General features: G+C 37.9%; 1 protein-coding gene across 1 annotated transcript; it reads left to right on the top strand.

Moving 5' to 3' along the window:
* Window positions 1-35,085: 35,085 nt before the first annotated feature.
* HEN1 (double-stranded RNA binding protein-related / DsRBD protein-like protein) lies at window positions 35,086-69,698 on the top strand. Its single transcript, XM_089377360.1, is given in 11 exon segments — window positions 35,086-35,450; window positions 40,819-41,095; window positions 48,771-48,866; window positions 49,103-49,596; window positions 49,712-49,975; window positions 50,836-51,372; window positions 51,473-51,879; window positions 51,959-52,110; window positions 52,199-52,315; window positions 68,639-68,776; window positions 68,878-69,698. Coding segments are annotated over 10 exon segments (2,934 nt in total). The 5' UTR covers window positions 35,086-35,450; window positions 40,819-40,858; the 3' UTR covers window positions 69,370-69,698.
* Window positions 69,699-72,089: the final 2,391 nt, after the last annotated feature.

The raw sequence follows: 72,089 nt of genomic DNA, 5'->3' as shown, positions 1-72,089 counted from the left end.
CTTTTGGTCCTCCAAAAGCATTTACACTCAGCACAATGTTTGTGTCCTTTTCAATCCACACCTTCAATCACCTGCACGCAAAACTGGTACAACTTTTGCAATCATGCACACCACACATGACTCAACAACCCTTCCTTGCGAAGAGATTATAGCACACTCATTGGCCAAGGATTACATAAAAAGTAATCAATACCTCAACTACTAATAAGGAAAGGCCAAAATATCATCGTTGCGTTTTGAAGTGATGGGAAACACACCATCACTTTTACATTTACTTGCAACGTATGATTTACAATGGTGGCCCTAACAAGCTACTACCTCTAAAAAACCAACTTAATAGAGTGGACCATCGTGAATGGGGTGGATTTATTTGTTGAACATGTTCACCTTTCGGCTCCTCTAGCGATGTTCCCAGAGCATGGAGCATCGGACACGTGGTTTGTTGGTGTCCCTCTTTGTTGCAATGACTACAATGATTCTTTTTCCTTCAAACTTTCGGGGCTACCTTAGGGTGCTTTCCCTTGGTGTTCCTCTGATAAGTGTACATGGGGCCCTCACAATCGCTGGACTGTGAGGAAGGCATTTCATCGTCTGTCATTGGTCGGTTACTAGTTGTATTAGAGCTTTCTCATGTCTCCCTTTTGGCGTATCCGAGTCCTGCACTACGCAGCAATTCCTTGACTTTAATGGGGTTTACGATGCCTTGGCCTTTGATGTCGAGGCCCTTTCCTTGATACCTCATCTTCTTCAATAGTTTGGATCCAATCCCTGTAGTATGTTTTTTAAAGGTAGCGAATTCATCATCATGAAAATCATATGAAATTGGAGAGTCGCTTTTTACCTCCGGATAGCGATGTTGTAGCATTTCCAAGGCCTCATCCTTGGCTTGCAACTGGTGTAGTAATCTTTGTTTTTCTTCCCTTGCCTCTTGTAGAAGCCTCCTTAGCTCAACATTCTCTGCTTGGATGTGGTGGTTGATCTCCTCAAGTTCTTGGAGTCCTGCTGCGGGGAGTGCCCTTTTCATTATGTCTGTTGAAATCCTTGATTCATTGTCGGAATCAGACCCCAAATCTATGGGTCCTCCTGCCGCGATCCCAAGGGTTGCAAACATGGTTTCACTGCTGGAATCGGACCCCAAGTCAACGGGCCTGCCTCGTGCCAATCCCACAGTTGTGACCTTCTCATCTTCCTCTCACTCGGAATCTTGGTTTTGCTACACGGTGGTGACGACCTTCTACTTCCCCTTTCTATCATTCCTTTCAGGTCTCAACTCAGGGTGCAGCTTCCAACAATTTTCTTCATCATGTCCTTCTTTCTCACAATGTGTACAAGAGGGATTTTCTCCCCTTCTCTTGGCTGTTGCGGTTCTCTTTGGGTGGTCATCTCGTTCATGTGTTCCCCTGTTTTCCAGATGAATGGCCTTTACACTGGCCGAGTCAATGGTAGTAGGTTCAAACATTAACAACGAATGACTAATGTAACTATGTAATGATCCAATATACTTAGTCACCACTTTAGGTGAATCTAATGATATGCCCAAGTTTAGTGCTTGTTTTCTAAATTCCTTGGTATAGCTTTGCAGGTTTTGCCCCTTGCCTTGCCTTACATATTGCCACTCCATTAAGGCTTTTTGCTTATAACCCAAGGGATAGAATTGATCTTTTAATGTAGAAATAAAACTTGGCCACGAAGAAAGAAGATTACCCATCCTCTTATTGCTTCGCAATTTGCTCTCCCACCAAACGAGAGTAGTGTTGTTCAGCCAAAGGGAGGCCAACTGGATTTTTGCCTCGTCCTCCTCGATCCATTGAACCCTATAGTAAACTTCGATTTGCCTAATCCAGTTGTTCAGTTTCTCTGCATTACTTTCATCGTTAAGCATAGGGAGATGAAATTTTACATTTAACTTAAAGAAAGGTTTTTTATATATGTTTCTTGTATTCCTATGATCATGGTGAGAAGAAGAGGAAGAAGAACTTTCACTTGCTGGCGAAGAAGGAGGTGGATCTCCTCCATCATCTTCGTGCACTGAACCATGTCCTTCTCGAGCTTTTTCCCCCACACTCTCAAGTTTCTCAAGTCTTGAGAACATCTTCTCAACATGATCTGCCATTGTGTAGAAAGTCTTGCGAAAGTTTACCTCCTCTTCATATAGAACATTGTTCTCCTCACCCATGTTTCTCCTCCGACATGCATGTCCTTCTTCGGGATCAAAAGAATTTAATTCGCCTTCACTTCTTCGCAACCTGTTTCTGGTTAGCATGCAATTCACATCCACAAAGTCTTGCTCTGATACCACTTGATCCCAAAAAATCTTTTCCTTATGATGCATTAAAGAATTACATATTAAGCTTGCATTTTAACCATAAAATTACAAGTGCATAAAGAAGAGCAAGAGAAGAATAGCAAGTCACACATAGAAGACACATGATTGATATCGGAGTTCGTCCAGGAGGGACTACGTCTCTGGGCCCTGCTCGAATTAGTGGGGAGGCCTTATTTTCATTAGATGGAAAATTAATGAAAGTACATCAAAAGTCAAAAAGACAACCTTATGCCTCCAAAATTGAAGAAGCCCGAAAATTGTAGATCTATGATGGAGAAACGGACAACACCGTTGAGTTCGTGGCATCGAGAAATGATAAAACCATATAAAATTTGTCGAAATCTGACAAAGTGAAAATCTGGACCCCTGGAGAAATTACTCGGATCATGGTTTCGGCCCCCTCTCTTCACTGCTCATGGTTCCACCTGCATAGAAATGTATGCCTACTCCTTGGCCTCCTCCCAACACACTGTGCAAAAGGGCTGATATACCTCTTGGTGGGCGGATTACCCAATGAGGGCCATTGGGCGCAATGGCTAAATTTAAAAATTCATTGAGGAGGGGTCGGGGGATCAAATCCCAACCCTCCCTTTGGTTTTACATAGTCGTTACAACATATATGTTGGGAGGCGGGTCCACCAGTCCCGGTGGCCTGCTCCCCCATACTCTGCTGGTGTCCATAGCTTTTAGGTGAGGTGGAGAGGGCGGCAGGGTTAACAACCCGTGCCCCCACCAACAGTACATGGCAGTTTCGAGGTGGCAGGGTCATGGCCGCCCACCCCACTATATATGTGGTTTGGTTGAGGGAGGGTCGACGAGGGTTATGGCCCGTTAGCCCATAATTATTATTATTATTTTTTTATGCGATGGTTGTTGGGGGGTGGCGGGGTTGGTGGCCGCCCAACCAAAATATATATTTTTTTGTTTTTTGTTTTTTGTTTTGTTTTGTTTTGTTTTTTTGTTTTGTTTTGTTTTGTTTTTTTGCTTTGTTTTGTTTTGTTTTTGTTTTTTTTTTTTTTTAATAACAAACTTATTTTCAAATTTGTCTAATATAGGGGATATTAGACAAATTAACGATCCAAAAAATTTTCCCGGAATTTGGTCTGATTTGGCCAGAATCCGGTGGTCGGATTTTGTCCAAATTGTTGCCTCCTTAAGCCTGCCCAGTGACCCAAGTCAACCCTAAACTTTGACTGCTCCTAACTTTCGCATATGGACTTGGTTTGACGAACCGTTCGCACCACTGTGATCACGATGACAAGATATTCAACATGAACCTAGTTCAAGCACAATCTAATCACTTTAATTTTTGACCCTTTCTGAGTCATCTGGGACTTCTGCTTGTGTCTGGAGCCACCTGGATCAATACTGCAACAAAAATGACCCCTTTTTTGGCACTTTCTGGATATCATCCACCATCCATCACATCATCTTTAAAATAAAATTCTAAGGTTTAAGCAGTGGAAGATCACATCGAGCATCAACAACAAGTTCTCTAACTCTTAAAGGATAACCTCACTTTGGCGCATAATTCAATGAAACAACAGACAAATCAACATCGCCGTGAAAATGTTTTGATGTAGGTGACTGGGTATTCTTACGACCACAACCATAAAAACAAATGTCTCTCAAGCAAGCTAAGAAGGATAATAAATTATCACCCAAGTACTACGGTCCTTAGAAGGTGTTGCAAAAGATTGGTACTGTGGCATACAAATTGGCGCTGCTTGCATCTTCCCAAATACACCTAGTTTTCCATGTTTCATGCCTAAAGAAGGCTATCGGTGACAAGCTTCCATTTAAAACAGTATTACCAAAACTTGAAAAAGAAGGAAAAATCATATTTGAGCCTGAAGCAGTAACGGAAACAAGAACTCGACAACTATGGAAGCAATCAATTCAGAGTATCCCATTAAGTGGAAGAACTTACACGTTGAATATTTCACATCGGAGGATGAGAATTTTATACAGAAGCATCCATAACTACTCAAGCGTTGAGGATAACACTTTTTTGAAAGAGAGGGGCATGTTAGGTCCCTATAATACTAGTGTAGCCCCCCTTATTTTTATTGTTAGCGTATCCCCCTTATTGTTATTGTTGTGCCCCATAGAAGCCCACTATTGTTATTATTGTTCCCTTTCATTATTGTTGTTATGTGGGCTCTTATTATATTGTGACCTCTTAGAATCTTATATATACAAAGGAGGTCTTGCCATTTGTATCATTAAAGAATTGTTCATTTACGTGATGTAAATGAGGTTTACCCCTCGAAGAGGCTGATTTTGAAGTCATTAATCTATCTCTTTTGTGATCTGGTTACATAACACGGGGCCTCCATATACCGTTGATTTGAGCATGAAATGTTTCAATTCATTGATCGTTCAACACTTACAATAACTCTTTGCCGACCTTTCACTTAGAGCATTCAAATTGGCACAAGCCGAGAGAACACTGACAAATGTGAATCGATCAAGTTGATTTCCTATTCATGGTATTTTGTAAGAAAACACCAAGGCCATTGTTGGAAATCCTTGTTTGTCATAGGCTGCAATCATTGCATGCCATGAAGGAAAATCTCGTTCTGGCATTTGATCAAGGATTCTGTGAGCATACTCCAAGCTCCCATGATTTTTTCAACATGTCTTTGGTTACTGCTCTCCTGCAACAAGGCATATCCTTGCCTCTTCTTTTCATTAGATATCTTAAATCTCAAAATTATGCTCTAACGCATGTGTCGACCGAATAAATCGTTCTTGCAGACAAGACTGATCTCCCTAGTATCAACAGATATCTAGCAACAAGCTTGAATACAAGCAAATCTATCTTTCTCTAAATATATTGTGATTCATTAATAAAAACCAAGAGGTGTTTTAGACCCTACCTAAGTCCAACGCTAGTTTGTGGCAACCACGCTTCGACCGTCCGAACGAGTTTCCTTTTGAGAACATGCAATCACAAACAAGCACACATCAAATAACACCTGCATAGCTAATATAATAAATCATATTCATCATGGTGATCAAGGAATCCATGAAATAAACCATAAAACACAACTTATTGAGAAAAATAAACTTGATTGTATTAACTTTGAAAATAGAAGAACTCTACAACCTTTGGTGCCTTGATGTTGTACAAGCTCCTCCCAGGGTCCGAAACATGAATCTCCTCTACTTTGACAAGCCTCGCACTCTTCCAAATGAGATCAAAAAGGTATGTAATCTTTCCTCACAAAAGCTCAATTAGGAAGACTAAGTTCCAGCAGCATTTCACCTCAAAAATCTTCAGCTTTCAACCTCCCCAGTAACCAACCAAATGCTTCATTTTATAGTGCAAAGGAAGGAGGTTACAGGTCCACCTATGAAGGGATAGAGTCCTCCTTCAAAGGGATAAGTTCCTCACATCAAGGGGTTAACTCCTTAAGGTATGGGATGCATGAACCTTAAAGGAACGAACTTGCCACCTCAAGATTCCTTCTAGAAGCTTCCAGAAATGACTCAAAGTGAGTTTTTAAGAATGTACTTGCGCCTTTTTGACTTTTACAGGGGTCCGCACCCATTACACAGAGACAGAGCGGTCAGGTACACAGGGGACATGACCAGTAGGTGCGGGACCATAGGTAATGCTAAGAGAAAGTGTGGAACCAGAGTTTTAGAGACTTTTAAGGGCTTTCTCTTAATATTCAAGGCTTCACACGAAGAAATGAGGTTTAAGACTTGCAAAGGAGGAAAGTATGAGTGGTGATAGACTCACACCGATTGCAGAATGTCATGGTGACAATATTTTGTGCAACAGATTGCCCCCTAAAGTGCGAAGTTTATAATAGATGAGGATAGCATTTGTCATCTAAGAAGAGTGAAGCACTTTATCATTTCAAGGATCATCCTGTGGACACCCTGGTTGGAACCTGTAAAAACATTCAATACAAAATATATATATGTGAACATATCATCGCTGAGGTAGGCATTCCCATACTCAGATCAAAACTGACTAGAAATCTAACTAAACTGCTCTGATATAGGAATGATTTTGTAATACATCACAAGTATAGAGATATGTAGACACAGTATGGGTGCAGCCATCTGTTTATGAATAGTCCACTGTATAATGAATAACAAAATTCCTCGCAGCCTGGATGGTGGAAACTAGATCCAGGGTCTTGATTTCTGCTTCCCGAACTAATACGATTCTATCCATGTGAATGAATGTGTTGAAGTCGAACATGGTAGAAACCACTTAATTACCAGTCAATGATGTGAACTGTTAACAAGTGTGAGAGAAACCACCAGTAATGTCAATGGCTCCCAAAGTACTCAGTACAATCCATGAAATGTGAATAGATGAGCTAATGTCGAACATGTCATAGAATCCTTTGATCGAATGTCAATGATGCAACCTGTCATCGAAGGCGAGAAACCTGCCATTGAGGCATGCAGATTCTAAGGTACTAATGATTTCTAGATCATCTTTCTAGATAATGAGTTGAAGTCGATAGAAAGTGATCCGTCGTAGGCAAGCCCACAACACGAAATAATAGATCAAGTTTGAAGAAATATATTTGGCAAGGACTAACTTAGGGATGGTCAAGATGGATGACAGATATTTTGCAAATGAATGGTTTATTTGAACTGACCTCTTGAACACATAATGACACTACAGATGGTTTGGTGACAATTGACCCAAAGCTAATACCCATAAACCGATTGAAGACTTTCAATATGGTTTGATTAACTGTTAGGCAAAGGATCTCCCAACTCAGGTGAACAAAAAGTGTCGTGTTCAAGAGTGGTTAAATGCTTTTCTAAAACACAAAGTATAACAAACAGGTTCATTTTTCTCTCTTTTCCCCCACCATTTCTGGCAAGCACCTCTTTATTTTTGACAAGTTTGAGGAGGATAACATTTGCTTGGTTATAAGCTCATCCTTCAGATGAGTCCAACTTAGTTTAAAATTCGAACCCTAAGAAGGAGTGGTTCATTCCTATTTAAAATTGAACAGGTCCTTTACTGTTAAATTTTAACGAGTCTAGTATAGGAGAAACTTGGTGTTTTTCAATTTTAGGGAGTCAGAAGAAAAGCTTAAAAAAAAACCATGGTTGTCCTTTTTCGTAAATTTGTGTCTCCCAAGCCCGAAAAAGTATAAAATAATGCTTGAGAGAACCGCTTGACCATTACGATCAAGGAGTACTTTTCATAATTAGTGTCTCTGATCCGAAAAAGTAAAAAAGCGATCAATGACGCGTCGTTCTATAACCAATATCGAACTTGAAACGACAAAAGCCTGGCAATCTTTTCATGTTTATACGGTCAAAAAAGAGCTATAAGTGGACCGCCCTTTTAATTCCGTCTTAACGAGCTTAAAAAGAAAAACTCGGCAATCTTTTCATATTTTACAAGTCAGAAAAGAGATTAAAGAGGACTCCAATGTTTTTTGTTGAAAATGATCAATTTCCCCTGAAAAATCCAATATTCTGCACAAAAAACCTAAACATTACTCATACCTGTTTAAAATAAATAAAAATGCATCAAAAAGTTACATTTTTAAAGTGAAAAATAAACAAATTGAATATTCATTTATTCAAAAAAACTTATAAAAAGGGCTTTTGTAAATTCATTTTTACCGTTTGACTTCAGAGTGAGAAGAGAGAGCTTTTGGGTAAGAAACTTCTTGTGAAGATTGCAGAAAATCCGTCCGTTGGAATCGAAAACCGTCAGCTCCAGGTAATCCACATCGTCTTTATCTTGCATTTCAACCGTTTTCATTTCGTTTTTAGGCTTCCATTTTGATCTTTAAGGGAAAAATTAGTTTAGAAATCCGCCTGCGGGGGTCCGCAAGCGCAACATGCGGAACCTGCGGACCCCAATTTTTTTCTACAAAAGAAAGAGCCAGATTTCCGCACCTGTTGCTTGGGAAGAGTGCGGACCTACGCACTGTCCCTAACTAGCGGTTGTGGACCCCGCAAAATAGGTTTTAAAACTTCAAATTTCTCCATTTTCGCCCAAAAAATTTCGAACTAAAATGTTCTAATACGTCTTTTTTGCAATGTAGGACATACAAAATGCTTATTTGGCGGGAACACGAGCACGAGGATGTGGACCTTGCCGCAATAAATCATCAACCCTCATTGGATGCATTGAGAGCATGCAGACTATTTAAATTCTGGGCTATACCCGGCATGAGGGCCCATGTAGACTTTTTGCAATGGCTAGTAGACAGGTGGAACATACAGGACCAGTGTTTCATTATTGGTGGCCACCGGCGAAATCGAGCTAGAGGACATTTATTTTTTGACTGGTTTACTTAAGAGAGGTGAACGATTATCTCTATTCGGGACTAGGCCAGGTGGCCAGTCTCCGACTAGAGTTTTGTAATGACCAAACAAAGGACAAAGGGATCGATATCAAAACTATATCCCATCCTCAACTTAAAGTGATTGCATTTACTGTCACCAGACTTTGCGGAAGCGCAGCACTGCATATAGCTATCGGATCCCAAATGCGAATGGCAGTAGATAGTTATCGAGGTACCATCTTCAACTGGTGCGAAGCTGTGTTGGTGAATGTAAAAGGCCAACTAACTAGAGCAAAGAACGGACAACTAAAAAACTTTGGATATGGTTTCCTAGTTGTGAGCTTTGGTCTAGAGAGGGTTCCGATGTTGGTCCCATAGCAGCTTTCTGTTGGAGTTGGACTTCCCCGAGAGCCTAAGCTAATGCGTTGGGTTGTAGTTATGGCCCGTCATCCTGAGGAGGGTTCAGAGGTTGTTCGATTTCCGCTTGAGTATTTTCGTTGGTTGGAGAACCAACTTTTCGTGATTCAGGATTTTCCATATGCTGGGATGGATTATCGTGGTGACCTAGACATGACTTTTCCACCAAGAGAGCAGTGGGATGATTCAGGTAAAATCATTCTCAATATTTTCTAAGTTTTAACTAATTTTTTGTTTTTGTTTTTAAATCGTCCAAAATTGATAATAAAAAGTTCCAAATGCAAATGTGGGTCCACGGCGACCAGCCGCTCTCCGGCCCTATGAGAGGAGACACCCAGTTGCAGCAGTACCGGCCCCATGAGACGAATCTATAAAGACCTTGACCGAATTGGAAAATCATCTAGAGCGTTTGACAACAGATATTCCAGAGACTAGCATAGATGATATTCCACTTAGGTTACAACGCTATGTGATTGGGGTCCCAAGACCTTTCAGGAGGTTCCTTTGTAGGGTGGCCCGCGCAGTGGTTTCTTATCGTGATCATCACCAGTGATAGGATGATCACCTTTGTAGACTCATATGACAGTTTTGCTTTTTGTACTATCATTTTTGCTGATCATAAGGTGTTTTTCAATCTATGATCGAAGACGATGTATATTTGACACACTACTATTCTATTACTATTACTGGCTATCTTGTATAACATGTTATGGATTTTTTTTAAATTTATTGTTTGACTATTGCAAATGTCTATTTAACATTAGAGAAGCAATTGCATCTGCTAATGTATTTAAATATCTTGGAATATGCTGATATTCAATATAGTCAAATTCACGTTCCAAGAGATGAACTCTCAAAAATAATGTTATGAAACCAGCTCAAGCAAAGATAGAAAAGATAGATCAACGCCTTAGAATTCAGCGTCTTCGAGGGGGCAACCTCCTTTACATTACATAAATGAACAATTCTTCGATGATACAAATGAATAGACCTCCTTTCTATATATAGGAGTCTAAGGGGTCATAACATAATCAAAGCCGACATAACAATAATAATGTAAGGGCACAATAATAACAATAGTGGGCTTCTATGTGGCACAATAGTAACAATATGGGCACTACATGGGTACATCAATATAATAAGTGGGTTGTACTAATAACAATAAGGGGTTACACTAGTAGTATAGGGGCCTAACATGCCCCTCTCCTTCAAAAAGTGTTGTCCATAACGCTTGAACAGTTCTTGATGCTTCTGTATAAAATTCTTGTCCTCCCATGTGGAATCTTCAGCGGGTAAGTTCTTCCACTTCATGAGATACTCTGAGATTGATCGATTTCGTAGCTGTCAGGTTCTTATTTCTGTGACTGCTCCAGGTTCCAATATGATTTTTCCTTCCTCTTCAATTTCTGGCAATATTGTTTGAATTGGGATATTTTGCAACTTTTGAATAAGTGGCCATACTTCTTCGTCCTTCTTCCATTCATTCCTTGCTTCATTTATCCAATCTGGTTGGATAATAGAAATAGCACAAAACAATGCTTCCACATCCTCATCCTTGAAGAGTCTTCCCGTTCGGTAAGGTCGCCATTTTTTAAGTGCATGTAGTATTGCCAACATTTCCTTCTCATAAATAGCTTGCTTGAGATGTAGTAGTAAAAATACCCAATCACCTACATCAAAACATTTTTCACTACAATGTTGATCTACCTGTTGTTTCGTTTGATTTTGCACTGAAGTGGTGTTATCCTTTAAAAGTTGGAGAACTTCTTGTTGATGCTCGATGTGATCTTTCACTACTTGAACCTTTTTCTTCTTGATATGTCCTTCTATCTCTAGAGTTTGAGGAGTGGTAATTTCTTCCAATCCTTTATAAGATATGGTCGGATTCATTTCTTGATGCTCGATGTGATCTTTCATTCTTGAACATTTTTCTTCTTGATATGTTCTTCTATCTTGATAGTTTGAGGAGTGGTAATTTCGACCAATGAATTACAAAATATGGTTGGATTCATTTCTTCTTTCTTGATGTGATCTTTCACTTCTTGCACCTTTTTCTTCTTGATATGTCCTTCTATCTTGAGAGTTTGAGGAGTGGTAATTCTTGCCAATGCTTTACAAGATATCGTCTAATTCATTTCTTCTTTCTCTGGGGTGGGGTCCTGGCGTATATCTTCTTCTTTTGATGTTTCTTGATCATTTTCTTCATCCTCTTCATATTCTATGTAAAATAATTTCTTCTCAGCACACTTATGACCTTTAGTGCATTTGCTATCACAATTGTAACAAAGCCCTTTTTCTCTTTTTTCTTCTAATTGTTGTAGTGTAACCCTTGTAGGTTGTGGAAGGCTGGGAGAAACAACACTTCCATCTTTATAGTTGTGAGGGTATGCTTCCTGGTTTCCATAATTTTTCTTTCCACTATTTCACAAAGCCCTTTTACTCTTTCCAATTGTTGTGGTGTTGCTCTAAAGAAGGTGTTGCTCTTTGTATCCTCATAATGCGCTATCATTTCCTCCGTGAAAATTGACCACGTAACAAGTTGTTTACGAGAACAAAGCCCTTCATACCATAAAAATTGATCCGGTTCTAAATATGAAGATGCAATACATACCTTTTGTAACAGTAGTACACCATGTAGATCAAAATATTGCTCCATCTGAAGTATCCAATTTACCGGATCCTTGCCATCAAACTTCCTCATCTTACTTTTTCTTGATTTTAGGAGCTCGATCTTGAAACGACTGTAACTCTGTACTTTCGGATCTTTAAGTTCTAAAATTATGACCTGTAGTAGCCCTCTGTGTCCTCTTTCTAATGCCACTAGTCTGATCCAAATTGGATTCTCCAAGAAAGAGTTATGCACAATCTCCGAAGATGACCTGATTATAGACCTTTCCAGAATAGCGAACTTGTATGAAGTGCCACGTGTCACTGTTTCAACCTTTGCCTCTAACAAATATATACAAGAAACTGCAGTCCGTCCTCTTTCTGTACCTTCTTACGAAATTTCAATCTGATGCTTAGAGAGAAAGTTATGACGATTTTCCCCAGGTCACCTGTTTGGAATGTAATTCAGGAGTCTGCAAAAAGACCAAGTTCCTCAGATCATATCTCCGCAAAAATAGTGCAAAAAGCTCTGAAATTCGTACCTGAGGTTCAGCGTGATTTCTTCTCAAATGGGTTTTTTTTGCAACTTCTGAAACGTCGCAGAAAAAAGTTATAGCGAAAATGCCACGATGACCTGTTTGGAGCAGGGAAACCCTAGAATCCAAAGCTCTGATACCAAATGTTATGAAACCAACTCAAGAAAAGATAGAAAAGATAGATCAACACCTTAGAATTCAGCCTCTTTGAGGGGGCAACCTCCTTTACATTACATAAATGAACAATTCTTCGATGATACAAATGAAAAGACCTCCTTTCTATAGATAGGAGTCTAAGGGGTCATAACATAATCAGAGCTGACATAACAATAATAATGTAAGGGCACAATAATAACAATAGTGGGCTTCTATGTGGCACAATAGTAACAATATGGGCACTGCATGGGTACATCAATATAATAAGTGGGTTGTACTAATAACAATAAGGGGTTACACTAGTAGTATAGGGGCCTAACAAATAATCTTAATAACACTAGATTTCTAATGGCATAAACTCTATTAAGCTACAATACAACGAGTTCAGAATCTAACCTAACAATCAAACTCCGAATCCCGAATGAGATGGATTCAGATAATAACTCAATCACTGCACTATACTCTGCAATGTTGTTCATTGTTTGACCGAGACTTACCCCATGCATAGATACCAACTCATCAGAGGGTGAATAGATAACCCAAGCTGCGGAAGAAATGTTCCATGTATTACGACAAGCACCATTAGTGAAACCAATGTATGTTTGAAGAGACGTCGACATCTGCAATATCAAGAGTAAAATCAAGATAAGCAGGAATAATGATAAAAACACTCTCTAAACTAGGCACACTTTTCTAATCTAAAACACACCAGCTAGAAAGAAACTAATCTAACTAAAATCTCCACACCCAGATTTAAGCATAATATCTCTTTAGATAAAGACCATTTCTGGGTTTACCTAAAGAGACACCGTCAAAATATACCAATTCATAGGCTCCTTTTGCCAGCTTTCGCTTAACAACATAAGGACCATGCCACATAGGTACAAATTTTCTAACCCCTAGCTTATCGTTTGCTTGATCGTATAGTAAGACTAGGTCTCCTTTCGAAAAATTACAAGGTGTAACATTTCGATCGTACTAAGCTTTAATTTGTTTGGCATGAGTTTCGATTGCTAATGCAGCATCACGTCAATTCTCATCTAGCTGAGCTAAGTACAACAAATGTTTCTCCTCTTAGGAAGTGGCTGGGAGTAATTCTATGGCTATTTGCAATGACAGAATTTCGCATTCAATGGGTAACGCAACTTCCAAACCGTAAACCAATTGAAAAGGAGTGAAACCAGTTGATGTTTTTACTGAGGTTCGATACGCCCAAAGTGCTGAAAATAACATGTTATGCCAATTCGACCTATGAATGCCAATGATTCTTCGGATCATAGTGACTAGAACTTTGTTGATAGCTTCAACCAGACCATTAGCCTGTGGGTAATACGGGGTAGAACTATCGTGACGCAGGCCAAGTTGATATGTTAGTTAAGTCATCATGATGTTTCAAAAATGACTCCAATGATCAGTAATAATCACTTGAGGAACACCGAATCTAGGAATTATATGATTGAAAACGAAAATTGCAGCAGTTTTGCCATCTGCCAAAAATGTAGGCATCGCCTCGGCTCACTTAGTAAAATAATCTACCGCAAGGATGATATACGCATGCCCCCCGGTCGAGTGAGGGTTACATGTAATAAAGTCGATACCCCACTTTGCAAAAGGACTGACGACAACTATAGGGTGGAGAGGAGCAGGTGGAGCATGCATCTTACGATCAAAAATTTGACAATTGTGGCATTTTCGAACCGCATAGATACAATCTTTAAATAAAGACAGCCAGAAATAACCAGCGCGCAATATCTTTTGGGCTGTGGCATACCCAGACATATGACCGCCACATGCTCCAGAGTGATAGTCATTTAGAACCTTTTCAGCTTCTTCATGAGTTAAACAACGTCGGAAAACAAAATCTGCCCCACGACAATAGAGTGTATCTCCAATAATATTGTATTGTTGGGATTGGAAACGTATTTTCCGTCGCTGAGATCATGAAATTTCAGGCCGAAAAGATTGGGTTTGGAGATAAACAATGATATCTCCATACCATGGATCAAGAGTACTGATAAGAAACAAGTATTCGTCTGCAATGGGCTCTTCTACCACAGTTTCAGTGTCAGCACGTGGGGAATCACACATCAGTTCCGCAACTACCAAAGATTTCTTTGCCTTGGATTTTTCAAATTCCAAGTCAAATTCCTGTAAGATAACTATCCATTTGGAATACTTGCCCTCTAGCAATTGTTTGGTCAAAATATAGATCATAGGGTTACAGTCAGAAATTACTGTAGTTTTGTGTAGTAAGATGTAATGACGAAATCTTTGGACAACTTGAATAGCTGCCAAGGCCAATTTCTCCACATGCAAATATTTAAGCTCAGTCGGATTCAAAGTTTGACTAAGATAGTAAATCACATGTTCATTTTTGAATTCTTCTTCCTGAACTAAAACCATCCCAATGGTGGAATGAGAAGCGGCGAGGTACAAGAAGTAATCCTAGTTGTAGTAGGGAGGATGCAATAACGGTGCATGGGTCAACGCGTGTTTAAGTGCATCAAAAGATTTGTCAGCTATCTCATCCCAAGAGAATGGAGTATTCTGTTTCAACGACCTGGTAAAACCATTTGTTATCTCAGCGTAGTTAGGAATGAAACGACGTAAAAAGTTTGCTTTCCCTTGCAAACTTTGGAGTTGGCAAAGAGTCAAAGGAGGAGGCAATTTGACAATAGCTTCAACCTTCGAGGGATCGACACGAATGCCAGCTTTTGAAACAACAAATCCCAGTAAATGACCCGTTTCTATACAGAAAACACATTTGTGTGGATTCAGCCTAATTCGATAATGCCTACATCTCATAAAGATTGCTCGTAAATGAGTGAGATGATCGACTCTACGTAATGAATGGGCAGGTAAATCATCGAGATATGGCTGCACAATGTGCTTGATATCATGAAAAGTTTCTCCAGTGTTCTTCAATCCAAAAGGCAATTTGCAGTAAGAAAGCGTTCCCCATGGACAAATGAAAGCCGTTTTTGGTTGATCAGCAGGGAGTATGTTGATTTGATTGTAATCGGTTAAACCATCCATAAAAGAGAAAATTTCACTGCTGGCACAATCATCAATGATTTGATCGATATAGGGGGTTGGATAATTGTATTTAGGACAAGCTCTATTAATATCCCTATAATCGATACATATTCTTATCGTTCCTTGCTTTTTGTTAACAGGAACAATATTCGATACCCAATCCGTTAAGGGAATTGGATAAATGAAACCTGCTCGAAGTAATTTCTCAACTTCAGCTTTAATAGCAACAACTTTTCTCGGATGTATCTGACGCAAACGTTGCCGGACAGGTTTAGCATCCGGGTAAGTTTTAATTTCATGGACAACAATTGATGGATCAATTCTTGGTATTTCTTCATATGACCAGGCAAACACGTCATAGAATTCTTGAAATAGGGCTTTATAAGTTTGGAGTTCATTGTCCGTACAGGAAGCACCTATATGAATGTTTTCAACAATTCCTGGTTTAACTGAAATGTAAATAGGAACCGTTCGAGAGATATTTCCCAAATTTAACTCAGAATCAGGATGTTGTAATGGATTATGTGGTTATTTGACATAATCAGTAGTAAAAATAGATGAAAAATCATTTTCAAAATGATCAAGCTCAAGTAAAAACTAAGATCGATGATGAAGATCTTCCCATGGTAAATCATCAACAGACAAAAGTTCATGAATCTGCTCATCAGTATGAACAAGCTCGAAAAAAGTTGTTGAATCTGAGGTTGATATTGAAGTGATTCTCCATGGACCGAATTCATTAGATCAATTTCGGTTGAACAAGGGTCAGAAAACGACTGTACAGCCTGATATGCAATTTCATAGGGACTCAAAGGCATCGCATCACCAAATGGATCCACCTCAGACTCGGAAGGTACAATCCAAGGATCATCAAAATCAATAGTGTTTGATGAAATCATATGAATAGTTGTAGTAGGAGGCGATATGTTAGGAGGAGGAAAGGAAAAAGTTCCTAGTAAACCAGAATCTTTAATCAATCCTACCCCAACATATTTGTAAGGGATACTTGTTTTACTGACATGTTGGCTACTTTCAGAAGAGGTTGGACCAGATGAAAAATAAGTCAGTTGGTCTATTGTAACGATCTTTCCATTATGAGGAAACTTGATAAGCCGAAAGACCAATGAAACAATAGCAGTCATAGCATAAGACCAGCTGCGACCCAAGAGAAGGTTGTAATCTAGAGGGGCATCAACTACTTCCATATCTAGATTACCGGTTTTGCCTTCAACCCCTATAGGTAAATCCTGTAGAATTCCAAAAGGATGGAACCCACAGCCATCAAAAGCCTTCTGAATCTTTGGGGATTGGTTAAGTGTAGGAGAACCGAGCGATCTCCAACACTGGATCGACATAATACACGTAGAAGCTCCCTCATCAATTACAACCCTAAAGAAAGGTCTGTTTTTTACTAACACTTGAATCTGGAAAGCCATTTGATGAGGTGGGCGAGGTGTACTATTCTCTAAATCGAAGATTATAAGGTTTGAATCTTGAATATCAACAGCTCCTATAGCCGACAATAGTAATTTACGCTGTGCTGGGCATGATTGCAGCACCTCCAAAGCCGACATTGCTGAAGGGGAAATAGCTAAGTCTTCAACAATGTTATAATTATGAGCAGCTCTCACATGCGGATTGAAAGCTGACTTCCAAAGTATACCTTTAGCAGGTGGTTTGATTACTAAGTCTGGGTTAGGTTTCTCGATCTGTAGCGGATCAAAACCAGAAGGAGTTGAAGTTGATGGGTTTGAATTAGAAGATTTTGCTTCCTTACCACCAACAGGACTTTTACTACCATAATCTTGCGATCGCGTCGCAATCCTAACATGAGACATCATCATTATGGGTTCTTCCGAGGCATTTGAGGAAGAACCAATCATCTTACTATCTTGACTAGGAAAAGGATCCTTCAAGACAGCAGGCGTTTTAGAACCTTTGACGATTTTTGCAACCTCAGCGTGATGTGGGCAGTCTCTTGTAAAATGCTCTTCGTCACAAATGAGACAAGGATAGCGAGGTTTACGTTTCTCGTCAGTAGATTCAATTTTATCTGATTTCTCTTTTGAGTTTTATTTATTTTTCTTCTTCCCTTTATTTTGACTACCAGATTTTGATTTGGCCGTAGATGATTCTACGACATGAATATCAGCAGGAATTTCAGTGGAAGAGTCTCCTGTCGAGGAATCTAGTAAAGTTATAATAGGAGAAGAATTCTTTGAAGATTTCTTCTTGCTTTTGGTGCTAACTGAACCAATCATACCATCAGCAGCATGAGACCTTGAAGGAGCTGCAGTTATTTGATTTTGTTTCGGAAGGTCGGGGATTTTTTCGTGTAAAGTACCCGACTGCGTATAAACGAGATCAAGGTACTAAGCTTGAGCAATTACTTGCTCTTCAGTAACAACTCCCGCCTTAGCTACATCCTCAGTGATTTTAGGTAATAATGATTTAACAAACCATTCTGCTAAAATTTGATCCGGAATAAAAACTTTCACTAAACATTGTCTACGTCGCCATTCATGAATATGATCTGAAATATATGTGGACGTTGACTGTTTTAATGAAGTTAATAATTCTGTGCCATTGTCATATCTGACAGGAAACTGAAAATGAGTTAAGAAAGAAGTGGCTAACTGACTAAAATTATAAAAAGAAGCTTACGGTAACTCAATGTACCACTTGGCCGCAAGACCAATGAGATTGCGTTGAAAAAGGCGTAAGCGAATTGAATCATCAATAATGGAATTAGATGCACACCAGAGGTGATAAGTCATCACATGGTTTGACGAATCCTCTCCTGATTTACCTTCAAACTTTGGGATATCACTGGGCAAATTATTCGGCATTGGTGGCCAAAACGGAAGATAATTAATCGAATCATTCGTAAGGCGCGACAAATCAAGCAAGTCCAAAGTTGCAATAAACAGTAACTGACGGTTAGGGTCACGAAAACCTTGGGTCATAAGACCAACCCCAGGAGGAGGATATCCAGGATAACTTGGAATTGGAATTGCATTTGGAATATTATATCCTCCCGGAAAACTAGGATTAACCGGACCAAACTGGGGTTGTTGAGGTTGCTGATAAGTATATCCAGGGTACGGTTGATACTGGTAAACTGGGCTTTGCACAGCAGGACCGAATTGGTACTGTCCCTAGTACGGTTGATAAGTGAATTGTGGTTGACTTGTGACAACTGTACTTGGACCAAGTTGTCCTACAGGCATCTAAACCGAAGTTTGAATTGTAGGTCCCGACTGAGGTAAAGAGGCTTGAGGAGTTGATGCAGGAACAGTAGAAACTGGAGCTGTCGATACTCCAGAAGTAGGTGGGGTAGATTGAACAGAAGCTGCAGTAGTTGCAGCAGTCGTTTGAGGCGGAGTTCGAGGTGAACTAGGCCCAAACTGATGAGCTACACTAGGTGCAGAAGTTTGAATAGTAGGCTGGACAAGTTGCTGGGTTGAACCAGAAACCAAAGGTTGTCCATATTGAGATGACAACTGCACATTAGGTTGCAGAATCTGTTGAGTTTGAGATGGATCCCACACCATGTTCGTTCCGGGGTATGGACCCATAGAAGGTTGAGCATATGAAAGGCCATAACCGGGTTGAGCATAGGGCTGATAATTAAATGGTACATTTCCAGTTCCTTGTACAAATGATTGACCAGAAGGTGGTTGGAAACCTTGGGTTGGGTACTGACCTTGAGGTTGATAACCTTGAGGCACATACTGAAACTGGGGTTGACCTTGAGGTATATATTGATACTGGGGTTGACCTTGAGGTATGTACTGAGTCTGGGGTTAACCTGGAGGTATGTACTGTCCTTGAGGTTGCCCGCCAGGCGGTAACTGACTACCTTGAGGTTGCCCCCCAAGCGGTAATTGAGTACCTTGAGGTTGCCCCCCAGGCGGTAACTGACTACCTTGAGGTTGCGGATTTGGAATAGTACCAAACATCATAAGAATTTATTCTACGCTCAACAGTTGAGTTCTGTTATTACCAGTTGATATCCCATGTTCAATGGGTTGAGGAGATGCTCCTGAAAAAGTACCAGTGAGTGACTAATACCCAGAAGGAACAGAAGGACCGCCATATAAAAATGTTTCCAGTGATTGGGAAAACATGGATGACTGTCTCGACATATTCAAAGGAGGATAATAACCTCTAGGTGTTGGATGAAAAGGAATTCGAGGTGGTGAAAAACTAAGACCCGGATTTTCTAAAAAGTTGGTCAATGAGATGTACCAAGCGTCACTCCTAGGTGGACTGTAGAAAATTGATTCACGCTCCCTAAGTTCTAAAGTTGGTTGATTTTCAGGGAGAGTTATATCTTCTTCCGGACTAACAAGTTCTTCAATAGAAATGAGTCCAGAAGGAAGATTTTGGGTAATGATCCTTCCTACCCTGGGTGAACCAGGACCACTAGAAGTTGGAGAAGCAAATCCTGAGGATGGAGTAGCAGCAGGTTCAGTTTCAGGCTCAGAAATTTCAGGTTCTTCAGCTAATTCACTAGTAGAAGAAATACTACCAGTAACTTCGGAAAATGAAATTGGTTCAGAAATATACTCTGTTGCTTGAACTTGATAATCAGGATGAACAATTAAAGAAGACTCTCTGGCTTCCGGTGACCCAACTCTACTGTCACTAGGTGTTACAAGAGCTCGTAGCCCTTCAAGCTGGTTTGGTGTATACTCGGGAGGTTGCCCTCGAAGTCTACGGGATTGTCTCGGTAATTCAGTCACGATTAAATATTTTAATTACTTCACACTCAAACAAAGAAAATCTCAATAAAACCACCTAAAGTCTCCAAAGAACCAAACAATTAAATCACACGCCTAAAAAATCTAAGAGTTCAAACCACACACAAACAGTAACTTTCCGTACCAAAAACACTAGTTGGTGATGAAATCCAGCGTCGCAGAATTCAATACAGAAAGGGTGGTTGGAACAGTTACCCTAACAACCTGCTTAATGAAACAGACTGGCACAAGTTTCTTCAAAAAACCATCTCGAGTGAAGAGAACCCCCCAAAGAGTCCAAGTGAGTCTAGCCGACGTCTTCTCCAGGTATAGTGAGACCCGTCCTTCACCATCACCTTAGGAAAGAATCTTAAGATTATGGTCACTATGGATACCAACAGTAACAAATACAATTAGGGGAACAGTCTACGATCCGATCTACACGAAAGGGCAAAGTAACAAAGCTCAATCCCCTTGAAGGCTCCTTGACTTGATCAATCCGAGGTTTACCAACAAGTGACCCCAGGCTCCTCGACAATGGTTAATCGAAGGTTTACCATTTTTAATACACGCAAATCTTCTATCTCTCCCAATGAGACAGACTTGATTGTCTCAAAGGTTCGGACATGATCTCGTGATTGACTCCTTTGAGAGGAGCTTCCTAGATTATATCGATTACAATTGGATCTATTTCCTACTGCAAGATATAGGTACTTGTTTGTTTTAACTATCTTGGAGAGTTAATTACTCCCTCCTCCAAGATACTAGCCTAAGCTATATTGGTGATAAGAGCCCTAGAAATAAAAAGATTTCTAGATCAATTTTAATTTAAGCGTTATTTTTATGGGTTGTTTCTTAAGTCAATAGGAATGGAGATGAAACTTTGATGGTGTGAAGACTCGACTCCAAAAACACTAAAAAATGCACCTAAGATGATAAACAATTCTTTTTCTTCAATGAATTTCTAGCTAAAAGAAAGAGTTGAGAATGCAATTCTTTGAAAAACAAATCTTTCTTTCAACATATAAATGAAAAGAAAATCTTTTTTTCTTTTTCAATAAACTCAAAACGAGACTACTAATTATGCTCACGAAAAATCCCTTTCTTTTTCAACACTCAAAAACTACAGAAAACAATTTCTTTCAAAAGAGATTCTACAATTTCTAGAAAACACTCAAAACTATAAAAATCAATCTTGAGATCTAAAAACTTCTAAAAAACTTAATTGAAATAAAAGCTTTAAATCATTTTGAGGACGTTTTACTTAGTTATTCAGTAAACTAAGGATTAATTCGTTCAGAATAACAAATCAATCAAAAAACACCCAGCTATGTTTTCTTTTATAAAAATGAAATTCAAAACTTTCAAACAAGTTCGTTCAAAGCTTTGCAAAGAGAAAACGAAATCTATTTCTCAGCAAGGGCAGATTTCAAAAATCAGTCAGACTCATCAAGAAGACCAAAAAGACTAGGGTAATCTAAGGTTTCTTAGGCTTCTAATCTTTGAGTCACTACAAAGACCAAGCGAAAATCAATCCAGGCACGCAAAACTTCTAGAAAATCACCTAAAACCAAAATGCCAATGGAACTCACTCACAAGAGATTCTTGACAGAACACATGCAGATCTGGGTAGACACTAAAAGCCGAAAATAAAAAGTTAACTTAACTGGACGAAAACAATTTAGGTTTTTCAAAAATTTTAACAGGGTCTGTAGGCTTCCAGTAGAACCAGATGCGGTACCGCTCTGTGTACTAAAGGAAAGATGCGGAGAGGTCCGCACTGTCTGTAAAAAGAAAGTGCGGTTCCCTGTAAACTTCGGAAAAAACAAAAAGAATCCAGATCCTAAAAACTACCCAATCCCACACACATTAAGCAAAAACCAGAAACAGGGATAAGTTTCTCAAGTCAAAGAAAAAGGAAAAGCAAAAACCAAATTCAAGTCCCCAGTGGAGTCGCCAATTTGTCGGCCAGATAAATCATTCTTGCGGACAAGACTGATCTCCCTAGTATCAACAAATATCTAGCAACAAGCAGGACAAGAAAATCTATCTTTCTCTAAATATATTGCGATTCATTAATAAAAACCAAGAGGTGTTTTAGACCCTACCTTAAGTCCAACACTAGTTTGTGGCAGCCACGCTTTGACCGTCCGAACGAGTTTCCTTTTGAGAACCTGCAATCACAAACAAGCACACATCAAATAACACCTGCATATCTAATATAATAAATCATATTCATCATGGTGATCAAGGAATCCATGAAATAAACCATAAAACACAGCTTATTGAGAAAAATAAACTTGATTGTATTAACTTTGAAAATAGAATAACTTTACAACCTTTGGTGCCTTGATGTTGTACAAGCTCCTCCCAGGGTCCGAAACAGGAATCTCCTCTACTTTGACAAGCCTCACACTCTTCCAAATGAGATCAACAAGGTATGTAATCTTTCCTCACAAAATCTCAATTAGGAAGACTAAGTTCCAGCAACATTTCACCTCAAAAATCTTCAGCTTTCAACCTCCCCAGTAACCAGCCCAATGCTTCATTTTATAGTGCAAAGGAAGGATGTTACAGGTCCACCTATGAAGGGATAGAGTCCTCCTTCAAAGGGATAAGCTCCTCACATCAAGGGGTTAGTTCCTTAAGGTATGGGATGCATGAACCTTAAAGGAGCGAACTTGCCACCTCAAGATTCCTTCTAGAAGCTTCCACAAATGACTCAAAGTGAGTTTTTAAGAATGTACTTGCGCCTTTTTGACTTTTACAGGGGTCCGCACCCATTACACAGAGACAGAGCAGTCAGGTACGCAGGGGACATGACCAATAGGTGCGGGACCGTAGGTAATGCTAAGAGAAAGTGCGGAACCAGAGTTTTAGAGACTTTTAAGGGCTTTCTCTTAATTTTCAAGGCTTGACATGAGGAACTGAGGTTTAAGACTTGCAAAGGAGGAAAGTATGAGTGGTGATAGACTCGCACCGATTGCAGAATGTCATGGTGACAATATTTTGTGCAACAGCATGCCACCAAAGGGTGTGTGCACACTGATGTCATTTAACATTATTGCAGAAACCATACGTTTCAAGGCATATATCTTATTCCCCAAACTTTTCAAGAATCTGTGAAACATTATCTTGTGCCACCTCATCTCCAAGTTCAAAAACTCTCACGTAAAATAGCAGAGACCTGTTTGTTTTCCCTTTTAGGTAACTCTCTAAAACCCGTTGCAACATGGATTCCCAAAGTCCTCTCTCTGCAACAAGATTATAGAATATAGTGGCCATATTAAGATCTTTTTCATGCCAATGCCTTTGTGGAACATTTGTAGACAACTCTTACGGGAAGGTTGGGACAAATAGCTGAGATGAATGTTCACTAGTAAAATTTATTACATGTTGGGCGTGTTTCCAGTGAGTTATAGAACCTGCCATTGATTTTGTGGAATTCTTCTCTCACCTAGTATGCAATTTGAATGCCTCAAGAAGACGACGACTTAAGTCAATTTGGACAAAAATTGATTCGAGATTTCTTTTCTTTTGCTCAAATAAATGCTGCTCTTCTTTCTCCACTGTTGATTTGGGATAACCTTCTACATTTCGAGGAGTTGTCCATATAGGCTTGAGACATTTACAATCCATTAGTTAAAAGTCAAATGAGGAACTTTGGAATATTATTCCACGTATTTGTAGCGTTCCTTTATATATATTCCACTGGATATTTCATCACAATAGATATGATAATATTATAGTTAAAATATGAGATTCTACACTATTACTGTTTTATTAAACTTTAAGATCTATAAACTTAACTGTAAATATTGCATGCATGCGAATAGAAATTATGAAGAAAAGTAGAGAACGGAAAAATAAGCTCACACACACATAAGACACAAGATATTCTCTCTGGGAAACCCTTTCGGGAGAAAACCCTGCTGGAAGGTGAGGTCGCTCCACTCCGTTGCTTTGTTTGGAAATATGGTTGTAGGTACAAAGAAGCAATGCCTGTGGCCCACAGGCTGCTACAATGCACATATCCTTTTTGTGTGCTCTACCTCCTATCTCTCATGTCTGTCTTTGCTCATCTATGGAACAAAATGCTCTCGAAAGAATGGAATGCCTCTTCCTCCTAGTGGCCCGGTTATAACACAACCCGATAGCCCACTGGTGGTTAATTTTGACTACATCAAATCTTAACTAGAGTTACAATATAGACTCTTATAGAGTATTTTACATCATAATCGCTTGGCTATCCCATTTTCCATGAATACTGGGGGTTGACGCGACATCCTCCTGAACTATAGGTGTGAAAATAGGAAGGCCAACTTTTGAGTGGCATAACTTTTGCATACGGACTCCGATTGACGCACTTCTATCGCCATACGTGACTCCAAAAAAATGTCATTTGCCTCAAAACACTCCTAGAAGGTTTCAGACCCTGTTTTGCCAAACTGGGACCTGTTGGTAAAAACGGTCCTGTGGGTTGATTCCTCCACTTTTTGATGCATCGAGATGGATCGAAAACAATATAATGATCTGATCCATATATATATATATATATATATATATATATATATATATATATATATATATATATATATATATATATATATATATATATATATATATAACCAGTTGTGTCATTCGCGAAGTGTAACACATCATAAGTAAATTGATATATCTTTATAGATTGATTGCATTTTTTATTGTTGTTACTTTTCATATATATTTTGAAATCATATTTTCGGCAACTTGTAGAGATAATTCACTACCTTTACATCCCGGATGCGGGTGGTTATATGGCATAGCAGGTCCGTGGCTCGTCATAAGGGCATGTGTACGCCCGGACGAGCCACGTATACCAGGAGGATTTGTATTAGGTGTAGCAGCGTGCATCATTTAAGTTCGCAGGTGATGGTTCATGGCAGTCGAGTCCTTTCGGCATTTACTGCCCTTCTTGGTAACTGGAACATGGCGCTTCAAAGCCACAGCTTCTCGGTCATTCTCCCGCAGTTCGTGTTGGCTCATGCTCTGGTCCTGAGGGAGGTTGTGGAGGCTCATTGTGTTGGCTCCTGCTCTGGTTCTGAAGGTGGTTGTGGAGGTTCTGAGGTCGCGAGGGGGTATTCCTTCAATTCGAGCAATTCGGGGATGTATGGCATCTCTGTCATTCTCCCGCAGTCTGGTATAAGGATTGGGTGCTCGGCAGTGGTGTGGGCTCATTCTCTAGTTCCGAGGGAGGCTGCGAGAGAGTATACCTGCTACACGCCCAATTCAAGGATGCAGCGAGAACGCCAACGAGGGATAAGTCGGCGCGGGAGTTATAGAGGCCGGGCTTCGTCTCAGAGGCAAGCCCCCTCCCCCTCCTCCTCAATCGAGGTTTCTTCCGAACGCAGACGATCCAGGGGACGGGCAGTTGGCAGAGGAAGAGCCGCGGAACACCAAGAACGGATGGAATGTGGGCACTCTGAGCATCCCATGGTAAGATACCGCATTCCATGCACACTGTCAAATTCTACTTTCGTTGTAACGGTTTCGGTGGAGCACTGCAGAAATCCTCGAGGTCAAGATGAGGCTCTTCATGCCAGCCCTCCGCGGATTCCTGGGTTGGCTCCCACAGTTGATATGCAACTTCCCGCCATTGACATGCTGCGCCCTGTTCAAGACAGCTTCTCCCCAGATCCTGGGGCAGGCCCAAGTGAACCTGTGCAGCGCAACATTCCCACCGAACCGGACATCTGCCAGCCTCCCAGATGCAAAACGGAGGACGACCCGCACACCACTGATGATGACTAGTTCGCTCTGCAATTCGCCACAGGTTTCTGAGCAAGGAATTTTTTCACTGTCTGCTCTCACCGCTATCTTATATGTGTCAGGTCTTTGTCATTATGTAATTTTGTCCTTCTCTGTTACAGTGACGGCTATCTATAGTTGTTTCAGTCTCCATGTGTTTCAGTCTCCGCTAAACATGTATGTCGGTCTCATGAATGTCGATTTGGTTCAAGTGTCAGTCTTTTGTAATTTTGGAGATGATTATTCCTGAGCTTACTGTCAGTCCTTCGACAGGAATCACAAGGCTTCGGCTCTGTTGTAACACTGATGATGTAATTCTTGCCTTTTTTGTAATATAATAGCATAGTCTTATTCAGAAAAAAAAAAATTCACTACCTTTACATAGTTACAATTTGATGAAGATTTTAGTTTAAATCCGTTGTGATTTTCGATAGGGAATTTGTGCCAGATCAGGGTTTCCTCTTTTCTCAAATGTATCAAGTTATCATTCTTGACAATCTATGTGGTAGATTCCTCTCAGATTTCATGCAACAATCTTAACATTATAATTTGGGATTTGGGACTCCTTGACACTATTGCATTGTATTTCACAGTGATCATGGCATGTCTCTTGTGATTTTATTTTACAACCTTCTTCTGGAGAGTCGAATCAAATTTTGTATGTACTGTTGATTGAGGAGCAATGCATTATGATACCTCCAATACCCAAAATTACAAAGAGAACAAAAACACCAAAACATTAATAAAATGGTATTCGATGCTTCGACAACATTTGGTCTCACCCATCATTGAATGAGTTTTTGAATTTCCCATTTGTGTCGATCGAGTATGAAATGCCACCCATGACAATGATCATCATGTTCAAGAATTCCAATATATTAACAAGGTAAGGCTCATCAAGGTAAGTATGGACTACTTTGACTTCACCATTTAAGGAAACATCCATGCTGCTTTCCTAGTCTTCCAAAAGCATTCAAACACCATAATTAAAATATCTCCAAGAAAGTGTCAAAGTAATTTCCCATTAAAATATGAGCATGAAATTTGAAGCTACAGGCATGACTATATCTCATGAATTAGGGAATAAAAATGATTAGGAATATCCCTCTCCACAATGTAGAGCGTTGGTGGAGGGACACCAAAAAACCGAACATGAGCAGAGTTGGTGATGTAGCTCCTCTCTTGCTATTCTTAGTTGATACCTAAGGGAAACCATTGATTTTTCATCTGTGTTGTAATCCGTGCCATCTTTCCACAATCATCCTCCTCATGGCTTGGATTTTAGATCTTCTATGGTCATCTAGAGAAACATATTATCAACCACATCTTTGTAAGGTCATAATGGATCTTGCTTAGATATTTGATTTGAAGTAGCCTGAGAAATCACAAATGCATTTAGATTCTTGATGAGCATCCTCAAGTTTAACAACCATTTTTGCAACTTGATAGGGCAAAGCTTTCTATCAATAGTTGCAATTCACATTCCTCCATACCTAGAAGAAAAGCACCTATAACAAGACCAAAAGTATTGGAGCATTCCATTGCCAAGAAAATTATCCCACCACCCCAACTTTTGTGCATGAGAATGAGAATGACAACTCCAAACATAGAAATAGACCCCACACTTAAGAAGAATACCAGATTCACCTGAATATTAAAAAAAAAAAAAAATCCACGAATCATAATGACTATGTTCTCTAAAGGGTGAAACTACAACATGATTACCCCTGCATCTGGCTTCAACATAACCCTTTATAACTTCACTGTTCCACTTCCTTGACATTTTATAATTTGTTTTTATTATAGAGTATTCATCTTTATTACAACAATGCCAACTATGATGACCATGGCAAGCACTGTATGAAGAAGGCAATTTATAATGGTGACAAGTGCACTGATTTCATTTTTTGAAACTTTGACGATAATGGGTTCTTGTTTTAGATTTTGTACCCTTGCAACCTTTAGATAGATATTTATCACTTCAATATTCTTAGCAAATTTGATATGCATTTCCATGTTCTAAACAAACTTAAGGTATATCAAAAGATGTATCAAAAACCTCCAAAAATTTTATAAAGCTCAACATCAATAGTATCACTAACATGAATTTCCGTAAAGATTTATGTTGCATTTGAACTACTCCACCTTGGAAGCTATCCATATTAAGTAAAATTCTTTGGTGAGTTAGGAGGTATGTGATTTCTTTTAACATTTCATGGAGTTTGCTTGAAAACTCTTTGTTATTTTCGTTTTGCAAAATTCTGCTACAACACCATCAACATCTAGTAAGTGGCAGCGAATTTCGAGTCATTGTTATATAATTGTGGCCATCTAGAGGTCTCATTCCTACAAGAGTTGAGAATGGTGGGCAGTGCCACAATCGAGGGTCGACTGAGGTAATCTACAACGTGATTGGTGCTACCCTTCTTGTATTTAATGTTTAAATGAAATTGTTGTAGATATGTGGACCATTTCTGATGGCGATCATTTTGTAACTTCCCTTGTATCTGTATGAATTGAAGAGGTTGGTGATCCATTTGGATGACCATCTCCTTCCCCAAAATGTAATGTTTCCATTTTCAGTAGGCCTGCATGATGAAATACATTTCCTTATCATAGGTGGGGTATCTCCAGACAATATCAAAGAGTGTCTCACCATGATAGGCCACTGGATGTCCTTGCTAAATGAGGATTGCACCAATAGCATAGTCAGAGGCATCTGTCTCCATATCAAATGGATGCTACAAGTATGGTAGAATGAGGATTGGTGTAGAGCAAAGGCGGCGTTTCAGTTCATCGAATACCTTCTATTGTGACTAAGACCAAAAAAGCTTTACTTTTGCTTCATGCTTGGTAACTTGACTTAAGGGCCAAGTGATGTAAGAGAGCTGAAACATGAATCTTCAGTAGAAATTAGAAAGGCCCGAGAAGTTGCAAAGCTCTATTAGAGTCATCGGGGCCGACCAATCTCGAATGATTTGAATCTTAGCTGGATCCACATGCACAACTTGCTCATAAATAATGTAGCCAAGATATTGAACCTTGTCCATGTTGAAGGAGCTTTTATCCAAGTTAGCACATAACTTGTGTTGTCGCTGAGTGTGAAGGACCTGTTGAATATGTTGCAAGTTCTCTGCCCAAATCTTGCTAAAGATGAGGATATTATCCAGATATACAACCATGAAAGAGTTAGTGAAAGGCCGCAAGATGTCATCCATCAGTCTCATGAAAGTTGTTAGGGCATTCATCAAACCAAAGGGCATGAGAAACCATTCAAAAAGGCCCTCCTTGGACTTAAGAGCGGTCTTCCACACATCAGTTGGTTCTATTGGAACTTGGAGACAACCGAACTTCAAATCGATCTTGTTGAAGTACTTAACCCCCTTGAGCTAGTTAAGAAGGTCGTCAATATAAGGAATCGAGTACTTGTTCCAGACTGTGATTTTGTTCAGAGGTCGATAATCAATGCAGAGTCTCCATGTCCCATCCTTCTTGTGCACGAGTACAATTGGGTTCCCATAGGATGAGAAACTTGGTCGGATGTGCCTTTTTTTGTAATAGTTCTTGGATCTGCCGCTTAATTTCCTCATTTTCTAGAAGAGAGTGGTGGTAGATTGACCCATTGGGTAAAGGTGTGTAGGGGGTCAGATTGATTGAATTATTGACCTAGTAGTGAAAAGGTACCCCCGTGGGTGAGGAGAATATGTCTTTGTACTCTTTCACGACCTTATCCACTTGCCTCTACTGCGTGGAGAATCCCTGAGCGGAGGCCATGGATGTGGCCACAATCTTCTCCTTACTCCGAGAGTGAATAAGGAAGAAGACAAATTTCCTAGTGTGGGAAATGGTCTCACTGTATTTCTTACCAAAGATCAAGGAAATGACAGTAGGCGAGACTACCTCTAGTATCATGTATAGTTTTCTTCCCAAAATAATGATAACACTATGGGTTTTGGACTCATACACAACATGATGCTTCCACAATTATGGTTGGCCTAATAAAACATCACAAACTTCAAGGGGAGAAACATCACAACATACCTTGTCCATGAAAGGCTTGATGTTGTAGGGCATGCGACATTGTTCGCTAACATGAAGATATCTCCCTTAGTGGAGCCACCCAATGGTGTATGGTTGCAGGTGTGGTGATGTCAACACCAGCCGTTTAACGACCTCTATTGATATTAGGTTTTTTGACTCCCACTAACAATAATGAAACATAGTGGAACACCCTTCACCCACATTTGTGAGTGAAAGAGACGCTCACCTTTCTCCGGATCTTTAGGCTCACTTTGCTAAACCTTAGTGGTGGAAACAATGGCACTGTATTCCGCTTCAATGATCTATTTCCCCTTGTATAATTCTGGTTAAGAGTCACAACCTACGTATGACTCCGAAGCTTTTAGCTTGGCCACCAAAGACTGCTTTGCATGACATTCATTTGCTTGTTATGAATGGGGCTCTTGTGGAACTCACACCACTTTCCCGTGTGTTTCTTTGTCTTACCATTACCATTATTTGTTTGCAACTTCTATGGGTTGTCCTGGGGTGGTCCATCTTAGATTTGTCCTTTGTTCTACAGTTTGAGGATGCCCTTGCGCTACTTATGTTGTAAAATATTCACAGATATGAAGTCTCGCTTCTTCTGTTTAAATTTTTGCTCAATTTTGACATCATATTGGTATGTTACACCAAGTGAGAAGATGCCTAGGAACTGCATTTATGTCTAGATGTATTTGTACAAACAACCACAATACTTGAGTACTATATGTCTCTTGGAGTCCTCGATACCCAACTTGGTGCGTAAGGTATACAATATGTTTGTAAACTCTGGCACTTCTTGGTCCCTTTCGTATCATGGTGTGGTCCATCTCATGTACTTTTATTTATAGCTTCCAACAGGGTAATATTGTTCCTTAACAAAATCCCTAAAAGAGTTGTAAGTGGGCGTGATTGAAAATAGTGTGCATTTCTTTGTGGCCCTTTTCTCACAATAAGTTTCCCACTAGTCCTTGACATTGGGGGCAACCTTAAGGAGTGCAAAAGTAACCTTTTCTCTATCAGAAAAAATTATGGACTGAAAAATATCCTTCTAGCAAATTTAATCATTTGTTTAGAGCATCTGAATCTATTTGGCCTTCAAATATATGAATATGAAAATTAACTTGTATCTTAAAAGGGGTGGTGACTCCAAAGTGGCCACTGGATGAAAATTTGTCACCTATTGGTATCCACTGAAAGATCTCGTAAAAACTATCCATCATCTCATTTCTTTGTTTCCTGAGGGCTTCTTCGAGCAATAGTTTGATAGGATCTCTTGCCCACTTGTCTTTCTTTTCTTCTGCCATGGGAGGCCATTGGGGTCTGCGAGGACGATCTTGCAAGGGTTCAAGTAGTTTGAGTTTGAACTCCTTATACCTCAACCTCATTGGGGACATTCATATAAAAACAAAGAAAGAGAATACCATTCTTATACCACTGATTTGAATTTACAAAGGGAACAAAATGAAATACATATTTAAAAACCAAACACAAAGATGCAATGAAATTCAACTTCAATTAATAATGGAAAACATGATAACTGTATACATGTAGAAGGTAAGCAATCTGGCTTGAATGGTGGTAGTATATCTCCGAGGAGAGATGTGACATCTATGTTCCTTCCTCAACTATGTTACAATGAGGATATGAGGCCTTTTTTATTATGAAGAAGCAATGAGAAACCCTAAACATCCAAAAACCTAACCCTAAGAGATGAAGCGTTAAAGGCTTATGGGTCTCAATTGGATAAGTTGGAACGCCAACTTGTCGAGGTCGTAACTTTGGCATACGATCTTTGTTTGGCGCACACAATAACCTGTTAGAAAGGCCTATCCAAGGAGTACAATTTTTGACTATTGATAAAAATCACAAATGTTGTTGGCCTTTTTCCCCAAAAAAAGTTGTTTAGGGCCTCAAAACGGCCAAAAATAGAAAACTACCAAAGTAGGAAAATTGTGTTGTGAGCCAGTGGAATAGATGGGTGGCCACCAATATCCACCTGGATCATTGGGCTTGGTTAAACCCCTGAGGGTCGCATCCCCCCCCCTCCCCCACATCGACCTCTCATTCTTTGTCGCTACATGGTGACTAACAAATATAAGTGCTTGAATCCTAAACATGTTTGCATATTTTTAGAGCTTGGGTTGCAGAGGGAAAAAAAAGCCTAGAGAAACAACGAGATATAGTTGAGGGAATGCCAGTGGAACAAAGACCAGATAACGCATAAGGAAGTCCATCACCAGGTGGAATGATGACACAGAGATATGCAAGGAAATTTAAAATGCAAGGAAAAGCCAACACAATGCAGGGTAGGGTCCCAGAGCTAATACTATGAAGCAAAACCACTCCTAAAGCCACCTTGCTTAGCCAGACATTGAAGCTGCTTAAACTAGTAAAAAACTCTACACTTAACACAACACCGTAGAACCATGCAAGAAAACTTAATTTGAATTTGAACCATTTAGAACCAAAACGTAATTTGAATGCAAACATTTACTTTATGAAGACAATTTAAAGGATTTAGAGTTATCCAGAGGATGACGACCACTAGATTCCAAGGATGTAGAGCTGAAGAAGCCCCCTACATGCTAGATGATAAAGGGGCCTCCAAAAACTTGCAACCGACTAAATGAGAGATTTGAATTCTCTCTGGGATTCTCCCAAAACCTGTGCTCCACAGAATCACCACTAAATTTTCCTCCAAACCACCTTCACATAGAATCACCTTAAAGTCGGTTCTCCCCGATGCCACTCTCAGGGTGAATAGATAGCTCTCATTAGGCACCATAAGCCACCAATGCTTTATAGCGTGAACAAGCACATTCCTCCCACAACTAGTAGACCATACCACTTTCTTCGAGAGGTCGAGCTATTTCCCCTCAGCTTTGCTCTCCATTCGGACTTACCGACCCTCCTTCCTCCTCTACATACCGCGAACCATGGCGACAATAAAGATTTTCACTCACATGTTTATGCATGCATGGGGGCAGCTACACCAACCCAATCATTTAATGCAAACGTCTCCTCGAGATGGTAGACATGATCCCAAACCCACCACCCTCCTTGATTAACACCCCATTATAAAATTTTTAACCAAATATTAAAAAAAATCTAAAAATTACATATTAATAATCACTTCTTATTTTTTTATTTATTTTACAATTAACTTATTTCAACTAATGGGAAAACTTAGAAAAAAAAAAAAAACTCCTCCCAAAATCAAGAATTTAAAACAACCCAAAACTACTACTTTTATGAAAGAATATCCAGAAGTTACATTAATTATTAACCATTTTTTACTTATTTATTTAACAATTAACTTATAAAAGTTCCACATTAACTTAAGGGTTACCTCAAGTGGTCTAGAGTAAGATGCAAAGTTCTTTGATATTGAGTTACATTAATTATTAACCATTTTTTACTTATTTATTTAACAATTAACTTATAAAAGTTCCACATTAACTTAAGGGTTACCTCAAGTGGTCTAGAGTAAGATGCAAAGTTCTTTGATATTGTTGCTAGTTGTTGCTAATCATAGGTTTGACTTTCTTCGATTCCCTTGGGGCGAACAACGTACTCGGTTTACCATCCACGAAATGTGCGAACAATTTACTCGATTTACCATCCACCAAATGTGGGGAAGTACTAAAGTTTCTCCAAGTAAAAAACATAAAAAATTCCACTATCACCATGAACTAATGAGAACACATTTAAGATATAATATAACTCCTCCCTAAGCTATCAATTTAAAGCAATCCATTATAATGTAAGAGGTCCACAATCCGTTTGAGTTGACCTATCAAGCACAAAGAGGGAGGGATCAAATCTCTCATGGTGCAAACTTCTTTATTGAGTGCAAAATTTGAAAAAAGGTTTACACCTAGAGAGATTTGATAGGACATTTGATATATTTAAAGTGAAGATAAATCTAAGCTAGTTTATTTTATAATTAACTTATAAAACCCTTACATTTCTCTGAAAACTTATAAAACCCTTACATTATCTATAATAAAATTTGCATAATCTCAATGTTTACTATTTATCTATTTTACAATTAATTTATAATGGTTTAGTATTAATTATTTAGTTTAGTATTAATTATCAACTAATAAAATTTACACAATTTATCATATTAAGTCATGGAGAGTTAGTTATTAGTATTATTTACATTGTGAATAAAAACACAGAAACCAAAGTACTTTCCCACATTTAGTGGATGGTAAATCAAGTAAACCGTCAATCTTAATTAAGGACCTTGCCTCCAAGGAATCTAAGAGAGTCAAAACTGTGATCAACAACTTTAGGGTTAACTCTAAACCACTTTAAACTAACCCTTGAAATTTATTTACATTTACTTATTTATAATAAAAAATAAATTTAAAAATAAAAATATTAAATACTAATAAATAAAAATGATTTAATTTATTATACAAAAGTAATTATGTGTTTTATAATCGAAAGGGGCCTACTATTAATATAAATTAATATATCACATACAGGTTTACATATACATTCAGGAAATTTAAATTTTACCTTAATTTATTTTGCAGCATTTTTAAGAGTTGTTTACGGAAAGGCGCTCAGAGGGCCAAAAGTGGTTGGAATTGGACAAAGTGTTTGAATCATGTTTTTGATAGTGGAAATAGATTCAACACCATCAAAAACATCTAAACCACCTAAAATTATGAATTTTAATAGCTGTTACTTAGATTTACCAAAAATTCCAATCAAATTTTTTCAAATTATGAAAAGAATTTCCATAACTTTCCAGGGAAAAAACATAATTTTTAAACTACGCCGATCTACTCTACCAATCCGTTAATTTATTAATTTATTGGTCTTATACTGTATTAATTAATTAACTATTTTAATAATGGCATCATTAATTATTTTAACCATAACACAATTTCAACCCACCTCTTTTGAACCAGAAAATATGGATTCAAACACATACAGGGAAGCCACGTTAGGGAATTCATAACGGTCTCTGGACCACCATCTCTAATTTCTTAAATTCCTTTTCTTTTAATTAATTTCTTTATTTTCCCCCTTCTTTTTAATTAATTTCTCTATTTTATTATTATTTTTTTTAATAATGGTCGGAACCACTGCCCCCACTTGTCAAACACCCCTTGTACCATAAGACATTTTTCCAGGAAAATCCTTAAATTCATACCACGCAGAAAAAGCCCATTAATTCAGCTGCTCACACTACTTATACTTGTAAACAATCATCAATCCAGGTTGCAGTCCCTTCTCTACTCATTTTGGCTTTGTATTCGTCCTGGAGCGGACCAAATTAGTCCACACAGAGCAGACCCAATTAGTTCATACGAATAAAAGCGGTTTAGGGGCGAGCTTTCTCATAATATCTTTTTCAGCACGAGCTTTCTCATAATATCTCAGGCATAGTGGGAAGCCCGAGCGTCCTCATAAATTCTCAAGCTTAGTGGAAGCCGAGCTTAAACACATTTGTCTCAAAGGTCTCTTCAGCTTCTTCCATTTCCAGGTACTCTATTTGTCTTCCATGATTTTGAAAGGAAAAAGATAAGCAACACACAGAATTGTGCCATACAAGTAATAATGCATTGGATGCGTGCGGGCTTACAATTTTTCTTTACTGTGCTTTTCCTTGAATCATATATTATGGAAAAACTCGGCCTCTCTGGGTTTTTTGTTCTGGAAGAGAAAAACAAGTTTGTGGAAACGGTCATGAAATTTATACTGAATTTATAAAATTCAGCGTTCATTTTTTTCTGCATTTTCCAAATTGAAATCATGCGCAACAAAATACCAATTCTGGTTTTCTTAACGAAACAATAACTAAACTAGTCCATTCCTTCATGGGTTCTTCGCTTCTCACTTTTCTGCCGATAACAGTAATATCATCATTACTGGTGTTTTTACTCTTGTTAGGATTTTCGTGCTGATAAATTGGTTTTTTCAATGGATTTGCAGTTCTTTTCTTTATTTGGGCATCTTTTTACAATGCTTTTATGCCGTCGAAGAAATGTCTCAGAAACTAAAGGGATATAACCAGTAAAAAGAAACTAAAAATGCAAGCAAAAACACTAAAATCTAGTATTGATAATGTCAATCTCCCCCTTTTGTATCAACATCGATATAGATGTAGATTGTTGGCTTGGTTGGCTAAGTGGTTGCTACATGGATTTGCTATTTCTGGTCTTGCTCCTCGAAACACCATTTCTATCCCCCAAACAATTTTTATAAAGGCCTTGTATTCTCAGTCCAAAAAGCCTGGCGTATTAATGATTGCTTGGCCCTACATCCCCTTCTCTTCAACTAATTGAGAAATAAAGAGTTTGTTATCTAGTATAATCTTACTAGCCCAAAGAACTTGATGGTTTTTTTTTTTTTTTTGTTAACTTTTGGGGAATCTTGTACTTGGAATCCAGTTTAGAAGCTCCTCATCTAGCTTATCAGTAGATGTGTTACCACTCTTCTCCCTAACCCTACACCCAATTTTTTCAACTTTCTCCTTGATAGAGTTTGGAAACTGATTTTGGTGGCACTCAATTGCCTCCATGGATTATTTTTGTGCTTTGAATGGCTCTAGGATTACCTCTTTCGATGGTCTTAGTTCTTCCTACAACAGGATTTTTTTCTAGATGATTATCATTCCTATCCATAGAGAAGATCCTTTCGGGTGACAGCTGAGGAAATTGAATGGCTAAGTACTAAAGGCAGTGTGTTTTAAAAGTCCACCCTTGAGAGAAAGAGAATGATACCTTTGGCCTAGGTTTTAGACAGACTCACTAATGCATTCTGGCCAAGCTAAGAACCAACCAGCAAGGAGAAATTATAGTCCCTTACCTAGCTTTTTCAGGAAAACACAGATCCTGTCCTTGACCCCTCCAAGAGTGAACATACCCCCACTTAATGAAGCTAGATGAAATCTACTCTTGGCATTAGAGAATAAAATTTTTAGAAACAATATAGAAATATTTCCAAAATAAATGACCTTTCTTCATCTTCAACATTTGAGTGAGCAATATGGCATTTTCTAAAGCAACCTTATCCATCTTCATGTTTATGTCAAGACTCAAGACAGAATTGAATTCACATGTAAATTAGCAGCCAGAGCTTTGGACAAGGAGGTCAAACTATCATAGTCAATGCCCCTTATCAACTCGCTCACATCAAAATTCAAATGCCATCACACCGAATTACTATTACTTATCGATTGGTGTGACAAGCCTCCTGTTGTCCAAATATTCACTCCCCTCTCACCCTATACAAAAACTATATAATTAAAATTGAATTAAACATAGAATGGAATATATTTAAACAGAAGACTAGCATAACTTACATCTTCAACACATAAAATATTGGAAAAAATCTCATTCAGCATTCCCAAAAATAATATAACAATAATCCAAGGTCATTGTGAGACTACCATTAGTCTCCACAGAAGACTAACTTAAAACACTTGCAATAGATAGGTGGCCACTTGGCTTGAATGCTTTTTGTTTGTTGTGTTTTGCATATGTGACAACTTACAAATTCAAGAGTCTATAGCTAGTGGTACCATGATTATCTCTCCACCATAACCAAGTATAAACTTTAAATAGAAGAGTTGTTAGAGAGTGACCCATAATCATGATTCTTTTGAAATTTCTCTACATACCCTCTGGGAGGAGGCACTCAATTATAGGTTGTCCCAGTCACAATCTAGGTCAAGAATAAATCTCAGTAGAAAATCAAAGAACAAGCAGAGGCATTGGCTCTATTCTAGGGGTTGAGGATTGTTGATAAAAGTTATATCAAAAGACTTACGTAACTGGGGATTCAAGGTTACTTATCAAATTAATGCTTACAACTTCCTCATTGAGTGATGGAAAACTTATAAGAACTATCAAAAGAATAAGAAAGGAAGCTGCTAATTTGAAAGCGCGGAGTACTTTCATATCCCAAGGGAGTTCAATTAAAATGTCGACCATTTGGCCAATTGGGTCATTCAACTGGATTGTAGCGTTCTAAGAACAAAACAACAGGGATACATTCTTCCCATACCTTAAGTGTTATCCCAAAGTAATGAATCAGACTTGCATGAGAGACAAATGACATGTTAATTGGCAAGGTTGGTTTGACCATGAATCACAATGACTAAGGAGTAATACACATGCAGTACCTTCACACACTCGACTTTTAATGTCGGAGCAAGCTCAATCAATTGCTTTCGAAGTTGAGTTTTATTGTAAGTGGGATGATGGATTTGGTTTTAGAGTTGAAGATTGGGATTTTGAGGCTTGTGATTGCTTGTTTCTTTCCATCTTGGTCTGAAATGGGGTTCTGAATTAGATTATGTTATCTTTTATGGATTTGTAGATGCCTTTGTGGGACCTTGGCGTTGGTTTTCTTGGTTGTGGTTCATGTGGCTCAGATTCTCTTGGCACTACTTGGTGGTCTTCTAGGCCTGTTTAGCGTAGCCTTGTTTAGTTCTTTGGTTTTGGTGCAAGACGTTTTTTGGTTTGGTGGCCTAAAACTTTTCTCTTGATGTTCTTCCTCAAGTCCTCTGGGTCCTTCCCTCTCTATGCAAAATTGTAAAAGGTTAGTTATCCTCTCTTAGGTCTTATGCTGCATCTTTTCAGACTGAATGTTGGAAAGCAAACAAAATTTTGGTTATGTTGAAGTGTTAGAGACAAATTGAAGAACTTCAAGCTGAGCGTGTTGCTCTTCAACATGTTCTGAGTTTGGTTAGAAAAACTACTTTAGCTAATTCAAATGCTAGGTTGTCAATTGTGTTTGTAGTGGAGGAGGTAAGGATGTGAATGTGCGCCAATAAGAGGATGTGGAAATATTGAATGTGGACCAAAACCTTTTGCCAACCTAAAGAATCAGGAGGAAGCTTACAAACATGATGCCTTAATGCTTAATTTTTTAGAAATTTTACTTGGTATTAGAAATTTTTAAGAATCTATACTAGTAGTAGTTGTCCAATTTTCTTTTATGAAGGATTGTTTTGTCTCTATAGTCAATAATCTTCAAATTTTGAACAATTATCAGATATTTTTATTATTAGGCTGACCAGTACAACTAAAACCATTTTCTAATACAAAATATACCTGTTCTTATAAAAAATAACTAAAATTTTTTATGAATGAAGAAACCCATCCTAAAATTATCAATCTAAAACAATCCCTTACCATTTGAACCAAATATTAAAAATATGGAAATACATCTCCCAAAGAAGATCCAAATGTTACATTAATTTTTAACCACTTATTTATTTATTTTACAATGAACCTATAATGGCCCCGCATTAATTATCAACCAAAAATGTTTGTATAATTTAATCATTAACCACTTCTTGTTTGTTTATTTTATAATTCACTTATAATGGTCTACCCTTAATTATCAACCAATATGGTTTGCATAATTTATTATATCAAGAGTGGTTAGGTGATTTATAACTTAATATGAGGACATGTTGTCATGTCAGTTATGTTACATTATGTGATATCAAAATAAAAATAAACATAAAAATAGTAAAAAGAATTAAAATAATGTAAATCTCTCATAAACTTGGATTTTGCAAGTATTGAAAGGGATCAAATTTAAGTATAATTTTTTTTTTGTCATTTTAATATAAATTAATATATGACATGTAATGATAAAAAAAAATTACACTTAGAATTTGAACGCTTTATAAATATTCAATTTTTTGGTTGCAACTAAGCTGGCACCTGACCAAGGGATCATGCTGCCCATGCACAATGGTGGACAGGGTCACCCCCCATGGGATTTGGATGAGGGCAGATGGGGACTTCCGCTACCCAGCGAGGGGCAATCTCTTCAAATAATTGATTCAAACCAAATAAAACCCCATGGGATTTGGATGAGTGCAGATGGGGACTTCCACTACCCAGCGAGGGGCAATCTCTTCAAATAATTGGTTCAAACCAAGTAAAAACCCATTAATTCAGCTGCTCACAGTCCTTGTATATCTAAGCAATCATCGATTGTTTTGGCATTCCCTGCTTTACTGATTTTGGATTTGTATTCATCGAAGAGCAGACCAAATAGGTCCATATAGATCAGACTGAATTATCCCATCCGAATAACATGATTTAGGGGTGAGCTTTCTCATAATTTTTTAAGCTTAGTGGAAGTTGAGCTCTCATAATTTTTCAAACTTAGTGGAAGTCAAGCTTTCTCATAATTTTTCAAGCCTTGTGGGAGTCAAGATTTCTCATAATTTCTCAAGCTTAGTGGAAGCCACACTTTCTCATAATTTCTCAAGCTTAGTGGAAGCCAAACTTTTTCATAATTTCTCAAGCTTAGTGGAAGACGAGCTTAAACACATTTTGCTTAAAGGTCTCTTGAAAGGTCTTTTCTACTTATTCCACATCCAGTTATTCTATTTGTTTTTCATGATTTTGGAAGGAAATAGATAAGCAAAACACAGAATTGTGTCATAGTCTCATAGAAGTAATAGTGCATTCATTGGATAAGGGCTTGCAATTTGTTTTCATTGTTTTTGCCTTGAATCATATATTATGGAAGCCTGGCCTCTGTGGGTTTTCTGCTCTGCAAGAGAAAAGCAAGTTTGTCAAACCAGTTATGAAAATTTATTCAATTCAACATTCATTTTTTTCTGCATTTTTTAAATTGAAATCATGCACATTGAAAGATCAATTATGGTTTTCTTAATAAAAAATTTACTGAACTAGTCCATTCCTTCATGAGTTCTTCACTTGTCACTCTTCTACTGTCAACAATAATACCATTATCATCGGTGTTTTTAATGTTGTCAGGATTTTAGTGCTGATAATCTTGTTTGTTCAATGCGTTTGTAGTTCTTTTCTCTATTTGGGTATTTTTTTACAATGTTTTTACACTGTTGATGTACTTAGGTGTCTCAGAAACCTCAAGCAGATTATACCCAGAATCCAGATGTCAACCCCTACTCCAAAGACCATAATTAACAATAAATATGGTGCCAGAGCAGTATTTACAATAGAGTCTGTTCAAGACGAACCTGCAGCTGATGCCCCAAAATTGCTTGTACCTCAACCTAGACAGACGAAATTTTGTTGTCGCTTGGAACTTCCTGAGTTTTCAGTAACTTCTGCGGTTTTCACCAAGAAGAAGGATGCAGAGAAAGCAGCAGCTAAGATGGCCTTAGACAAGGTTTGAACTCTGGCCCAATTCATTATATTTTTATGTATATTTTTTAATTTCTAGTTTTCTATTTTGAAAATGCTGATACTTAAATTTCTAAAAGAGATGCAATTGGCAACCCTTCAAAGAGTACACTCCTAGCCATCATTACATCAAAATAGCCTTTCCTTCAAGTAGGGAAAATGCATGAGATGCATCTCTACATATAGTTTTTGGTGACTGATTTGTTTCAATTATGTTTTTAATACCTGTGGCTTGAATCTGAGCCAAGTTACTGGCTCATGTATGTTGTTATAATTAGGACTTAGGGGCTCTGTATGAGCATAATCAGTTTGTCAAAGTGTTCATTAGAATTTTCAATTATATGATAGGAATGATTGTTATGGTTTCTCAAACAGACTGCTATTGTTGGTGGGTATGTCACCTTTAATTTGTGTTTATAGTTAGGATTTCTGGATGCACATAAGCATTCTGTCAAAGTATTGGCCTTAGAATTTCTTCTTAATTAACTATTCAGTTTCAGTTTTGATTCTAAGAAGAGGTACTATAGAAAAACATAAATATATGTATTTACTATTGTTCTAGTGGTTTCTGATCTAGACTGCTATTGTTGTTGGGTCTAAACAAACAATTTTAGTTGTTGGTGCCAGAGACTCATTGATTGTGTACAATGTACATTATCACATAATTAATGTATTCTGCTATTGGGGCTTGAGAATTATATTACATGCATGCAAATGATTAACAATGAACACAGTAGCTGCTCATAAGCGTTGGGTCATATCACAAGCATGCACTTGCATTCACAATCAGAATTATTAGTTGTGGACCTTTTAACTTGAAGCTGGCCTTGACAAGTTCCAAGTGCATAACTATTGGTATATTGTTAGTCTAATGCAATGACTCTTGAGGATAATATACTAATGTTTTTCTTTATTAGTTACATGCTATGGCTTCTGCCTTGACAATCCACCAAAAATTCAATTGAATGTACCAACAACTATATACTGTAGACAGTTGTCATATATATTATATATCTTGGCGTAATTTTGGTCCTTATTGGATTTATCCCAATTAGGTTTTCACACACACATCAAATTAGGGTTGATGATTTTTTAGCATAAATGCAATTGTTTCAACTTTCATGATTAGATTATGTTTACAAGCTATGATTTCAACCACAACAATGTTGGAAATACTAAGAAGGGGAGGTGATTCGGTATTTCTTAGCAATTAGAACTTTATTAATCTTTTTCAGAGTATTAGTTAATCTTTAGTTATTATTATTATTGTTCAGTAAGAGCAGTAAACAAAAATGCAAAAATAGAGACAGTAGACACAAGATTTTTAGGTGGAAAACCCCCTCAGGGTCAAAAACCACTGAACGCTTTTCTAATAAGTTCTTTAAACTTCAGCCCCAACTGAAAAGAAAGCTACAACTTCCTAGAACTCTAGCAAAGCATTCTTCCCCGGCTCCCACTGGAAGGATGTCCCAACACCCTGGTTTTATCAGCAGTCAGCTGAATGGATGCCCCAACACCCAAGTGAGCCACAACTCACCCTAGCTCAGCGCTACCACCCTGAAGTATTTACAGACCCCAACCTAAGGGTAACTTCATTCACCGCCCTAGCACCACCCTAGTTCTTTAAACTTCAGCCCCAACTGAAAAGAAAGCTACAACTTCCTAGAACTCTAGAAAAGCATTCTTCCCCGGCTCCCACTGGAAGGATGTCCCAACACCCTGGTTTTATCAGCAGTCAGCTGAATGGATGCCCCAACACCCAAGTGAGCCACAACTCACCCTAGCTCAACCCTACCACCCTGAAGTATTTACGGATCCCAACCTAAGGGTAACTTCATTCACCGCCCTAGCACCACCCTACCACCCTATAAAGACAAAATAATAAAAGTGTGGACTCCCGTACCAGGGACAATGATCCACGTTACAATGATATATTTTTAATGAATTTTCTTTGACTAACTGACACACTAGGACCTATACCCTTGTCCCGACAAACTAAGAACCCTTGTCCCAACTTCAAACCAAAGCCCCTTTCACAAACAAATTTGCCTTCTTCAACTCTAGGCAATGACATAGACTCTTTACAATTTTTGCAAAACTTGATAACTGCTGTACAAACTGGCACTTGATGCTAATGATGTAACTTGCTATAGTGAATGATGAAGGAACTTTCTGCTAATGCCTGTTGAGATGCTCTGCTTGCCTTGCCCTTGTAGATAAGCAATCTTGCTGCACGAAACAATGAGATACACTGCTGCTTAATGCTTGGAGGACCTTTATTGACTGCTATCAGACCTCAACAACTTGTGACTGTATCCTTTGCATAAGTCAACTTAGATCACTGTGAGCTGTAATAGCTCTTCACTTCTTTGCTGCATAAACTTCAATTCTGGGTTACACAACTGATATTATAGGAAGCATTGAGAAACCAAGCCTTTTAGATGCCTCAAAGGGATTTTGTGCTATGATGTCAGGTTCAATGCTCATGTAGACCTTGTTGCCACTGTTCTGAATATTTGCACCTGCAATGGAAGAAATACCCAAGCGAATCCCAACTTCCAAAACAAAAGAAAATGACCCTGAACTGTATGCAAATTGGCCTACGACATATTTCTTAAGCAAATCTTGTGAAACGAAAGCAAGAGATTATAAGCGACAAGCCCTCCAAAGTTTAGACAATCAAATCGAAATTCTGAACTTGAGCACTAAGTCTACCTGTACCTATAGTTATGCCAAATACAAATCAATGAGAATTATAAATAGACTGACCTGTGGATGCATCTTCACGTAATCTCCTCTATCTGCAGCAATAAACTCAAGATAATTTCAAAATAAAAGAAGAATTATACCAATCAAAACATACCTTGACTTCTACTACAAGTCCAAACTAAAAGAAGATGTACACAGGCTCAAAACTTCCACAGATCCGAGCACTAGAAAGGTGGTTCTGAAATTTTCGTTCCCTTTGCAAAGTCCTAAAACATGTACAGGATGAAAATTAGATGAACAGCCCTGTTAATTCATTTCTTCTTGAAAGCCCTGAACCCGCTCTATCTTATCAGGTAATAGTCAATGAATGCTGAAGCTCTGTGGCAGCTTTTCAAGCCTAAAATTACAGGTCTGAATCCTAAGAATACTCCTGTAACTTCGCTCCAATTATCTGCAATAGATGAACCTCAAAACTGTCCTAAAGATGCCAAAGAAAGTCCAGAAGAGTGCCCTGATCCTTCGCTGTCCTTGAAACAAGATGCCTGTACCAAAACAGTAACTAACACCCAGTCCTAATCCTTCTGTGATTTTGGCGTTAAATGCTCAGAGGTGACTGAAAATTACAGCATTCTACTCACAAGATTATTCGTAGAAAGTACATATATTTAGAGATGAGGAAGGGCTCTATATTTATAGATATAAGAGGGGTCCATAAGGTGAACATTGGAGAGCATTTTAGTAGATCCTCGGAGAAGAAATAATCTTAAAAAAAAATTAGTCGTTGAAGGGCTCCATTAGGTAGACATTAGAGTAGGCATTACTAGGAATTTAAGGATTAAATTTTTTACATTAAATAAGCCTTGTAATTTAAGGAAGGAGGATTGTAAGATTTATGTGGGATTCACGTATTTTAAAATGATGAAGGTCTTATAGATAAATAATTTTTACTTTAAGAATAATATATCCATCTAAATTACTTTTAAGTTAAATATTTATGTTAAAGAATCAATGATTGACTTAGTGCATATGGTCCTACTCGAGTGTGAAGTCAATGATTGGTTTACTATCTTTGGATTTTCAAGTTATTCAAATTTATACCTGGTGGGATTACGGTGATCAATAATGTCATATATTGATAACTGTAGGAGGAGGCGTCATGTCACTAACTCCTGGGGTTTTAGCCCACAAAACTGGTTCTTTATCTTCAACCTGAATTTTCTCTCAAACCAGAAGGAAACATGAGGCGTACCATATATCAACAGAAACATCTCGTTAAGGAGAATCTATCTAGAAGGATCTTGGCACAAGATTCCATGTTTGCCATGTCAAATTTGCCATGGAACATTGTGGTAGCTCCTGGTGTTGCTTGGGTTGACATCAATGACAACTACCTATCAACAAACAATCCACTAAACATTAGGCAGGAATTCACTTCTGTGTGACAAAATGGTGTACTATAACTACTGTTGCCACAAGATATCTTGTTGCAGTGGATGGTGTTTTTTCACTCCTTTTGGATTTATTGAAACAAGGTTGGCACCAATGCCTTTTTCCTGCCCGCTTCTTGCATTCAATTTCATATCAGATGTGCGGATGGCAACACATGTTTTATAAGAACTATTGGTCAAATGCCCCCTGGAGTTCTTTTTCACTCTTCTCACATCACCTCTACAGAAGATCAGTACATATTTATTAGGCACCTGATGGAAACGATGACTGACCTGGAGACTTGAGATACAGAATTCAGTCTATCAGGCTTGGTTCATCTCACAGTAGAGTAGAGTGAATATTTTAAAGTTGATGAGCCATTGAGAGCACAATCCAGACAACTTTATAACAGCATGCATGTACATGAAAATGTATATGATTATCCTGGCTGTATTGTAACATGCCTCCTGTATTAAATCATCAAAAGTGGGTGCTAAGTTGATGAGCCACTGAAAGCACAATCCAGACAACTTTATAACAGCATGCATGTACATGAAAATGTAGATGATTATCCTGGCTGCATTGTAACATGCCTCCTGTATTAAATCATCAAAAGTGGGTGCTAATTTAATTTTTAAGTCAAAGATTGAGCAGAAAAATCTCAGAATTAAATTTTAACCAAAGCTCTACTCTCAATGACAATATGGACCTTCAATGACTCTCTATTGTTCAGTTTTGATGCTACAGCTCTATCAGCTCCTCTTCTTTGTGAGCCTACATTTCATTATGATTGGAACCTGGAGCTGAGGTCATTGCACCAGATGTATGTATGTTACAGAGTGGAACCCCTCTCATTACCCATATCTGAAAATCGCAAGTCATCAATATGATATTTTAGATCTGAAATAAATGTGTTTGTAACACCAATTTTCTCTTCTTTATTTCTCTTTTCGACAACTGCTCTTCCACTTTCCAGATGGCTGAAAATGCTGAATTCTTCTTCGCACAAGGGGCTGCAAATTGCAAAGTCAGATCTGAAATCTTGACTTTGAAGTTTTCGACTATTCTCCCCATAAGATCTGCAATGGTTGGGCTTACTAGAAGGCTGAAAATACCAACATTGCTGCCAAAATCTGATTTATTTCCTTGAAACATGGTACTGCAAATTTCTTTATCAAATTTTGGTCTGCAAATATCATCCACTGGATGGGTGAGGTTACCATCGTCAAAAAATTGCATTAGAAGTTCTTTGCTGTCTAAATGCATGTTATTATGGATCTGATTTTAGGATTGAAATCTTCATGATCAAGCTCTACCGTATGGCTTGACCTCCTCTTCTAACACAAGAATTGTTCTCATTTTCTTCCATAAGAGGCTCTGATACCTTGGGTTTATGGTATCAGAGCCAGTTGGTATCTTCCATTTTTGAAGGCTGCAGTGGCTGTGATCTGAAATCTTCTACATGTACAGGCTGCAATCTGAAATCTCCAGTTTGTGGAGGCAAAGAACCAAAATTCTCTGTTGGCAAAATATGTTGAGGGATTTCTTCCATTCAGAATCTTGTACTGGCAATGATTCGGACTGAAAGTCTCCTCTGTTTGAGGTGAATATTGTATATCTTCCTGAAGGCCTTATATGCAACTGTGGTTCTAAATTTGCATTCTGAGGTGGTTGAGAATCAAGGTTGGCATCCAATTCTGACACAGATGAATCCTGATTTGCTTCCCATGCTGTCGTTCCTTTCTCACTAACAGAAACCTCATTTAACTGTTTTAACTTTTCCCTGTTCACATATTTTTCCTTTTAAAATAAAGGAAGGACAGCATGGGAATCTCATAAAAGTTGTCTTCGCTGCCATGGTCATCTTCTTGTCCTTGTGTATAATCTTTATCTTCCCATTGCTTTGTTATTGTTAATATTGACTTAGTTGACAATATTAAATATCATCATCAAATATATTAATAAGCTGACCTGAAAGGTCACTTCTTTTATTCTAATTAGATAAATGGGCCTTGTAACCATCATCTCACCAGCCATGACTACTGAATATATCAAATACCAATTTTATCTCAAAGTTTCCTTCCTGACGTTTGGGGCCTAAGTCTTCGTGTTTGCTGAATTTAATCCTCAAAAATCAAAATCCTGTGAATTTGATGCACTGTTAAATAAATTCACTGAAGGTTAACATTAATTCATTTAAATTCAAATTTAAAATTATATATTTTTTCCAACTCAATGCTGAGCCTTATCGCATCATTTTGCGTGGGCAATTTTTTTAGAACTTCATGGTTGTAAAACATGAACATGACTTAGGTGAGTTAGTTTGGAGCTAATTATCAGTTGATCTTGAATCCTAATGTTTCTCATCTATTACTAACATGGTGTCAAAGTTAAGAAGCTAAAGCCTAAAACTTCCCAGCAGTAACAACACATGCTTGAAGCTGGTTAGCAAAAATTATTTAAGTATCATTACTTCGACAACAATTCCAAAGCATTGTCAGCTTCACGAAGAACTGCTGTGAAAAGGTCCATTTGAAGCTTTGTAAATAGCATAGTTAAGCATTACAAAAAGACATTTAGGCAAGGGCACCTCAAAATTTGTCTTACAAATTAACTGGTGTGAAAAGGTCCATTTGAAGCTTTGTAAATAGCATAGTTAAGCTTTACAAAAATACATTTAGGCAAGGGCACCTCAAAATTTGTCTTACAAATGTTCTTTAGCACCAAACCGTACTTGCCTACTGTAGATTGCATGCAAATCAATTTGTAGCATGTGATAGATCTACATGTGTGTGATCAGATCGTGGAAGGAGCCCTGTTCAATATTTTCTTTTCTTGCAAATGCTTCTTATCAGTCAAAAAAGCTCTGCAGAATTCTGTTTCTAATCTTTCTTGTTAGTCTAGTCACAACTCTCATTTTGCTACCTCTTGCAACACAAGAAAATACTCCCTTCTTTGCTGCTCAATCCCTCAGGAGTCCTCTTCCTGTCAGTGCTATTCAGTATGGGCATCGCGAGTCCAGTCTGCTGTCTACTTTCAGATTAAATTCTGACTGAGTTTTGGCTTTTTTAACATTTGATGGACAGGAAGGTTCTACAAGGTATGGAGATGATCTTTCTCCACTCAGCTTGGTCTTTCTTTCTACAAAACAGTCTCTTTTTTATCTCTGTGATTCCCCTGTCATTCTGCTGTCATTTTTTTACTGTTCTTTTTCATGGAGAATATTCTCTCCTTCCTAGTGGAGTGCATCCTCTTAGCCCTCTCTTCCTCCTTTTCAAATTATCTTCTTTTGCATTTCTAATTTTCTCTTGAGAGGGAAAAGAAAAAGTCCCCTTTGAATTATGTTCTTGATTGCATGAATATAGGAGGTGATTAGTTTTTGCAAGAAACACATAGACATTCCAGTCCAGCCCTTATTTACTCTCAGGTCTCCATTGAATAAAAATCTAGGCTTTATAGTTTTGTCAAGTTTATTTAAATGATTGATACGATGCTCATTTTAATTGTATTGGCATATTTTGCAGCTGGGGATAGAATTGTCTCTTCCCAAAACACCTCAAACAGCAGAGGAAAAATGTCAAGCTTTAAAGGACCGTGTTTATACTGTGTTTGCTGATCAGGTTGCTCCTACCCTGACAATGACTATTTTTCTGGTTGATGGAAAAATGAACTTCTATTCAATCCAAAAATGGAAGGCAGAACAAAATGAATAATAGATGAAATGATATGTGGACTGGTTGCCCACTTTGTTCTATTCAAGATTGAAATTACAAATGCATTTCCATTTTTATATTTTTCTTCATGCAAGAGAATATCTTATTTTTAAACATCTGACCTTTTTGTTTTTGGAATAAAGTTCCTTCTATCATACTGCCCATTCATTGCACACTTCAGAGCAGCAGTCCAACGAGATGGTGACAACTATGGTTTGGTTCCAGCTTCAGTAATTTCTGCACTTGATACCAAGATAGTGAATTTATGCAAATCAATTAACAGCAGGGCAGAAATGGATCCTGCATTGAGTTTAGCACTAGTTTTAAACGCTGCCAAATCATGCAGTCACCTTCTTTCTCCTGCGGATAGCTTTTGGATTGGAAAAAGAGACTCTTTTTCTTTTGAAACCAAGGAAAAGTTGCTAAACTGGAGCCCAGAATTCACAAGAAAAACAGACAACACAATGGAATTTAGAGAAAGAACAGAGAGTTGTTTATTTACAGCTATTTTTATACCTTGCTGCTTTGAAAAGAAAGCGAAATCATTGAATTTGAAGGTTGAACCTCATTAATACTTTCTGGATGTAATTGCAAATCATCTAAGTGTTGCAGATTCCTCTCATGTTTTGATCTCAAGGTAACTTTGCAGTTGCTGAAATAGTTTTCGAATTTAATGTTTTGCGTCCTTGATAGCTTTTTGAACCCTGAGAAGGTGATATTTACATTTGCATGGCTTGTCTTTTATTTTGCAGGCCTCTTAGCAAGGCTTCCTTGGATGCCAGATTTTACTTTCCAGTTCCGGATACTTTACCTTCAGTATCGTATCTATTTGGAAATTCTCCAATCAGTGAGAAACGTAAAGGAAGTCCGCACTGTCAATTGAAGTATAATAAAAGGGCATCTATCTTAGTAGGGCAAGAAGTACATGGTGATGCAATTTTGGCAGCTGTTGGATCATCATGGAAGTCACTGGGAACTATGTCGTGTGAAGATATTAGCCTTAGCAGCTATTACAGGTATGTTATTCTGTTTGATTTTAGGATGGGTTTAAGGTTGGCTGTTTCATTGTGTGCTGAGGTTAGGTATACTTATTTTGAATGTTTGTTTTGAAATAATAAAGCAGTGCTAGTATCTTTCTCATGCCCTTTTCAGATTATGTTTCGTTTTTTCTCTTGCTTTATTGCACCAAGAATAGTGATGTGCATATACAGCCCAATATGGATAAAATGTGTAATGTAAGGTAACACTAATAAACTAAATTGAAAGAAAAATTGAGATCTGTAACATGGGAAAAGAAACCTGGACTATAATAGTATTACAGAAATGTATAATAACAAAATAAATCAGCATAGATCCTTCTCAACACGGATCATTTAAAGCACATATTAAACCTCTGATTAACCTGTAGCACCAATAAGTTTGTTCCTTGATTGGGTTTTGATCCTTCTTGATGCTTGATAGATCTGGCGTTAAGATGGATCTACGCTGTTTGTATCACTTATTTCATTGCTTCTTTTGGATGCAGATGTACCTGTTATTCTCTGTTTTTTGGCTTGTTATATGCAATTATCAAAACTCTTTTATGGTGCATCAGGATTGTTTGTTTTCCAACTGATATACACAGCGGGGTTATAACAATTCCCTATTTTGTGGGCTTATTTTGTCCTTACAAAAGTCATTCTTTGAAAATTGTCAAGGTTCATTAATTGCTTTGCAAATATGTATGTACTATGTAGGATGGGTAGAACACAGTATTATGCAATGCTGTATGCAGATAATTTTGCGTATCTAAAAGCTTTAGGATCTTGTTCTACCTTATTGGATAACATAAGGTTTTGGTTGAGCTTCACTTCTAAAGATTGTATCAATTCCACAGGTTGCTACTCAATCGAGTTCCTTGGGGCAGTTACAAGATATCCAGAGATGCTATTTTGGCAGCAAAATTACCAGCTTCTTTCACAACCCGATCAAACTGGCGTGGAGCACTACCCCGAGTCCTTCTAATAAATTTCTGTCACAACAATCGCTTATCTGATCCAAAATTCTCTCTATCAGAAGCAGATTCTATGGAAAAACTTCAGAATACAAATCAGACGCAGCCAGGTCAAAGTGGGTCTTTAAATGCCACAGGAAATGAGTCTGGAATGCTGGATGGGGTTAAGAATGAAATGAGTGAAGGCCTTGATGACATTCAATGTGGGGAATTAGATAATGAACCAACTGGTAGAGGTCCTTACTTATGTGCTGTGAAAATACTATCCAAGGCTGGAGATTTAATAATAGAATGTTGTTCTGAGATGCCTTATAGAAACAAGAGTCATGCAATCCAAAGTACTGCCTTGAAAGCAATCAATGTCTTAAATAAAGACAATGAAAGGATATGGCCGCATCAGGATCATGCTACTTTTTCCATGTTAGTATGTCAGCCTGTTACTCCAGGAACAAATGTTTCTGTTTTAGATTTTTTATTAAGGAATCTTCTTTTTCTGACTTGCATCTGTTGCTTGCTGCAGCGTTGATGATATGTTCAATTACTATAAAAAAGGTTCTCCTGTAGATGATGATACTTCTTCTTCTGCCCAGAAGTTGCTTCAGAAGGATGTTGACCTTAATCACAACCATGAGATGACTGATCTCAACATCACAGGTCCTGATTCTGGCAAATCACCCTCTAGTGGCACTATAGTATGCATCCAATATAGTGTTTTCCTGCTGGGTAAATCTGTAAGAGAATGCTTGGAAAGCAAAGAAGAGTTCGAATTTGAATTTGGGACAGGTGCTGTAATTCCCCAATTAGAGATGTGTGTAAGTCGTATGTCTGTCGGTCAGTCTGCACACTTCTATACATCTTTACCACCTGAGAACCTGATATTGGCCGCTGCTGGTGAATGCGCAGAGAAGATTTCCACTTTACCTTTAGGTATTTCAACTGTCTTGGTTCTTTTTAGCTGCTACTTTCATAGCTTGAACATGTTATTTATTATTCATTTCTATCTCAGGAGAATCTGGTCTGGAGTATAATGTCACATTTTTGAGGCTTATGGAGCCCCCGGAAGAGAGGATGGAGCAGGCTTTTTTTAGTCCACCTTTATCAAAACAAAGAATAGAATATGCATTGCGCCTTCTTGAGGAGTCTCATGCAAAGTCCTGGGTATTGTATCTATTGACTTTTGGTTTATATGTTTGGCTTAGAATGTTCATTCTGATATTAATGTTCAAATTATTCTGCTTCTTTGCAGGTTGATCTAGGTTGTGGATCTGGCAGTTTATTTGATGCTTTGTTAGAGCAGAAAACTGACTTGGTATATATTGCTGGTGTCGACATTTCACAGCGAAGTCTTATTCGTGCTGCTAAGGTTTGAATACACCTCTTATCTTTTGAATTTGAAATTGTATTTGTATCGAGTTTCCTTTTCAATTTATAATTGTATGAGATACGATCTTTTGATGTTTTTCTCCTCTTGGAGGTAGCTTTTTTATGGGTGCAGTTAGGTCCGGTTTTGCAATGTCCATCTTAACTCTCTTTATCTTGTTTCCTGGATATGACTGGCATCAGATATGTGATTGTTCTTGGCTTACCATGTAATATTATAATTTTATTTTTCATGCTATAGATGTTTGTCATTCAGCTTTTGTTTTTTAAAATGAGCAACCTAAGTAAGACTTCTGGTCTGAAGTTTGCCCATCTACCCCTTCACAGATAAAAATTCCTATACTATGGCATATGTAGTTGTGTTTATGTTTTCCTGAGATATAATGTTAAAATAAAACTTGCTGGTTTGGAGGATATTTCTCTTTAACACGGATTTGTGTTCTCTCATTAGTGCTTGTTTTAGAAGAGTTTTATCTAAATCTAGACCGTGTTTAGTTTAAGACTTGTTTACAACCTTCAAGATGGGCCAATCTCATCGTTGATGTGCAAAGGCAACAATAAATTAAACACTGTGATATGGAAGGTCAACAACTTATTGCACCGAGTGTTAATTTTTCATCACTTGTTCTATGCTGCAACTATTACTTCAACAATATTTAATAGCATTCAGTTTCTCAATTTCACTTCTTCAATTTTCCAATGACAGTAGAGCAATAGTAGATAGAACAAATAAACAAATGCACATAGAAAGACAACCAAGAGACAAGAGACACAAATTTGGTCAAAGACCAGGGCAAAACCCACTGTGGGGAAAACCCTTGCAAATCTTCTTCTTATTAGATTGTCTTCAAATGTTCAGCAGAAAGAGTATGTCATCCAAGAGTCAAAGTCAAACTTTTACTTAACCAACATCCACTGTCAATATTCAATATCAAACTATTATCCAAAGCAGAGACAAAGTAACGAGATGTAGCCAACAATGGTCAAATCTGAACCTTCTGTAATCTGATTCGGTCAACAGCAATCAACAGCATTAGAGTGAACCCTAACCAGTCAATGGTCAAGGGTCAAAACTGTCCTCCAGCAGCTCGGTCAAAGGGCTTTCAATTTGGCCTCCTTAGCAGGTCAAACATATGTCAAAACAGTGCCAGTCTGAACAGTCAAACTTGGTCAACGCATAGGTGAAGTCTGCGGTCAAATGTCTGAGATAAGTCTGTGGTCAAAGTACCCAGATTTCCTCGGATTCTGTGCCCTTCAATGTGGCCTCTTGAAACAGAGACAGTCCCAAAGAAAATGCAGTCAAAGCATGTCAAATGTGCCCAAGTCAATGCAGGTCAACGCCCTGAAACAACCCTGCAATTAGGCCTAGTCAAAGGTGTCTTGACTCTTCAGTCCTTTGCAAGTGTGAGAGGAGTCCTGCCAAGTCTGAGCTGTGCGAACCAATAATAAGAGGAGAGAAAGAAGATATGTTGTGTTACCTGATGCTCCAAATGAGGTGTGATGTCTCTTGTATTTATACCAATCCGAGTGGGTGAAAAGACATGTCGAAAGGGCATCATGAGCCTACATAAATGTGAGGTTGGCCTTAACAATTTTACATGTGTGAGAATAAATTAAAATTCCAACTTCTGCTTGTCCAAAATGTGCGATATTTATGTCGATTTTGGTCCTCTTGAAGAGAGGAATTTAATGCAACAATTATCTCCATCAAATGAGCTGTCCAAAGTGGAATTTAACCCTAGTATCATAATTTAACACTCCCTCTCAACTAGGGAGAATTCCACCTGTCAATATTTGTCCATCAATCATCAAGTCCCCTTGTCATCATGTACAATCTTTGCTTGTCTCTGCTCGTCTCAAGCTAATCTAAAGAAGAAGAAATGCTGCAGGGGAGCTCCAGCTACCACCCTGCCTCTCTTACCATTGGCGAGACTCTGCTACCACCCGAAATCATCATCATTATCATCATCAATGGGGAGCAATAGCTACCACCCAGATCCAAAGACAATGGGCAAGAACAACCTACCCCTAGCATAGGGATCACACGCTATCCTAGAGTCCTTGACAATAGGTGAGATCAATGTAAGGATCACACTCTACCCTATTGTCCTTGATCATCCATCTTAATCCTAAAGAGTCAGATGGTAGAACACATGCAACCACCAACTTGGGCGAGATCCACTAACTGCAAGGGGTAGGGATCACACTCTATCCCAAGTCCCTCAACCCATTGGCCAGATGGGAGAGGTTACCCCACAAAGTGGGCAGGACGCTAGCTGGGGCATACTCTGACTAGGGAAGATCTCAAGTTTCAACATCTTATAGGTTAGAGATCTCTAATCCCCACGAACCCTATAGCTCCATTCCACACCTTGGGAGCTCAATCAAGGGGGAAAAGCACTGCTTAGTGTTCTTGATCAGCTCAAACCCTTATTCGAAAGGGTCATCTCAATCAGTCCAAGCTGCTCTCTGAAGACCAAGAACTTTCCTTTTGGCAAAGGCTTCGTGAGGATGTCAACTCTCTGCTCATTTGTCAAAATGTGGTGAAGTCTCACATCTCCTCTCTGCACCATGTCACGGATGTAATGATATTTGATCTCGATATGCTTGGACTTGTCATGAAACACAGGTTTCTCGGACAAATGAATTCCACTTTTGTTGTCGCAATAGATCACTGTCATGTCGAGAACCTGCTCAAATAGCTCTCTAAAGAGCTTTCTCAACCAAATTTCTTCACAACTCGCAAAACTACCTGTAATATACTTGACCTCAACAGTGCTAAGGGCTATGGATTTTTTCTTCCTGCTCATCCATGATATCATGGCAAATCCCTGACTAAAACAACATCCAGAAGTACTCTTCCTGTCGACAACATTACCGGCCCAATTTGCATCTGTATATCCATGTTGTCTAACATCTCCAGCAGTATATCTCAGTCCAAGGTTAATAGTCCCATGTATATATCTCAGAACATGCTTGACATTGACCCAATTTACATGGTGAGGTTCGGTCATAAACTAGCTCAAAGTATTAACAACGAAGCATATGTTGGGGCGAGTATTCACAAGAAACATTACAACATCGACTAATTGTATATACTCAGAAGGGTTTGCTAGGTCCGGTCTAGCGGCTTCTCCACACAACTTCTTGAAATTCATCTCCATAGGTGTAGGCAATGACTTGCACGTAGTCATTCCAAATGTCTCTAGGAGTTTCAAAACATGTTTACCTTGTGAAAGGAAAATCTCGCCTGACTTTTGCCATACTTCTAGTCCTAGAAAATAGTGCATCGAACCAAGGTCTTTCATCTCAAACTTGAAAGCTAACTTCCTCTTACATTCTAGAATGAGAGGGTCTGAAGCTGTCATGAATAAGTGTTCAAATTGGCAACTAGGGCCAAATTCCACCTTAGGACATTTCATATGATGGAGATGATTATTGCATGGGATCCTCTTTTCAAGAGGTCCAATTTTGATATAAAGATCATCTCATTCTGACAAGCAGATGTGGAATTTTGAATTTATTCTCTCTCATGCACAAATTGTCAAGGTCGGCCTCAGTCAAATAAAGCCCAAGAGATGTGTCTCCACACCCTCAACAACTTGTATAAATAGGAGTGACCTCTCTCCTCATTTGGACATCACTCATCACATCACACATCTCTCTCTCTCCCCTCTCTTGATTGGTTTGTACAGCTTGGAGGCAACCTCTCTCTTCTTCGCATGTGTGGTAGGAGGCTGAATTCTTCTGGGGCAGAACAGGTCGAATTTCAGGAAAATAGACCAGCATTGACCATGGCTCATTTGACCTCTGTCGACTTCGATTTTGAGGGCATAAATTCAATCTTTGGCGGCCACATTTATTGGCACATAAATCGAGGTGATTGGGATAGTTTAACCAATGTTGACTTCAGATTTGACCGCAAAATTACAGCAATATTTCTCTCCTTTGAGTGGGTTTGACCGAACTGTTTTGGGCTGACTTTGACTCTCTTAGAAGGCCGAATTGGGTTGCTTTGACTAGCGTTGACTTTCTGGTTAGGGTTGCGGTTGACTGCTGATTTTGACAGGGCTGTTTTGGGCAAGTAAATTTGATATTTGTACTCTCTCTCTGTGCTGAACTATTGAATAATAATAAGAACATTTGATCAAAGGGTATCCCCACATTGGGGTTTTCCCCTAGCATCCTCCAAATCTTGTGTCCTCTTGTCTTGTCTTCTGCACATGTTTTTATGTTCTATCTACATTTACTGTCAATGTATTTAATTTAATGTGATTGCTACTGGAAATAATTGGAAATTGTCATTGGGTTGATAAGGAACATTGAAGTAAATTGTGCTAAAGCATAGAACATGGAGTATTGCTCAGACAACTTCCATAATGGACATGTTCTTTCTCTCAGCCACTCCATTTTGTGCAGGAGTGTAAGGCACAATGGTATCCTTCTCAATTCCTTCCTTCTTGCAAAAGTCTATGAATTCATTTGAGATGTATTCTTCGCCATTGTCGGACCTGAAGATCTTTATTTTATTCCCTGTATGATTTTCCACCAAAGCCTTGAATTCCTTGAATATTTCGAATGCCTCATCCTTGTGCTTCAAATAGTAGATCCATATCTTTATTGAGAAATTGTCGATGAAAGTGATGTAATAAAGATGACCCCCAAGTGAATGCACGGTTATTGGACCACATATATCAGAATGAATGAGATGAAGAATTATTTCCGTCATATTTTTGCTAGAGGGGAATGGTCCCCTCTTCTTCTTTCCACTTGCACACCTAGGGCATACTCCATAATGTTGAGCTTGAACATCGGGGATCCTAGAGACCAACTTCTTCAACTTTGGAAGTGCATCATAGTGAAGATAAGCCAACCTTCGGTGCCACAACTTGCTTTGAAGATTTGTATTATGGACCATAGCTAGAAGAGGTCTTCCTGTGACTCTATAGAGTCCTTCATACCTGGTTCCCAATGTGAAGGCATTCCTCATGTAGGAGTTAGCAGGCCAAGTAAGTACTTTTCCTTTTATAAAAGCGACCCTCATTCCTTTATCCTCCAAGGGGAATATTGAAACCAAATTCTTCTTAAATCTCGACACATATAATACATCATGGAGCAAAACGGATTCCCCAAAGTTCAAATGAAATTTGATGGAACCAAAGCCCTTTACGGGATGAGTGGTATTTTCACCAAGAATAATGTTTAAATTTGTCTCCCTCTCTACCAAATTAGAGAGAACCTCCTTATATCCAGAAAAGTGATGAATAGCCCCACTATTAACCAACCAACTATCCCAAGAGTCTAGAGGAGATGAACTAGCTAATGTAGAAATAAGAATATATTCAGATTGATTAGTAATATTGCCTTCATACCTGGAGTTCCTTGGCCTTTTTGGAGGACGATAGTTATCATCACGATCATCGGGGGAGCCTCTTCTTCTTTCATTGCTTATTCTATCATCTCTTCTTTCATGACTTGTTGTTGTTGAAGCCACCGTTATTGTTATAGGACCTTGAAGAGTTCCTTCTTGGAGCATCTCTCTTTTCAGGACAATATCGAGCGTAGTGGCCCTTTCGATGACAATTGTAGCACTCAACATCTCTATTTCGCCTTCTTGATTCCTTGGAATCTTGATTGGATTGAGGAGATTTTCTTGATTTAGATGGCTTTCCCTTTCCTTTCTTTGCATTTTTTTTCTTTCCTTGAGCAACATAGGCAAAGAGCTGTCCTTCGTTCGATCCTTGAATTCTTCCTCTTGATATCATCCTTGATTCTTCTTGTGTGAGCTTTCCAACAAGTTCATTGAGTGTCGGGATGCTACTGTTGTTGCTTATGGTAGTAATGAAGGTTTCCCAAATGGGATGGAGGCCTCTAAGAGTTACAATCACCAATTTTCTGTCAGGTGTGATTTCCTCAACTCTTAGCAATTGATCTCTAAGACGAGATATCCTCATAATGTATGATTGCACGAGTTCTCCTTTGTTCATCTTTGTATCTTTGAGTTGATCTTTCAAAGAAATCATTTCATTCAAATTTTTGACTTCATACATGCTTGCAATCTTGTCATACATGTCCTTCGACCTTCTCAAATTTCCAACATAAGCAAGTAGATTATCTTGTAAACCATCAGCTATAATTTTCTTTGCCTTTAACTCACCTTTCTTATGCTTGTTTTTGACAACAACAGAAGCATTTTCGGGAGGCTCAGGTACTCTTCCTTGAATGAAGTCCAAAACATCATTATTTTTGTTATCTATGATTTCCAACCTAACTTTCCATGCTGCAAAGTGTGAATCACCCAGCTTCTCATGCTCTTTGAAGAAAGAGGAAGACATTTTTGCCAAAAGATTTTCCCTTTTTCAATCAATTGCTTGAGAGATGGATGCTTCTTGCTTTATGTCTCTTGGGCTTGTCTTCACCTCAGCTCTGAAACCATGTGAAATTTCATCACTTGTTCTATGCTACAACTATTACTTCTACAATATTTAATAGCATTCATTTTCTCAATTTCTCTTCTTCAATTTTCTAATGACAGCAGTGCAATAGTAGGTAGAACAAATAAACAAATGCACATAGAAAGACAGCCAAGCGACAAGAGACACAAATTTGGTCAAAGTCAAGGGCAAAACCCACCGCGGGGAAAACCCTTGCAAATCTTCTTCTTATTAGATTGTCTTCAAATGTTCAGCAGAAAGAGTACATCCAAGAGTCAAAGCCAAACTTTGACTTAGCCAACTTCCAATGTCAATATTCAATATCAAACTATTATCCAAAGTAGAGACAAAGTAAAGGGATGTACCCAACAATGGTCAAATCTGAACCTTCTGTAATCTGATTCGGTCAACAACAGTCAACAGCATTAGAGTCAACCCTAACCAGTCAATGGTCAAGGGGCAAAACTGTCCTCCAGCAGCTTGGTCAAAGGGCTTTCAATTTGGCCTCCTTAGCAGGTCAAACATATGTCAAAAAAGTGCCAATCTGAACAGTCAAACTTGATCAACGCATAGGTGAAGTCTGCAGTCAAATGTCTGAGATAAGTCTGCAGTCAAAGTGCCCAGATTTCCTCGGATTCTGTGCCCTTCAATACGGCCTGTTGAAACAGAGAGAGTCCCAAAGAAAACACAGTCAAAGCATGTCAAATGTGCCCAAGTCAACACAGGTCAACATCCTGAAACAACTCTGTAATTCGGTCCAATCAAAGGTGTCTTTGGTCCTTTGCACGTGTGAGAGGAGTCTTGCCAAGTCTGAGCTTTATGAACCAATAATAAGAGGGGAGAGAGAAGATATGTTGTGTTACTTGATGCTCCAATGAGGTGTGATGTCTCTTGTATTTATACCAATCCGAGTGGATAAAAAGACATGTCGAATGGGCATTATGAGCCTACATAAATGTGAGGCTGACCTTAACAATTTTATGTGTGTGAGAATAAATTAAAATTCCAACTTCTGCTTGTCCAAAATGAGTGATCTTTAGGTCGATAATGCAACAATTATCTCCATCAAATGAGCTTTCCAAAGTGGAATTTGACCCTAGTTGCATAATTTAACACCGAGAGGCACTCTTCAGCCCAGTATGGAAGAGATATTGTAATGTCCTGTCCTGACATGTCCTGTCCAACATTTTGACTTAGTCAAATTAAGATAAAAATAAAAATAAAATAAAATTTAAAAACTCTCCAGCCCAGTATGGGAGAGATGTAATTTCTAACATTTTGACTCCATATAATTACATAAAACTAAAATAATAAAACAAGAAATAATAATATAAAACTAAAATAGAATAAAAAATAAAATTATTTAAACTAAAATAAAATAGCCAATTTACCCTTATGAAACATTTTGACTCGTGGTTTTCACAACCCATTGTTTATTCCCATGGTATTCTTCTCTAATCTAGCCTATAAAATAAAAAAATAAAATTATTTATTTAAAATAAAATAGTCAAATTACCATTATGTAAACATTTTGACTCGGTTTTCACAACCCATGGTTTTTTCCCATGGTATTCTTCTATAATGTAGCCTATTTTTTTTTCCAAGAAAAAAGCGTAATTTCATATATAAAATAAAACGAAGTTACATTCTACATATACACTTAACATTGTGTATTTCTGCCATCTGTTCCAGAGATCAGGCGGAGATACCGAATCTCGATCGATCTACATCAGTGCTTTTTTAAGAACACTGCCATAGTTGTGATAACATGTATCACCTAAACTATAAACATAGCCAAAAGCCAGAAATGACACATCATAACTGTTTCATAAATTGTTCATGTAGGAAGCAAATCAATACTTCCACAGAAAACACATGCCAGAGCTCACAAAAACTGCCATTGTCCACAACAGAAAGCTGTTTGAGCAAAAACAACCTGTACCTGTTCAACGCCAACATATATGGAGCTGTCCCGCACCTGCTAAATAGATAACAGTTCATAATATAATAAACAAAAAAGATATAAAGGCCCAGACTATACAAGGCCATGGATGTCCTGTGGAATATCAACAAAAGGCCTGTGATAATATGCAAAATGCTCAGAACCCTGTATCTCAGTCACATGCCATAGACCCCTGTCCAGAAGAAGGCCTTCCTTAGAAAGCATGTCTGCTTCTCTGTTCTTTTCCCTGAAGATATGCCTGCAGGACAATTGAGTGAAATTTAGACACAGTCTTGCAATCTCATCCATAATATCCTCGGAAAAATATTTCTGCATCTTTGTGTTCCGTTTACCCAATTGATCACAAGTGAAGAACCCCCAAAAATCTGTATTTTTTCACACCCTTTATCAATAGCGAAAGCCAATAAAGATCTACATGCTAAAATTTCTGGCCAGTTGTTTTATCCGCTGCCAATACCCATTTTGACCTGATATAAATGATGATTAGAAATGTAAAGCACAAACCCTCCCCCAGTCAAGTTCCCGTTTTCCTGTGCGGCCATGTCGAAGTAGCCCCATGGGATTGTTTTGTCCATACTCTCATCTCTAATGATTCTAGGAGAAGGGGCTTCTTTAGGTTGTGGGAAATGGCTAAGGATAGCCACACTTTCCACTGCAATTTTCCTTGGATCGGAAGCCAAGCCTCAGAAGATTTCCTTGTTCTGAGCAATCCAGATCCCCCTATTGATTATTAGAGGGAGGACCTGGATATTCTTGTTCGCTCTGTCTTGACCCCAAGCGTGCCAAGAGTCAGCAAAACCAGCATCCCCCCAGCTGCTTTGGAAATGCATCATCGCTTTGCATTCATTCCATGTCTGCTGGGTGAAGCGACAAGAGGAAAAAAGATGATCTATTGTTTCACTTGCTCCCTTGCATATGGCACACCATTTCGGATCAACTGCATACCTGCACTGCATAATATCCCACGTCAGGCTCTTCTCTGCCATAATGCACCAAGTTATCAGTTTAGCTTTTGGAGGACACTTTGCCTTCCAGACCGCTTGCCACCACCAAGCCACCTCCTCCAATTGAATTTTCCACACATAAAAATAACAGTTATCAATTTGTTGTGCCAAATATGAAAGTTTTTGTGTGAGAGGCTATATAGACACAAAATTCACAAAGGGATTCAAGGATTAGGATGTTGAGGTGTCAATCTCACAGGTGGCTATTAATTGGTAAAGGTAAGCCTTTCCCTGCAGAACAACATACAGAGTTAAAAAAGGGGAAATTTTGATAAATTTTTTTTGTTATAATTTCTTAATTAAAAAAAAAAAAAGAAAATATTTATTTTCTCTTTGTTTTTATTTTTTTTTTTAAATTATATTTTAAATCATGTGTAAATAAAAGAAAAATTTCAGACCAAAAATACATCTATTTTTCTATCAAAGTGTCTGAACTTTTAGGCTTTACTTTTGTATAATTATTATTGTCCTCTAGAGTGTTTTATAGGAAACCGAGCATTTCTGTAAATAAAAGAAAATTTTCAGACCAACAATGCCTCTATTTATTGTTGTCCTCCAACATGAGAGTGTTTTTATGAAAGCGAATTAACTTCTTCCTTTAAAGCTTTTGTGAATGTTCCCCATTTCCGAAAAGTTAGGCATTATTTTTGTATGTTTTATAGCAAAGTTTTCAGAAAAGATTAGGGAATCCCATTTTAATGATTTTGATTCATGTATTTATTGTCCTTATATCTAAAAATTTATGCTTTATTTTTGTATAATTATTTATTATGTAAAGTAGCGTAGATCCATCTTAACTCCTGATCTATCAAGTGTCGTGAGGGATCAAATCTCTCTAGGTGCAACCTTTACTCAAGGTCAATCTTTAAATCTCTTTTTTGAGTGCAAAATTTGAGGAAAGGTTTGCACCTCAAGAGATTTGATCTCTCTTGGCGTTTGATAGATCCGGAGTAAGATGGATCTACGTTGGTATTATCATCTTCCATTGATAAGCATGTTGTTATTTCAATTTGTTTCTAGCTGTATGTGTATTATCTCAGCATGTTTAAGTGCATAAGGCGCCCCAGGTTCAATATTTTTGACAATGTTAAGCGCTAAAGATTTCTAAGAATCTTATATCAAAGTGCTTATGCTTAACCCTTATCACTTTTGCTTAATAAATTTGGTTACAGAGAGACTTCATAAGTCCTAGTTTTACATATACCTTGTCAGTTGTCTCACAGTAGATAGAAGATCAGAAATTTGGAAATTTTTTGGCAGGGCCTGGCGGGTATATAGAAGACTTTTTTTTTTGCCATTCTTGAAAGCATTTTTCACAACATAAAACATACTCAATAACAAAAAAGTATGTAAATGTTATCTCAGTCCAAAGTGATATGTGCATACATGTAATATTGTACTCTGGAAGTTGCTGACCATCAAATTTTGTACATAAATCTAGAAGACACTCTCAAATGCTTGTATATATGTGTGTGTATGCAACTCTTTAATCTGCACCTTTGTTTGTCTAGTCCCACCACTCCCTCTCTCTGCTTTTATGAAGATAGCGGGCCACATGGCATGAGTTGTGGATATGTGACTCTGTAAGGCATGAGTCAATGACTTCCGTTTATATAATGTATTGTGTAGTTATTTGGCATAGGCCCATGCTAGAGTGTATTGGTCATTTACTTGACATGGGGTTATACTAATGTGCATGCGTTTAGAGATATAGGAACCATCTTAAGTTTATTTTGTAAAATTAGTTGCATGACAGAAAATTAGATCATCAAGATAATTTGTATATACTATAAAGGACAATAGAATATAAAATGATATCTTTATTAGAAGAATGCTGATTTAAGGATGTGTTGTGTGAATCTGTGATTTTGTATCCTTTGAAGGGTAATGTGCTATTTTCTTGTTGGCAGTATCCGTCGATACCTATCTATTACCCAATTATTACTGAATGATGAATAGTGGGGTTCATAAGTCTCTTTGTTTTGATAGCAGATTTATAATAGGCTGTTATGTGTGAGGATCGTCATTTTCCCACTATGACAATAGAATATAAAATGATATCTTTATTAGAAGAATGCTGATTTAAGGATGTGTTGTGTGAATCTGTGATTTTGTGTCCTTTGAAGGGTAATGTGCTATTTTCTTGTTGGCAGTATCCGTCGATACCTATCTATTACCCAATTATTACTGAATGATGAATAGTGGGGTTCATAAGTCTCTTTGTTTTGATAGCAGATTTATAATAGGCTGTTATGTGTGAGGATCGTCATTTTCCCACTATGCTTAGTCATTAGATATGTTCTTTCATTAGGTTTGATATTCAGTTATTTGTTTTGAGCTCAAGGGGTTTGTTTGAGAATCGAGGATGACTTGATTCGGCTCTAGGAGTTTATCATCCATCACGAGTAATTACTGTTTGGTATAAATGCTATGCTCCTAAGTTACTTTTAGGCAAGTGTGTTATCACTCAGAAAATTTCTCTTGGCTGTAGGAGAGAAGTTCCCAAGGTAACCTTTGCAATCCAACTTACAGATTGAAGGCTATCCCCTTCAATCCAGAGAGGGCTCTCTTTGACAGTCTAATCACTGAATCAGCAAATGATTGTACTTTTACACAGTGGCTAGATCTTCAGTTGTGTTGTGTAGATGTAGGGTTTGGTTGGGCTTGAGGGAGATAGTCCATTGGGAAATGGAGTTAAACAGCTAGGATTTATGTCAGTGTACCAAGATGCTGGCTGTCTGATCAAGATTTATAAAGGCAAGGTGGATAACACCTCCTAGACCTTTGTCATCGTTGTAGCTGGAGGGAGAAAATAGGAGAACAGTCCACTACAGTAGGGCATATAAAATGAATTCTACAATAGCTTTAGAGGATAAGAGTGCAAGTATTTGAAATCTATGAAACAAAGCATCAAAGCAAGGATGAATTCTGTAACATTTACTCTTATTCAAATATTCAAAAGACCACAACTTCAAATGATATTACAAAGAGGGAAACGCTAAAACATGCAGAAAATACATACTAGGAGATACTATCACATGAATCTTTATGTCACTGATCAAAATCTATTGATCTTGGCAAACTGTAGATTAGTAAAGCTTTCAACACACAGACAATGGCTATTCTTTCATCAAAAACCAACTTTTCTCCCATATTTCTCATGTAATATATAGGAAAAATAAAATAGAGATAAGCTTCTCAAAGTCTGGTAGCAATAATTACTAGATATGTACATAGTCTGAAAGTTTAATCAACAAAAATAATAATAATTGTATCATCTTAGCTACTCGGATCTCCATCTAGCACATATCATTGGTCAAAACAGATTATAGAACTGCTGTGTATCTCCTGCTAGTATCCTAGAACAAGGACAAGGTTACTACTACATTATAGGATCTGAAACTGCTCACTTGTTTGTAGGCTTGATATCTTGAACTAAAACTTGTATCCCCTCCTTGTAGCAAACTGGTGCATGAACCTGTAAATAATATCGAAACTATGTAACTACTTGTGTCATCGCTTGCTCCTTTCAAGGCTTTCTTTCCTCATGTTGATTGGTACTCCCTCAGCCACAAAACCTTTGATATATTACCCCAACATATCAAAATAATTTACTGTCAAAAAAGATTAAACTGCGTAGGTCAAAATGCTGAGGGACCATTAGGGTCTGTTCAACAAAACTAGGGTTTGTGTATTTCTCTGCTCCATGAAGTAAACTGATCATTGCTCCATGGCTTCTGCAACCTGAGCAAGGAGGTCTAGCCTATTTTGACTCCTTGTCACCCTTCTAGTAGGTTTCTGTGTGATTTTGGTAGCCTTTAGGGTTTTTTCCTTCTTTCTGTCAACATGCTCTGTTTTCCGTTGTCTCTTTTTGCTCTTTGAAGCTTGCAGTCTCCTCCTCTGCATCAATACTCATTGTTTCTTTCACCCTAGGGTTCATTTTAGCCTTGAAATTTAGTCTCAACTTGTTAGTAGGGCGAGTGTGAGCTTATTTTCCACAAACCGTAGGTTCTATCTTATCTTTTCATCCTCTGTTTCTATCTTCTGTTTGCCTTTTTTGCTTTGTGTTGCTCTCTGTTTTTCTTTCTCTTCTTCTACCATCAGTGTCTGTTGGCTTCTAGTCCTCCTTTCATAAACTTTAACCTCTAGTTCTTTCACAGGGGTTTCATCATGTTTTTGAACAGAGATGTGACTAGATTCTCCCTTGGTTTCATGAGCTAGGGTTTGAGTAGAAACTCTGGTTTGGCCTCTTCTTGATCTTCTAGGTGCAGGTTGTCTTAGGTTTCTCTATTTCAATTGCCTCAACTGCTTCACCTGCTATGCCGTGATGACAAATATCATGAGGTTGTATAGCTCAGGTCTTGTTCTTGCTTTGGTGCACATCTTTAGCAAACTTGATGAAGGAAATAGGGTAAATTCATCTTGCTAAAACCTGCCAAATGACAAAGAAACCTCATATGATACAAGTAGGTTTTAGAATACTTGCCTTCACAGGTGAAGAAGAGTTGTACAGTTTTGAGGGTGGTAGACCATTCGGGCTTCAGCATACTTTGGAGGGCCCCTGCATTCCAATCTTGATTCTGACAGTCCTCCTTTAGGAAAAACTCAAGTCTACATTCTGCAACCTCTGTTTCTTAAACCACTTCTCACCCTCAGTTGGCAAACTTGTTGCTTCAACAATGGATTCCTTTGTGACTGGGAACTGCAGGGTCTTGATTCTTGCAGTGCTGCCATCAAAGGAATATATGAAATCATGGCACCAACTGAGATTATGTCCGTTGAAGTGCTGGAATATTGGTTCCTAACCTGCATTTCGGAAAAGATCTAGCATTTCTGGATAGACCTCGAAATACATACCATCAGGTTCAAAATTCAAATCTCTTCACATGACCGGATCGACCCATATTGTAAAAGCTCTGATGCTGCAAACACCTTTGCAAACCTTGAAACACCCTAGCCGTGCAGAATGCTAAGAAAGCTTCTTATGCTCTGAAATTAAAATCTGGGTTTGCTGGAAAATGTTGTTTTAGGGTAAACAGGGCAGATTAGGGTTTGATTTTCAACGTCTCTCTTTGGCTTGAAATATAGTTGGCTGTCAAATCATAGATGAAAAGGGTTAAGACTTTATGAACAAACACTTGGGCGCTCGAAATAATGGTTTTGGAAGCTTGAAAACCAAGTTTTCAAAATTTTCAGTGCTGCAAAATACTTAGGATAAGCTTAGGGTTAGGTAAAAAAAATTGATTAGACATATCCCTAGGCTTAGATAGCAAATTTCACAATTTTTTTTAAGAGCCCCTTTAGATAACCATGACTTCGCAAAAATGAACTGATAAATATTGCCTTGAGCTGAAGGAGAAACCTGATGATAACTAAGTGTAGAGCTAGAGTGAAGTGCAGTGCAGGACCCCCTGATCCCCTTTCACATCTTCCTTTTGAAGGGAGCTTGCAATGGGATTGCTCACTCGGATCAAATCCATTTGCAAGTGCTTTTCTCTCACCCCCAAAGCAAATCCTCATTGAAATTGGGAAACTCCCCAATCAAACTTGAAATCTTTTCTCTATTTGGATTGCTGTGTTATTAACCACGAACAACCATGTTTTGTTATAACCCAGGAAGTGTGCCCTTTTTTTCAAAGCCACAAATGTTGTAACTAATAATGTGTCTCCAAGCATTCAATCTCATTTGAAAGATCTCAAATCATGTTCCATGTGGGTTTTGATATCATCTTATTTGTATAACTTTTTGAAAACATAACATAACAATTTCCAAGATATGGTCCAAAACATGGTTATCAAAACTGATTGAACCGGGAAGGAACTGGCCAGTTTGGACAAGTTTGGGGGTTTTCGATTGGAACTGGTCTACCAATCCAGTTTTGACCAGTTTTGTCCCTAACTGATCAGTTCAGAATAAACCCGATCAAAATGGGTTTGTTTAGGACAAAACGGAGCAGTTTGACTGGTTTTGTATTGGCCTAAGGTGCCCCCCCCCTCCAAAAGAAATCATCTATTTAAATGATTCCATCCCTAATCAGTTCAGGTCAAAACTGTATATCTCTACATACACAGGCACACGTGGGTCAATTGATCTGAAGTTTTATCATTATGTGTGCAAATTTTCCAAATTAGAAAAGTTGAAATGGTGTCTTGTAGACCTATATTTTCTGGGTTTTGATTCCATGTCTGTGGTATTAATGTAATTGAGAGATGTGATGAAAGTTATTGGAGGACTTGCCTTTTGGTCTGTATTTGTTGGTTCAGTGCTCTGAAGGATGAACAGTTTACATTATTGACTTGAATCTGGAATTTGTATTTAGATTATGCCAAGCAGAGTCCTGTTAAATTTGGGATATTGCTTTGTAGAAAATGAATTGTTGTGTAGTTAAAGAAATTCACATATAAGGATATTTGAATTCACTACTGGAGTTGTGAGTGGGCTGAATACGTGATTCGGAATATTTCGCTAAACTGGTTCAGAATTGAAAATTTCTGTGAAGGAAGTCATGAAATGCACTTCATTAAAAGCTTGTTTTTAAGAGGAGAGTTTTTCAGTTAGTTAATAACTGACGTTTTTAATTGCATTTACGAACATTTTTAATTGAGAGTTTTTAATTGCATTTATGAACCTTGACGTGAGAATATCATTTATTATTTGCATTTATGAAAATAAAAAATGGAATCTGTATTGTACTTTCTTCATGAGTAAATTACTTTATATTAGTCTCTCCTCATCACAAAGGAGCTTGCCAAGAGTGGGCGTGAAAATATTTATTTTATTTTATTGAGTGCTAACTATTTCTTGAGAATTTGTCAGAAAGCTTTCAATTTTTAACATGGTTTTAATCCTTTAGCATGGTAGTGCAAAATTTGAACTGATGAATCGGCTTTTGGTGTTCTTTTAGGTTCTTCATTCAAAACTTGATGTGGGTCATAAGCCTCGATTAGCCACGCCCAGCTTCGAAAGTGCCTTTATATATGAAGGGTCCATCACTGAATTTGATCGGCGGATTCATGGATTTGATGTTGCAACATGCATCGAGGTCCTTGCTTGTGACAAACTATCTTTTTCATAGTTACCATTTTCCTCTTTTGAAGATTTATTTTTTAGTGATGGGTCTCATGTGTAAGCATTTAGCTGCAGGTGATTGAACATATGGAAGAAGACCAAGCATACAAATTCGGAGAATGTGCATTGGGTACATTGTGTCCGCGCATTTTGATGGTCTCGACACCGAACGTGGAGTACAATCCCATTCTTCAGAGAAACGTTTTGGACAGTAAAAATGATTCTGCAGGAGAAGATCTTACTGAAGATGTGGAAGGTAAATCTGGCCTGCCTTGCAAGTTTCGGAATTATGATCACAAGTTTGAATGGACACGAAAACAATTCAGTGATTGGGCACTAAAGCTGGCTTCACAATATGGCTACGACGTACAATTTAGTGGTGTTGGAGGATCTGGTGAAGAACCTGGTTTTGCTTCTCAGATAGCTGTCTTCAAGAGATGTGATCCTTTTCATGGATCATGGTTGAATTCTAGAAAATGCAAAATTTGTAGCGAAGACTATAATGAGTCAAACAATACTGATTTGCTATACCCATACAAAGAAGTTTGGAACTGGAAAGCAGGATAAGTGGCTTCTATGAATTCAAACTTTGTGGTTATGAATTTTGGTCTCAGCAACAATGGTCCATGATCCATTGAATATTCATTTTCAATTTGATTTTCTTCTCCAACCGAGGGGGATCTCTATATGTTCTTTGAAGCTCGAATGAGCTACAATCTGCCACATTGCCTTGGTGGATCATTTTTACTAGAGTAAGATTAAAATTTAAAAGAGAGATGATGTACAGTAGAAATGATTGCGGAGAGAATTACCATTTTGAAGGATCACAATTTGAACAGAAACGGAAAAAACAATAATCTGTGCATATCGAAATGAGCAATTATGTTGATACAAAAGTGTGAACTGTTTCCTTCGGGATAATTGGGATGCCATTCAATGTGTTATGTTATGATTTTGGTATTCATTTGTACATTCATCCTATATATTTTCTAAATATTTGATACAAACTCGCAGGTGATTTTTGATCATTATTTGAATTGTTGCTTGCAGTGGTAATTTACTGTTATAGCTTACCCTTTGAGTTTGATCATTGTTTGAATTGTTGGATGCAGTGGTAATTTACTGTTATAACTTACTCTATGTTAATTGCATATTTTATGATTGCACTAAGAGAAGCGAGGTGTAAAGGGAATAGGGAGGGGATCCTTCAACACATTCCCTGGAAATAGGGAGGTGCTTTACAGCTTGGGGGAATAGGAAGGGGATCCTTCAACACATTGCCTGGGAATAGGGAGGGGATCCATAACACTTTCTGTGTGCAATGACATAGATCCATGTAAACTTTGGGTTTGTTATGCATCTTGATTCATCTTGAAAAAAATGAAGCTTGATGATGTATTTTTGTTGAAATATTTGTAAAATATATATCCCAGTTAAATACACTGGGCACTTTCCCTCATTTTGAATATGGTACTCTGGGTGAATTGGATTATTCAGGGTTCAAGGCTGATAAAACAGTGCATTCATTAAGAGCTCAATATCTCACTTCCAGTAATCGACCTATCTCACTTCCAGTAATCGACCTTAATCGACCTTGGGTGGAGAGGGTAACACTACTCTCAACTATCTGGACTCCTCTTAATTGACATTTGAATATAACTATCTGGACTCGTCCCAACTGACATTCAAATATTAAATTCAAGATATACAACTTCAAACTATGTATGTAACTACGATGTGCTTGTCAAAACTAGGTTTAAATGGACTTGTGCTTAAGAAGCAATGCCTTATTTTCATAGTGAACAAGCAATCTTGTGTTGATTTCATTTTTTTCCTGAGACGACTTATCAACAATTTGGTTGGGAAGGGGGTGAAATTGTCATGTTTCTAGAGACTCTGTAACTTCATCCTCCAGCCCCAGCCACCTGCACAAAACCTTGCACCACTTCACTTCCCAATATTATTCACCACTTCTAAATTAGTAACTCGTTAGAGTAATTTGTGCAAGGCTTAAGATCAAACCTAGCAGCTGCCACTATAACACCAAGTGTATATCCAACAGCCCGTAAGCCAGATATACCAAGAATTTATAACTTAGCAAGAGCCAAGAGCCCACAAGGCACTTCTCAATCTTGCACACATGAAAATTGGTTCTTTTAATTATCATGCATAGTTGGTCCAATTCAATACTTCTTGTTATAGAAACTCTTTTGAAACTTTACACTATTTTACCTCCCAATTCAGCCCACGAGAGTTGGTTCTCTAAAATATAATGGTTGGTTTATAATTCATTGCTATCTTATCATGGATAGTCTTTGCCTTAAGCAGCCTTCTCTGGTATTTTTGAATAAATAAGGTTTACATAAAACCTTCGCATTCTCGTAGTCCATACTCATGACTTGATACCTTCTATCTGTCATGATACTTGATTCTTGCATCTGACAATGTTTGTATTCATCTGTCATGATACATTTCAAGAAGTTGGAATGTTGGTATTTTTGAATAAATAAGGTTTACATAAAACCTTCGCATTCTCGTAGTCCATACTCATGACTTGATACCTTCTATCTGCCATGATGCTTTATTCTTGCATCTGAAAATGTTTGTATTCATCTGTCATGATACATTTCATGAAGTTGGAATGTTTGTATTGTTGGAGATGTATGTTTTGTTTATGTATTTTTTTGGTACATGTACATTAATATGTAGAAATGAAAAGTAGTAATTCTATTTGTAGAAGCTCCAGTTTCAGAGCTGTTAAAGCGCTCAGCATGATATTTATGGTTGCCGTAACATTTAATGTCTTTCCATCTTGGTATTTTCAATTTTTACAATTTATTTTTCATACGACTGTGTTATAAATTTCCTAAGTATTGTTATGTATGCAAAGGAAACATTCTAATATATTGGAATGAATATTTATCTTGTTACCTTAGTAGAGCGTTATGTTCATCAAAGGTCAACGGTTTTGTTTATATAACATTATTATTTTCTTTTGGTTTATATTTGTTTAGTAGGAACTAAAATTAACATAGTTATATATGATATATAAGCTGGCTTTGTTATTTTATATGAACTTTTTAGTTAAAAAATGTTATTATTGGATTTTTTTTTCTAGGTGGTAAAATTTATTATAAATTAAATTGTCAATTTATAGTAAGGATGATTATTATTAATTGCTATATGTAAATATGGGTTGATTATCATTGTTATTTAAAAAACTATATGATTGAGTCTGGAAACATTAACTTGTTTGCTTATGTTCAAAGAAAATACTGTTAGTCAAT

The sequence above is a fragment of the Pinus tabuliformis genome, chromosome J (assembly GCF_031772625.1).
Source record: "Pinus tabuliformis cultivar Carrire ecotype Pingquan chromosome J, CPIR1, whole genome shotgun sequence".
Taxonomy (NCBI): Eukaryota; Viridiplantae; Streptophyta; class Pinopsida; order Pinales; family Pinaceae; genus Pinus; species Pinus tabuliformis.
Note: the sequence above shows the minus strand (reverse complement) of the source record. Positions and strands in the feature narration are given on the sequence as shown.